The sequence below is a fragment of the Cydia pomonella genome, chromosome 18 (assembly GCF_033807575.1).
Source record: "Cydia pomonella isolate Wapato2018A chromosome 18, ilCydPomo1, whole genome shotgun sequence".
In the NCBI taxonomy this organism is placed as follows: domain Eukaryota; kingdom Metazoa; phylum Arthropoda; class Insecta; order Lepidoptera; family Tortricidae; genus Cydia; species Cydia pomonella.
The window spans coordinates 19651808-19723896 of record NC_084720.1 but is presented as its reverse complement, the minus strand read 5'-3'; the positions used below and the strand labels follow the sequence as shown (position 1 = coordinate 19723896).

Genomic DNA, 72089 nt, shown 5'->3' with positions numbered 1-72089 from the left:
AAAATTGGAATAGTTTTGCATGTTTTTAGTTTATATATTGAGGAACATGTCATTTTCAAGCATTGAAAATGAAGAAAACATAAAATTGATGCTGCCAGTAATACTAATAGAGGCAAGAGCCGAGAACGATAGCTTTTTAGGGTAGTTCTATCATTTCGTGCAAAACACATGTTCGTTGAAAAAAATACATAAAATCACTAGTAAGTTAAATCTCCGTATTTTTTATATTTTTCCTTAGATACAAATGTAGACTTGGCATATATAATATATAATATTATTGCAACATAAATTATATAAATAAAATATAAACATGCCAAAAACTCATTACCATGATCGGTCAAAACTTTAAATTTGTAGTTTGAGAGCGAAAAACTAAAATATTACATGTACCGCGTCTAGTTTCGGTTTCGGTTTAAAGAATTTTTTATTTTTCATAAGAATTTTTTACAATTCACTTACATGAGAATTAGGAGTAAATAAGTTAACAATGTACGGGTGAGCGTATGCATGCATATTTACATTCACACAATACTAACAAGTGCCTTAAATTACCTTAAAATATATACATATCTACAGTTTTCATTTAGTGTAACTATGCAAAAGGCAAAACATTATTTCTGCACTAAATGCGGGTCATTGACAAACAATTAACAAACTCATTAATTTACCTTAGTAGGATTAATCTTAGCTGTAAGAAAATAAATCTAGCCATACGCGACCATATACCGCTCAGTACAAAATATAATTAGCGCAATTTTAGTATTTTTGTAAATTTTTATTGGTAAAAAATGTGATCATATAATGTTATTTACTTAAGCGTATTCGATACATATACTTACATTAGTGGGTAGACTAACAAAATATGCAGTGAGTTGATGCTTAGCTGATGTGTTTACGCCGAGCGTGCTGCACACTTACAGCGATAAGAGTCTACACAGATTAAGGATGAATGGAAGTGGCTTAAAGCGCGCTGCGGACATCAGAGCGCACTTGGTTAGTTACAAAAGATTTTAGTAATTTTTTGAAAGTGGGCATAGTTTTAGCGTCTTTTATGCTTGTTGGAAGCTTATTATATAAATTTGCTCCTTCATATAAAATAGTTTTTTTGCCATAGTTAGTACGTGGCGTACGAAGTATTAGACTATTACAATTTCTTAATTTAATTTTTTGTACGTCCTGTTTTTTTTTAAAGGATATTTGAATATGGAGGTCTTTTTGCAAGATTTTACGTATTAGTACACATGTATTGTATTTATAGCATTGATTGATGTTCAATATTCTAGTTTTTTTGTATAAAGTGTTAGAGGGTGTAAGGTAGTCATAGTTAAACAGAACTTTCAATAGTTTGTTTTGTGCTCGTTGAATAGGTTTTAAGTGTGTAGCAGCGGCAGAACCCCATATTTCGATGAGGTAGTCGATATGAGGTTTTACAAGGGTGTTATAAATAGTATATCGAACTTTCGTCGGGAGACAGCGGGTTATACCACGCAGGGCGCCGGTAAGAGAAGTCATTTTGCATTTAATTTTATCAATGTGTGTTTTCCATGTTAATTGTTTATCTAGTACAAGACCAAGATATTTTTCATGTTCAACTCTGTTAATACACTGATTGTTTATTTTTAACGGTTCTATTGAATGAAGTTTTTTATTTTTTGGTGCAAATATTATAAAATTTGTTTTTGTGACATTTATAGTTAAGAGGTTATTTAGTTTATTCTTTGGTTTTGCGTTAAATACTTATTAAGGAATAAAACTGTGAAGGTTCAAACAATATCATAATTGTTATTTCCTTTATATGTAGCAAAATGTTTTTGTAAAGACAAAAAGAACGGTAATGAAATAAGGAATATGGTAATGATAATAGATATTATGGGAATGATATCCCTCGTTGGTAATGGATAATCATGTGTATCGTAAGAAACAGGTAAATGTCGGTTAATATCCGTATGATTCATCATCATCATCATCATCATTTCAGCCATAAGACGTCCACTGCTGAACATAGGCCTCCCCCTTGGACCTCCGCATGTACCGGTTAGATGCGACCTGCATCCAGCGTCTTCCGGCGACTTTAATGAGGTCATCTGTCAATCTTGTGGGTGGACGTCCTACGCTGCGCTTGCCGTTATCCGTATGATTATACTTTTGTATTAGTACTAGGTATTAAAATTTCTAACTTCCGTAAATTTTATATTTTCGATTAATTCCTAAGGCTGATTACCGGATCTCGTAATAGTTTATTTATTAAACATTATTAAACATTTCTTATAAAGTTATTAAAATTATCTCATAATATATGGTTATTTTACTTACCTTTTCATTACCAACGAGGCATTTTCATTCCCATAATATCTATTATCATTACCATATTACTTAATTCATTACCGTTCCTTTTGGAAAAACTAAATTCCGCATATTTCGGTCAGTTTTGCGAATAATTGAAAATACATTATATAGTAGTGTTTCTTTTTCATATTTCTTCACATTGGAACATAAAAAAACCAAAAACAAAAAAATCTCCATTTACCATCAAAATCGGGTGAAAAATAATTGGCGGCATATGAAACTTTTATTCAATAGAAAATCAGCAAAAACGCCCAGTCTTTCTTGGAAAACGTGTTAGTAGCTTATTCCAATGAACTGGCGAATATGTGCCTACAAACCCAGCACGCTTTGGTGCAATTATTCCATGTTAAAACTGTAAGCCACCATTTTGAAAATTGTAGGTACCTTTACTGTTTTGACAAAAAAAGCTGATTTATAAGTTTTGTTTTTTCCTCGCAAGTGTGTTGAAAAACGTCGTATAAAACGCGTGTGCATTGGTCATTACCCACATAGGCTTTCTTATTGCGCGCTCGCTTACAGCTCGCGCGCACAATATCGCCTCGTGTATAATGACCAACTTAGCACACTTGTATCATAATGTACTATTAAACTTTATTGCACCAAATATATACAACAATGTACAAATGGCGGACTTAATGCCAAATGGCATTCTCTACCTGTCAAACATAGGGCCAAACAGAGACACTTAAAATTGCCAATATATTTCTCTCTTTAACTTTATTTACAATAACAATATACAAAATGGATATATACAGATGATTACTATAACTAGCTTATATTTGTTTTCACTCTTTATTTTACAATTAGGAAACAAATCAATTTATTTTATTAAATATTTTTTCATCAGACTCGCTCGAAAAAGACAAATGCCCATTTTGTTCCCGCGAGAGTTATGGATTGTGAAAAAAAAGCTATAACTACCTAGGGACTCCTCGCTTTTATTGTGTCACTAATTCATACCAACCAAGTAGGTATAAATGAGTTTTACTTTTAAAGCGCTGACTTTTCTAAATTATTTTTATTGTATGTTAAAATAATAATAATATACGGCCGGCCAGAGTGGAGTCGTTAGAGCTATAAGCTTCAGGGGTGGAAGTGAAAAATTGCATAAGACGCGAGTTGGCACAGTGGCTGCTCGCAGCCACTGGGTAGAAAGCGGCGTACACCTCTCGACACCCCTGAGCCGCTCACACCGGTGTTGCCCTTGAGCCATCCTAGATGTCGCTTTTTGTGGGGGCCCATCTTGTGGGGGCGAGTCACCGTCTGCCGGAAGTAAAATTGAATACCGTTTTATTAGGCAGGCGTCCGGTTTTTTATCCCATAGCCCAGTATTTAGTCCATCGCTTTCACCCAATAGCCCAGTTCATTTTAGATTCCATCAACCCTGAAATAGTCCTTACACCCTGGCGGGTGCTGCCTCTGCGTGCGTCCCATGACACGGGCAAGGGCAACATCCGCTAAGTGTACCCCTTACATTTCATTAAAGTGTCAAAAGGGCCTCTACGTGTTGGCTTCGGCTCCGCGCACGCCTCCCAAAGGTCCGGAACACCATTGTTCCGTGATGGGAAAGACATACAATAATAATAATAGCCGTTTAAATATTTTGAACCAATTTTTTTTATGGTAAAAAACAATTTTTTCAAATGTTTCAATGTTGCACATATTTTTGAATTTGGTTGCCCAACGCAGCACCGGCCCTCGGGCGAGCGCGGTCGAACTTTCCGGAATATTTAAGAGCCCTGTTTCCTGCAAACCGCCGGAACCGCGGAAAACGCGCCGAAAAAGGGTTAAACCGCGACCACAACTGCGTCCCGCGGCTTCGCCTCCGGCTCTCGATATCCATAATCAAACATTCATGACCATTTTATCCGCTTTCTTTCTACCGACGGGCGAGAGAATAATGCTGCTTAATATTTAAGTTACAATTAGGTTCCGCAGTTCCAGCATTTTATTTTAGCGGCATTTGCCTACTACTCGTTTACTTAGAAATTGTTTCAGTACTATTAGTAATTCAATCCTCCTCCTCCAATTGAGGGGGTATTTAAATCTTCTCGGGTCAGAGGTGTAGGGTTAGAGCCGGCGTAGCTTTATTTGACGTTCATAAATCGCATTGTAATATACCTACTTAAATAATAAAATACCTTTATCTTTATCAAGTATAAAGTACCTAAACAAAAATAATCATTATATTTGTCCCTTGGGTGAAAATGCCTTTGATGTTAATGAATTGTCTTAGGAACTGCTGTCAGAGACATTTTAAATTTTATTTTAGAATTTCTAAATAAATAATACTAAAACTTACATTTTGATTCTATTTTGACCAGGAGCGATTAAAATGTTGTAATGATATAAGTTTTGCTACTCAATCTACAGAATAATAATCTTTACTCTAATCTTTTACGTCATAAATATCTTAATATCTTTTCCCAATAGGTATACCTAACTGTACAAAAATAATGTGATATTGAATAACCCATAATTAATGCTGCTGGTTTTAAATTGACCTCAGTATATGGAGTCGGCTACATTCAGAACACGCTCGACTTGAACTTGCATACCCCCTATCTATTGATTCCAAGACATTTATTGGAAATGATCGAATTCCTCGTCGATTCTCTTCTGTACGCGCCCGCGGGATCGCACAGCGTATAATATCGACGATAGCGCATAAATATGTAACCACATCTTCATCGTATACCAATGATATTAGGTTCAAAAACGTGTACTTATTTATGACCGTGACTGCAACTGGCAAGCTCAGCTCATATAGATACATAATTATAATACCAGCTCAGATTTAGCCAATATGTATTTTAGGAATGAATTCGTAAAATGAATCAAATATTTAACTTTAAGAGTTAATGTTACAGCCTAGATATGTAATTATGTATACTTATTTAATATATCATGTATGTATATTTTGGCTTTAGAACACATTATTAATAATGTTACGTAAAACTCACATTTCAAGAGTTAAAAGGAGAGACCAGATTCCCGAACCATTTGCAAAAAGATTATACCTATACTCGTACTTTACAAACGCAAAGATAGGTAGAAGGTATAACTTGCATACCTACATACTAGACCCGTGCAGTTTTAGCAACAGCAGCTATGAGCTACCATATCGCATACGGCAGCCAGCAGCCAGGACTTACTGATATATAAGGTGTTTTAATTCTTCTATATTTCAGTGTGACGACAATCATCATATAAATGCAAAACTAATTTTCGTTACATAATGGTAGTTGCAGACGTAACAGAAATAGACGAATTAAGGTACAGTCAGCGTCAAATACTTTGTACCAGTCAAAGTGGCCAAATAGTTCGGTACACCATAGTAAATATATGGTGTACCGAACTATTTGGATACTTTGGTTGCTACAAAGTATTTGACGCTGACTGTACAAAGTACGGAAAATTTTAAATTCACCCTCTTTTGTTACCATTATTTTAATAATAAAACAAGGCTGCGATGTCAGCGGCAACTCAAAATTGTTAATTTAAAATTTATGACGAAGTTTAAGTATTTCTGGAACTTTGCGTCCTTGAGGTTTGCGTCGTTCCTGTGGGCCTGCTTCGGAACACGAAAATCGAAATTTCGTTATCTGTCTCTCTATCACTCTAGCCCATTCGAGCAATAAAGAGGCAGATAACGAAGGCAGTTTTTCGAGGTAGGCCCTCTGAAACGCTTTCTGCGGTGTAAACCCACATTTTCGGTTTTAACTTTTTAAGAGCAATATTTTTAAATTTAATATCTTATCGTTACTCGTGTCCACGACGGGAAGTTAGTTGGTTCGCGGGTGTAATAAAACTTTTAATAGGGTAACTCGAAGCGTAGAGTGCAACATCCGAGTCGCGATGTATCCTCGGGCCACTCTTTACAGCGAAATACCATGAGACTCGCACTGTTGCTATTTTTAACAGATAAAGTAATATTTCCTTTGATAACGAGATGTTTCTAATTTTGTTTCTATGAATTCTTAACATTTAAAAAACACCGTGATTCAAATGAATGAAATAAGTTCAAAGTGAATCTGTGCTCTCCTAAATAATTCAGACCGAAAGGCATTCTTTACAACTCCAAATGTCCTTCTGCCGAAAAACTGAAGTTGTTTTAACCCACTAAAATATTTTCATAGGAAATGGTTAAATTTATCTCACGAACGTATCCCCTAGAAAATGAAACCATTAAAGTGGTACCCAACTAAGCTACAATTAGGTTAAGGACATCTCGAGTATAACGTCTTCAAGCATGTAAGAAGGGTCGACCCGCCCGCTGACAAAGCGCTTTAACTGTCTGTGGCCGTTCGGCGTGTCGTGCGCGCCGGACCGTGCACGGTCCGATCCGGTCCGGCGCCGTCCTTTCCGGTCTCTCCCTGCACGACCACTGCACATCCTTTATTACATTATACTGGGTAACTCGCTGAAAGTAACTGGCACAAAATGACAGGTCTTTTTGAGAAAATTTTCGCAATAAAATACGAAATTATGTAGATAAGTTTACGCTCATTGAATCCTAATGAAGTACGAATTGCATTTTACGTATAAATCCTAATGTAGCTTATATCATTATAGAATTTGCTTAGAGAAGCGCCAGAAAAATCCGGGGAGATTTTTACATAATCAGGTGAGACACAAATTTGGTTATAAAAACATTGCGAGTATTTGTGACGCGGCGCGGGGCCATCGCCGGGGAAGAACATTACTTATTCTGTGCCCGTGGGAGCGGGGAGACATTTTTTCTTTCATCTATCAAACAGTTTAGGTGCTTCAAACATTATCCGCGTGATTTTTGCACCATATTAATAATAATAATAATATACTTTTATATTCATATTATAAAAAAACCTAATATAAGATATGCAATTAATAAAGAGAATGTAATAATAATAATAAAATTCTTTATTGTGCACTACTAAAGAAAAACTCATATTACAAACAAAGACAGGACTTAAATTAGTAGGACATATTGTGCGAAAATAAAATATTAAATGTGATAATTGTATTATATAAGTATTTCATACTAAAAGATTAAGGCACATTTTCAAAATGCATTATTTTTCTGGAAGACTTCGCATGAGATTCAAATATTTCTAATATATTATTTTTATTAATTTCTTTATTTCGACCAACAAGGATCATAGACACAAAGAGTAGACAATACACAATTACAATTAAAATACATTTTAGACATTAAATTAAATGATTAAACATTAAATAAAATAAAATTACATAATTTACATAACTTAATACTTAGCTAGCAATTGATAAATAAAAATTGAAATTTAATTATTGTAGTACATTGACAAGTTAGAACAAAACAAACAAAAGTTAGAACAAAATATTTACAAATCAAATCGTGCCACACCTTTAATTTGGCTTACCGAATACTCGGGCTTTGTATTATACTCGTACCCCTGAAACTTCAATATTGAACAATAATTGTAATGCATGCACCATGATTAAAAACGCCCCATAAAAAAGCATGCAGACTGTGACTTCATGCACCGGTCGCACAGGCGCGCCAAAATGTAATGTGTGTATTCAATAAGAATCGTGAAACAAGTTTTGCGTTTAGGTATGATATAGGTGCCATGCATTTATTTTCTTGTTAAGTACAATATATTGTAAGGAATTTAATAGAAGTGTTAATATACGTTTGAGCAATAAAAACCTTATACCTAACTCAGATCAGCAGATTTCACATTTTTTGTATACATTTTGTATTGTTGAACGTGTTTTGACCAAACAGTTCCTTTACAAATTTTGCCATATGTATGTACAGACATGGAAGGGTAAGTAAATTTAGCGAAAGAAACAATGGTTTGCATGATTCGGTTGGACCGATTCCCCAGATAGCACGAACACATTTTTTTGGGATAATAATGCTTGATCTTTATTAGTACCATTTCCCCATACAAGGAGGCCATATCTTAAAGTAGATTCCACGTATCCATGATATGCCGCTAATGCGGTTTTACGTTTTGTTGTTCGTCGTAATCGATTTAAGACATATACAAATCTATCTAATTTGTTACATATACTTTGGATTTGATCTGTCCATCTTAGTTCATTGTCTAATTTGATGCCTAAAAATTGATATTGACAATGTTTTCCGATTGAATTAGTAATTGATTGCGTGGGAACACTAATAATAATTGACTGTGTTTTCAAATTACTGTTAACTAAACAGAACAGAGTGGTGTGTTGGGGCCGTATACATCGATTCTCAGAGTCGGACCAAGCTAACTCGGCATAGCTTTTGTAATAACATTGTTATCCTCATCAATCAATCAATATTTCTAGTTGTTAAACATAGGTACATAGGTGTTACAATTTATCACTTAGTATCGCTCTTACCAACATTAAGTGTACAATTTTTTTCGTGTTTGTATTTTTCCTTTTTCTGCACCGCGCAGACAATCTTGCGCGCAACAGCTACAAGTTTAACAATAAATATATATCATAAATGTCCATTTTCTATGATGATATGACGCTTATAATGACTCAACCACACTCTGTTGTATTAAAGTCGATGAAGAGTTAGTGTAGTTGGACTCCATTCTGTTTTACCGAACGAGAGCTCGCTGAGTGACGATAACAACATGGCAGTGAGTGGCTTCCGCGACGCGAGCAGGGTAACTATAAATACATATAACACAATATTTACGGAAATGTACGATATGAAGCAAAGACACGCGCCGGAAGTCAAACCCGAAACATCGACGTCGCCCGAAACTTTTTTATTCGTTTGGGAATAAATGCTATTGGCTATAATTTACTGATTTAATATAATACCCGCGAGCAAGCGCGGGAAACGCGCACAGAAAGCGATTTTAGAGTTCAAAAATATATTAGTGATATTTCATGTCTATTGGTCTAGCTTGCGCATGTGTATATTATTGATACCAACTAAAATATATAAAAAATAATCAAAAAAGAATATGTTACACTCAATATAATACAGGATTTATACGAAAATTATTTAATCCCTATGAAGATTTCGAGGATGATTTTAATAACAGAAAGGCAAATAAGTTTAGTATCTTAAGCCGCCACATAATATAATATGTCCTCCTACCTCACGTCCCCAAATCTTACACATATCCTCCTACCTCACATCCCCATATCTTACACATATCCTCCTACCTCACATGCTCATATCTTACACATATCCTCCTACCTCAAATCCCCATATCTTACACATCTCCTCCTACCTCACATCCCCATATCTTACACATATCCTCCTACCTCACATGCTCATATCTTACACATATCCTCCTACCTCACATCCCCATATCTTACACATCTCCTTCTACCTCACATACCCATATCTTACACATATCCTCCTACCTCACATCCCCATATCTTACACATATCCTCCTACCTCACATGCTCATACCTTACACATATCCTCCTACCAGAAATCCCCATATCTTACACATATTCTCCTACCTCACATCCTCATATCTTATACATATCCCCCTAGCGCAAGGTATTTTATATGATTTAGATTACCCTCTTTATCAAATCAACCACTTTTAGTATGTTTGTTACCTTATAACTTCTTGTTCAAAAGTATATGTCAGTTTCAAGTTGGTCCTATCTTTGGCAAAATACAACTCTAATGGTTGGAGTCTAACCATCGCCTGGTTACTTATCCATTAAATCCATTTTTCTTTCACTTCAAAAAATGTCTTTGTCTTTTTTCGTGTTATGAATATGAGCAGTCATTTATTCGGAATGGCCGTCGTATTTCACACGAGACCTCTGTCCTCGGCATGAAACATCGTCAATCATTTCTATTCCTATTTTGATCATCGACTCATTTTTAGGGTTCCGTACCAAAAAGGTACAAAAGAAACCCTTATAGCGTGACTCTGTCCGTCCGTTCGTATGTCACATTGCTAAATATCTCGTGAACTACTTAAGCTATCGATTTGCTCTACTCCTGTCTGGGTTTAAAGTTTTTTTTATTCAGTATAGAAAATGACCAATATGAAGAGGGTGCAAAATTTCAACGTCTAGTTACTAGATCAAATGGGTCATGAGGGTGCAAGAACATTTTTTTTTAATAAAAAAAACTAGTTTGGAAGAAAAATGTGACAAAATTGAATGTGAAGAAAAGTTTGTACGGAACCCGACGAGGTAAACAAACTAGCACTTGACCGGTTTTTTTTATTTAAGCAAGCGTTTGAGTCGTCGTCCACATATTGCTGGTTATTTTTGACATGAAATTAATACGATATAGTTTACTTTTCTTATACGACAAATTACCTCTTGTCTAATCTTGACGAACAAGGCGTGGCAAAATACTTCAGTGAACCTTAAATTTCATATGATTTGACATTAGTAACTATGACAACTGTGAAATGACCCCGCAGTAGCTACATCCTACATAGGTACATAACAGCCAGGTCGTTTATTGTCAAGAGACATTAAAACGGATCACGGTTTAGGAACAGATACATAATTATATTTAATTTATCCCTTATATTTAATTTAACCGTAATTTGTACCCGAAATGTATCAATTTCCTTTGTTCCCAAGCGTACTCGTATTTGTATTGGCTAATGAATATTAAATACCTGTCAGCGCCGACGTGTCTCTTCATTCCCCGTTCATAATTACTTAAACAAGACAGAACCGTACCTAATTAAAACAGAGAACTCTGAGAATCCCCTTGCGGATCCCGCATTCTGTACTTGTGTAAACATTTTTCCGTCTACTTTAATAGAAAATATTTTGCTATTTTAGATAAACTCGAAATACAATTCGTCGGAAATTGGTTGTTCATTGCCGCCGGTAAAGACTCGCATGAAAATACATTTCTCATTTATAGCGGCAATTTCGCCCTCTCGGCTTTCTTCATTTATTAGGTTTTTCGTTTAGTTATAACAAAGTTATTGGGGAATATCCTGTACATTTTGTAGCATCAACGGCGGCAAATTGAGTCGGCGTCGCTTCATTTATAATAAACATTGAACAGTTGCCTCCTATAACGCAGATATAATTATCTCACCCAACGCTCACAAAATATATAATAAGACTAGAATTACATTGTGACTATTTTTATTTACAAAACATGGACCGTTAAAATTTCATTATATATTTGCCTTTGTAGCAGTCAAACGTCGTATGGCATACAATTAACTGAGCGGAGCACCCACATCTACGAGCGTTCTAATATTTACTCTGCCGTCACTTTGTTTCTCTGTTTACCGACCCCAAAGCGAGCGTCACTTTTCATTCCCGACGCTTTCAAATGAGAAATTCTTTTTGGAACACTCAAAAGCGTAAATGAATACACAATGGCTGTAACAAGCGGAGCCTGACAAATTGGCTTAACGGATTGCGAGGCTGTCGGCACCCGGTCCGCCGGGCGCCGGGCGCCGGGCCGGGTGCCGGACAACATTACAACGGTTTTTATGCGATCTCCGTCAGAGAGTTTACGGCTAGTGCAGAGCCTTGCTGACGCGGCTATGATGGACTGTCATCGAACAACCTATTACAGTTTTGTGTTTTGAAAAATATGAGTCCCATCGAGTTTACGGCGGATCTTCTAATAGACAGATTTTCTCCACATTAATAAGCGAATTGTTTATAAATATGCTTAAATTGATCAATAACGATCTTTGATTTTACATTCACATCTTGCGATTCTCGAAGCATTAAAGTTAACGGACAACTGAGCTGTATGTTCCATCTATACTCTACTTCAAACGCACGTCTCTCCAGATACTTAGATACCGGGGAATTGTTGAACTTTGGGAGTTCGAGAACTTTCGAGAACTGTTTACCTTATTCTGGCTCTTGGTAGATAAAATCCCTATTTAGAGGTATTCCACTATCCGAACTCGACTTTACAGTAGTATAAGTATCCCAAATATTTCTAGCCATCGTGTAGAAATTTTCTGGAACAAATACAGATTTCACTTCTTAGATAGCCATTTAGGCGATTTAGGGATTTTCTTTACATTAGAAATTTATAGCATTAAGAAAGACCCCTATTCTTTTTGAAACACCTATCCAACGACACCCCACAGCATAGTTATAGCGAAAAAAAAAACATCCTCCATTAACATGTAGGAGAGGTTACCTAGGCTAAAAATATGTAGGTACATATTTATTCTTGTTTTTATTTTACCACTTTGTCGGCATGATTGATTTATATATCTACGCTAAATTGAAGCTTTCTAGCACTAGTAATCACGGAACGAAGCCGCAGGCAGAATACAGATGGATATCGCTCATACAACTGGCTCAACAATTAAAGACCATATTAAAAAGATGAAATAATCAATGAGCCGAAAAGTAGAACCGTAAACGGCGTTCTCTACTCTAAAAATCTACAGCTATTTTAACATGAGAGCTACTACTATATTTCAAAGTTAAAAGGTTCCTTCCAGGCCTTTAGTACCCAATTTGCCGACTCGCAACAAATCGGAACGACAAGTTGGTCAGACCGCATTAAACCAGAGCAAGGTCTAATACACACAAAACATTTGACGTTATCTCGGTCCGCACAAAAATAGGAGACAATAAAGATTATGTCGCGTGGGATACACCAAGGGCGACCCCGTTTGACTATTGGTAATCCTTATCTCGTTGGTTTAAGGTTCACAATGAGTCTGTGTTATCAGTGGAATGGAAATATCCTGCAGCTCCCCCTAGGGTCTGTGCGGGCACTTTATGTCTCCATTTTATGGCTACAGAACGACTTGATTACGAGAGTAGCTTACATGCTAGCTTAAAATTATGTGCATTCGTATTTCTTCAACCACAAACTTTTGACACTGACAAATCATATCTATAACAATTGCAGATCAAATTCATAACCTGTTATTACAATCAGAATATTCTTCTTGGTCCACTTAGTCATGCTCATGTAAAGGTAGTACAGGTAGAACCATAAAAAATCGAAATAAGTTTTTGAACTTAGAGGTGCCAGAGGTGGCCTACCATTCACGCCTCTATACTTCGCTACGTAGCAGAAAAACATGGAGGCCTGTTCAGATAGTAATTTCTTGGATATGATCTGTCAGCGATAAAGTTATTTCTGCATAATAAGTTTATAAAGTTCGAATCGCCCTCATGATATCGCGTAGCGCGAACGTAACGTAGGATTGTAGAGTCTACTTATTACGAGATCTATGCGGTGGCCAGACACCTAACCAGCATCCTAACAGCAGTGATCCGTTCCACATAATAACAGGACACGCCCCGTTACATATAAGAACTCGTAAGTACTTAAAAATAATTATAAACCTACATACACAATCGAAATTTCTATTGCCAGTCGAGTTTAAGTGTAAAAATATAAAAAATATATTTTTGGCAACTTGAGTCAAAGTATATATATACACTTAAAGTATTTTTAATCCCCCGCGCACGGTGGGTTGCAAATCGGCTTTATAGAAATAGAAACTCAATTTTTAAGTGTTGTTTTTTTATATTGAAAAAGCTACATTTAACTAAGATTATATCCCAAAATGAATAAAAGTTAATTTGGTCGCGAAAATAATTTTTTTTTTTTTTTCGAAAAATATTTACTTATAGTAAAAATGGGATAGACAAAAATGCCTTATTTTTGCATAAAAAAGATTTTGTCGGCATATAGCTTTTAAATTAAAATTAAAAATATTGAATAACTATGTTCGGATATTTCGTGAAACGGGACTCTCCAACTGACCACCGGAATTCCATCCTTTTCTAATTGGTACCACCTTTCAAAAGAGACTTGAAAAAAAATACAAGCGCTTAGAGACAATGTGTCCGTTTACGTCGAATTACTGTTTAATTACTTAAATAAATGAAATATTTAAGCACAACTTAATTACTAGACCCCCTTTATCATCTAACGAAGCTTAAAAGTTAAAATTACTCGTAAATTTTGATCACTGCTGGAAGACGGCTTCATTACAAGACTTTGTAATGTTATAGTCAGCCAAGCTGGATCAGTAGCAGCCCATAATAAGAGCATATTCCAATATTTGGTTTTTATTTTCACTTTTCTTAAATAAGATAACGCTCCATGTTCAGAAATAAAACAAGCTTCTGGGGATTACGAGAAATTAAGGTAAGAGGAAAACGAAACGTGCTAGTGTCCGGCATGTTCACGTCCAATAGATGACACCCTGCTGTTACCTCTGTTGACAATTACTTAAGTTTAGAGAGGGCAAGTATTGGAACAGTGACGAAGTCTTGGACGTCTACCTTTCGGAAATCCATACCTACCCTAAACTACATATAGGTATGCTGCGTATTTTCGTAAAAATTGGCAAAGTTCTCGGAAATTTTAGGAAAATTTCACAAGAACAAAGAATTTTAGAGAATTTTTTTTAAACAAAAATAGTAGATCATTCCGATAATTTTCCGTCCGAGAATCATCTTAAATAATATATTTAAAATTAGCATATCCGGCTCTATTAATGATGAACAATGCATTTACTCATCCATTAACCCAATTCCTGAAAATTGGCACAAGAAAACCGCTTCCTCTTCGCCGCCCGCATTAAGAGCACTCTCGGGGCGTTTCACAAATCATATATCAAGACAAATTTTAAATGTGCCTCTGGAATAATTTATTGTTCGTTTATTAATTTAAGTAATAATAACCTAGGTGAAAGCCACGAATGTGAAAGTAAATATTTAGAGTCGGACCAAGCCAAATGTTCATACCAAGTGCTAAGTCAAGTATGGAGCTTATAGGTACATATAAATATGCATTCTTACTGCCAAGTGTGTGAAAAATTAGCGTGGTCAGAGTCTAATATAAAGGTCGTCACCAATCGTTCAAATGATGACCAAAGATTAGTGGTGGCATGACATGTCTGACTTCAGACTACAACTTAATAGTTGCAGTCTAAATACAACCCACAAAGCATTGCATTGTCGGTCCGATAAGAGCGCAGCTAACTTTTAAAAGCCGGGAGATGCTGAACTTTCGCCCGGAACTCGGCATAATTTAGTTAGGACCGACATACAATAGATACGCGGAGTGCTCATTCTTGTTCCTGGAGTTGCAAGTTGCAGCGAGCAACTTTATGTTGGATGTAATTTTTAACCCAGTTAGCTGAAACATGAATGGAATCTGCATGCGCTGGAAGTGTAATCGTAATACAAATATACAATGTGTTTTGGGTTGCCACACATCAGGATTTTCCTAACGTGTCAGGATTTTTACTACTTTGTCAGGATTGCTGCAAGATTTGATGACTGTCAGGATTTTTTAAGCAACCTCAATGCTAAAAGATAGCAAAATTTATGCGCAGGTGTTCAATTTTGGGGTTGGTTGAAGGGAAAGGAAGAGTAAACTTTAGCTGCAGCACATTGCACGCGGAGGTAATATAGTGGTCTAACGAAAAGTTTATTGGAAGTACTGTGCTATTTGTTTCTTTTTTGTGTTTTAATCTGTAAATTCTAAGTTACAGCACAATATATTTAATTTTTTTTCTATCTATTATTTATCTAGTCTCTACAATAAAAGGTTTTTTCCAGGAAATGTTCTAAGTATTATATTAATTGTTATTCTCATATAAATATAACATAAATCAGTTGTAAATGTTGTAATAAAGTTTTAAATGAGCACTTATTCCACGCATTTTCACAATTTTCGACACAACCATTGAACTTTGCCCTACCGTGATAATTCTAATTCCAAATGGCACATGAAGCGATAGCTCCGACTGAGGACAAATGTCACGCAACGGATGTGTCCCGCATCTCGCCTGTAACGACCACTCGTCCCGGGACAAACTCGCCAAAAGAACGGAACTGGAACATTCACCCAATCCATTACTGCTTATATTCGATACCGGAAGAACTGTATGAGTTATCAAGCAGCATTGGATCCTTGAAAAGAAGAAAGTTTCAACCGAATTGCGTGGTGGTAAATTCAGGCATAAGAGTGTATATTTATTTGTCGTCGAGATGGATATGTTTTATTAATTAGCGACCCGCGCCCTCTCTCGGTTCGCTTCTCTCGTTAATTTGCGAAATTACTTCCTCTCCGCTAAATTTTCATTAATTATTTGCATTAATATCGTGACGGAGATATATTTGGGGTGTAATGTGTCGCTGCTGTTTGTAGCTGTTAGCGGCGGCCCAGAGCCCGAATCTGATTTAACAACTTGTTACGGTTCCCATCTTAATACGACCTTGAATATCACTCACGCTCATTGGTGCACTTCATTTCGCAAGCACATAGAAGTCGTGCGTTCGATGCACGCCATCTGCCAAGATTATCGTCAAGATCGTGTCAAAACTAGTTCAAAACAGTACTCCGGGAGACGCGACACCTCACCGCAACCACAACCCACAACACTGCGGAGCGCCAGATTACTGATACTTGTATACAACTAGTTGCGCTGAGTGATTGTTGTACATCAAAATGAGCAGTTTCGCTGTAATATAGGTGCAAGTACAAGCGGATTATGAGCAAATACTGAAGTGTGGTGTGTCCTCATTCTAGTCATCCCCGCACCACTGGCCCTTAACAAAGACTATAATATGCTTATATTCGAGTCAAACGGGTTCAGAGGCGGCGCAAAGCGTGGGCGACGTGGGTGCCTCGTGCTTCAAATTCGTATAACTCGGACGCAACGTGAAAAATATTATTCGTTATTTGTTGCGCCACTAGAGGGCCTTGCCCGCACCAAATTTGGTCTTACCCTCAAATGAGGTGAACGATCCCGTATAATTACACCCCCATACGTATTTGTTTCCGTAAAAGCTCTGTTTGTTTATACATTGGTTAGTGTTTAGTGCGCGTTCATACATTTGCTACTAAACGCAAGTAGCAAATATATCAACTCACACTAAATATCAATGTGTAACCAGGACCTTACACATATGGACTGTGCAACAAGTAAAGATAACATGTATGTAACATAGCTGAGGGGCTTATAGATCCAACCTTTCGCCTGACACTTTCTGCTAAGTTACTGATAACAGATAGTTTCTGATACCTTACTGCTATTTCTGCTATATTTCTGAAAATAACATATACCTTTCTCTGGCCCTCTAGAGGTGAAAACCCCCCTATACCTTTCTTCATTCTCTGTTAAGTGAATCGTCGCCTCACCGTCTATCAGCCTATGCTTTAATCAGCTTCATTCAATATCATCTACATCGCCTATCGTATATGTATTATATTTAATGTGTAACCAAGCGAGTTCCATTAATTAATAAGCACGCTAGGCTGAGCAGGAGCCGTGTGAAGTGTTATCGTAATGTAATGTAATGACGTCTTTAGCAGCTAATATTGTTGTTTCATCTGGGCTACATTAACTGTCGGTTGCAATAGGTACATTAAAGCCGATTATCCTGATCCCTACTAATCCCTCCTAATATTATAAATGCAAAAGTTCCTTTGTCTGTTACCTCTCCAAGCTTAAACCACTGAACCGATTTACTTAGATGAAATTTGGTATGGAGATAGTCCTGCCCACGTAGCCAACGTGTATATCGTTCACGCTCCGTGGCGAATGAAACGCAACTGTCACAGTCGCACTAATATGGAAGAGTGATAGAGATGAGAGAGATGACTATGCTACGCCACGGAGCAGCGATTGTAACGGTGGCTACGCGGCCTGGCCTCAGCCCAGCAGAAATGATGATGATTGCCAAACACTATCCTATGACATGACCGTCCCATACCATCGTCTCCATACCAATTTTCGTCCAAATCGTTTCAGCGGCTTGAGCGTGATTAGGTAACAGACAGACAACAGATATTCGTTTTACATTTATAATACTCGTATTAATGACATATAATATACTAGTATCATAATTTTTAGGTAATAATTTCACGTTTTACAATCTTTTGGTCACAATGTCTTCAAAGCCCAAAAAAGATGCGTCCGTGCCATTTGTGGAATAAACATGAGGGAAAGCTGTGTTCCATTCTTTAGATCATTAAAAATCTTAACATTTCCAGCACTATATATATATGAATTAGCAAACTTTATAAAATTCAATCCACAACTATTCAAATTGATATCTCAACAAAGCAAGCTTCCCGTACGTGTACAATATCTTAATAACATCTGTAATAGTCAACACAACACAGCTTTCTTGGGTAAGAGTATACTGGGTATGGCTCCAAAAATTTTCAATAATATCCCAAATGATATAAAGTGCCTGCAACCTGACCAGTTTAAATTAAAATACGACTAAAATCATACTTAAGAGCAATTCCTAGCTGAGCAACTTTTCAAATCTCGGATTTTTGAAGCTATGTTTCTGTCGCGCTGCGGTGGGCGGGAGCCGGAGCTATCTAAGTGTGAGTGCGCGCACACAGACGCGAGACTCGGGCGCTCGCTCATTGCGCGCCGTTCCGTCGACATCGCCCGCGAGTCAGACGGAATTTATTTTGCGCTACCGAGGCGCTGCCCGACGCAAGTTGTTTTTGTTGTTACCACGTAATATTGTTTTTCATTTTTATATTATACTGTATCTATTACACCCTAATACCAAACACCCTATCACCTGTACTAAATGTATTTTACACCTATGATGACGAAATAATAAATGATTGATTGATTGATTGATATTAATTACTATATAGGTAAAAACCGCAAAAAAGAATGATGTCTCAGCACTCTCAGCTTCGGTTGTCGTCGTACAGTCAAGTGCAAAAATATGTATCGAAAGAATCGTCTCATAAAAATGGTACTACGCTCTTATGACACTGGAATAAGATGCTATGGGACATATTTTTGAGTAAGATGTGTACACCCATATTTTTACACTTGACTGTACCTATCCGTATCAGTAAGTTGGGAGTGATCATGGTGTGTTGTGAAATTTTGTAAGTAGGTATAAATATACCTATGGTTAAACTACAATCTATTTAACTTGTAGTACGATGGGGCTAAACTTGGGCCGCCTTATTGAAGAACGTATCGCAATGACAATCTGGGTAAAGTATGTTGGGATAATGCCGGACAATTTTGGGACCAATTGAGAGAACTCGTGAAAAAATGTTTTTACGAGATCTCAACACGTGATAGATTCTTGAAGTACGTAGCGAATCGTTAAATAATAACCATAGATTCGGCCTGAATTTTGGTAATCTTCAATATAGAACGGTTTTAGTTTTGTACCTGTGTAAAGATGAGACATGCTTTTTTTTAGGGTAACGAGTGTTTTGCCAACAAGGGAGAACATTGGATGGTGAAAAAAAGTTGCTTCTAATGGAAAGAGAATAAGGTATCACAAAGAAATAGGTCCGGTGTCTACCCTTTTGTATCCGATCTTAACCCTGATACAAAAATTGGTAAAATTGTGGCTCTCAAACTTTGATACCTATGTCATAAGGCAATTTGATAAGTAAACAATGTGCTAAGAAACCTCTTATTGTAAGGTTTACCCGAAGTAATAAAAAAAAACACTAAAATAATAGATACGTTGCGAAGTTTTGACAATTTAAGATTTCGTGAACTGTACAGGTTTAGGGAAAGTGTAAATGTATTGTTTATTGAATGGAATGTACCGGAAGATATTAAGTACTTAAGTAGGAGGAACAAAAACTAAAATAAAAAATAATCGTGCCCAGTCATTTTTAATGAAGGTCGCCAAAAAAATAAGAATCAAACTTAGAAATCAAAAAGACTAAGTAGTTCTTTAAAAAGGTCAAGGTCACTTCTTGAAGTATGGAAAATGATAAAAATTGCGATTTTGTTGGTTTAATTTTGCAATTATGTATATATAGTTGATATACAATCTTTTTTTTTATAAAATGTAAGGATCATATGTAAAGAGTAAAGTAAATATATAGGAAAAAAGAGCCCTCTTGAAGCATTTTAAGGAAACTAATTTCGAAGCCCTATCTCTATTTTGTATCCGAAACTAGCAATGTATGTATGCGTGCACATCTACATATGCATCCGTATATGTAGGTACTTTATTGCGAAAAATTGCTCATTTGCTATCTATTTTACTCGATTTTGTTATAAATTTCAACATGTATTATCATCTCTATACAATATAAATACTCTTTATTGCACACCTCAATAAAAGAAAACAATACAAAAGAAAACATACACCTAAGCACAGGTAAACAACATGCGATCTTATCGCTAAAAGGCAACCTTTGGGTTGCGGAAATTAAAAAAATTACATTGTCAGTAACCGTCGCGTTGGTAGTGGTACTGGATAAAAATAATGGTACGAAAGTGTGATCAAGAAAACAATAAATGTGATAATTAAGGTCAGTAGGTAAATTGAAGAAAATTTAAAGTTTGATAATCACTGCTGTTTTTTAAATAGGTAAAGATCTGATTGTTTCTGGTCCGATCTTTACCTGGAAGGGTCAAGATCGGATATCGGTCTACAGCAGTGCTAGGTCTGTTAACACAATTACAAAAACAAACACAGTTTCATCACAATACGCAAAATAAATTACAGAGCGAAGATCGGATAGAAGGAAGAATTCGCGAAATGAATGACTCTGTGATTGCACATAGCACAAGCCCGACTCCCTGAGCGACGCGGGGACACTGACAATCGAGGCGCAAAGAAATGGCGTCTTACTCAATGTTGCCAACATTAAAAAATAAAGCCAAATTAGGGGGAAATGAATGTCCTACGTTCTTCACCCGCATTCGGTATTTACCCAACATACCTTAATCGTTGAACCGCCGCATTTCAAAATGGCCCTTATTTTGATATCGGCTAGCCGTAATGTAATACGGCGGATTATACAATAAGACTGCGATACTTATATATAAATCCCCTCGTCAATGTAATTTCATTAAATTTGCTATCTAGTGGCAAACATCAAAGTAGTAATCTTTTACTTGTGACGCACAAGTGTGAGCAATGTAAAATACTATATTTCTAAAAAAAATTGCCTACTACGTAATAAAAGAAAATGTGATTATTAAATTATAATACGAAAGGTGGTCAAATCGCAAAATGCTGTCGTTTTATTTAAAATAATGAAATAATTAGACCAGTTCCGAAAGTACCGGGAAATCCCGGTTCTTTAAAACAGTACCGGTTCTGCAATCCCTAATAAGGATGTTATGCCCATCACTATTCCTTCTGTGTACGTATATTTATAAACTGTCTCCGCCTCCAATTCGTGCGATAAGGACAACTGCAGCTCGGACCGAAATTCACTCGCAAAAAACTCAAAAATCGAGGTTTCGCTCTCGACTGTTTCCTCCTCCAAAACGCAACTAATCATTATGAAATTTTGGAAATTGCAAGAGGAAGAAATAATCTATGCCGCTATGTTTTGATTTTTTGGATATTTTTTGTCATATTTGTATACTGTGCCTTTTTTTACAGCCAATTCAATTTAGCCGTTTTTGCGATTTTCGAAGCGTTTAATGTATCTTTCTTTCTTCAAAATAAAATAATCCAAAAAAGCAAAACATAGCGGCACAGATATTGATGATATTGATCTTATTTGAAAAAAATCACTGCTCTAGGTTAAAAATCCAGGGAGGAATCAGTCGAGAGCGTTTGTATGGAAAAATCGCAACTAGGAATTCCTCGCTATTACTCAATAAATGATTTTTTTGAAGATACCTGAAATAGTTATAGCTTGTCCATTTTATATAGATACTAGTTTAACATGTAAGTACTTCATCATTATATTCTAGATTTGTGAAATGTTGCTATTTTTTTCTATTATAAATATTTTTATTGCTGTAATATTACTGATAATCCTAATTTAGGTAGTTGATTTGTAATAATTTTATTAATAACATATGTATGTGACTTTTTAAAATATGTGTATGCCAATAGGCAAAACACAGAGTTCTATTTATTACTTTATATATAAGACCTTAAATGTAACACCTGTGTTCCACAAATAAAATTTACTTTACTTTACTTTACAATTATTAAGTCTAGAAGTCCCGATTCTAACCAGCCAATCACAGGCGAATATTTAACGCCAATCTTACTCGTTTCCGGCCCGGTTCTAGGCGCCATGTTGGTTGCTTAGCGGGCATTATGGTGTCCACGCTTGATGAGTGCGAACGTATTATTAAGTGCATATTTTGAGTGTATCATATTTAATAAAATCAGTTTCAACAATAATAATAATTCAACCTATATACGTCCCACTGCTAGGCACAGGCCTCCTCTCACGCGCGAGAGGGCTTGGGCTATAGTCCCCACGCTGGCCCAATGCGGATTGGGGACTTCACATACACCTTTGAATTTCTTCGCAGATATATGCAGGTTTCCTCACGATATTTTCCTTCACCGAAAAGCTAGTGGTAAATATCAAATGACATTTCGTACATAAGTTTCGAAAAACTCATTGGTACGGGCCAGGATTTGAACCCACGACCTCCGGATTGAAAGTCGGACGTCATATCCACTCGGCCACCACCGCTTCTACTAAGATTTTCAACTAAGATTGACTTTTTAATATACGAAAGTATTAGGTACTATATATACTAAATAAGGAACGGTCAAAGAATTTAATTTCAGTACCATTCGTACCTTGTCACCGCGACAATAGTATGAGGTCCCTAGCGAATTTCATATTAATTATCACAGTGACAGGGTAAGGTACAAAACGGTACGGAAATTCAATTCCTTGTTGTATAACCTACCTACTACTTTATACCTACTTGTCTCTATCTCTACCGAACGATTACTTTTGTAACAATTTGGATTTTTACCTAACAAATGGAGCGCACAAGTGCGTCGTTTGATTCCAAGCATTGCCCGTATTAGCGCGTACCTAGCCCTTATACCCGCGCGCGGAATACAAAGCGACTCATCACTCGCGGCGCGCGGCGTGACGGCACGTGACGCGGGACGGCCGCGGGACGGGCGCGTGACTGCCACACAGCGAGAATGAAAAACTAACGTAAGACCGGGAAGTTACGGGAAATATGAAGGTGATAGAAGGCATATAATTCAAATGTTAATAGGGCATATTCAAATAACCTACGATGACTACGGGTGCGGTGTAAGATTGGATTGTAACTTCCTGCCTCGAACAGCTAAACTGTGGAATAAACTGTCCCCCGCAAAGAGCACACTCCCATCTTAACGGCAACGCACTTGCAACCCCTCTGGTGTCCATAGGCGATGGTAATTGCGAATTCATCACGCGATTCCTCTGCACGACGTTTGTCTCCTAAATAAAAATAACTGTTATAGGCAAACGTTATAACTTACTTAAAATGCCGTCCTTTGCCTGTTACCGAAGCTTTCAAATTTTTGGAGCTGCACTGTGAGACGCTCGACAAGCACGGGCCGAAACGCGGAACCGCTTGATTTGTAATGTCTTACAGTTAGTATTTTCTTCGCGTTGCTGTTGTATTTTACACGGTACTAAAGTTTCTCGCTACGCTCGTGGCTCAATTTTGGAATCTTTCGCATGCTCGGGGATCAATATTAGCACGATGGTTTAAACTACAACTTTGCCGCGTTGTAAAATAACTAACTATTGAAAATTGAAAATGCATATATGCAGACCGTCGGTCTTTCTCCTTCTGTCACCGGAGTCCTCAGCGCCTTGTTATCGGCACAAAGGAGCCGCCGTGGGACGCTCGTTAGTTGTAGTATATAGTTTTAGTCCTTTATAAAGGCCTCTAGATAAGTAATCTCTCTGAGAAGCCGAAACTTGGTGAGGGAACTAATAACTATTGTTCCCTAGTTGTAAAATGTTGAAAGTTTTTGTCACCAGAGTCTTCAGCTTTGTTATCGGCACAAAGGAGCCGCTGTGGGACGCTCGTTACGGCCCTAAACGCCGTTACTGGGACTCTCTCAGACGTAACACCTGAGTGTTATTGCAATACCTCACCCAGCACGAGTTGCTCAAAACCCTTTTTATCCGTCCGGTCCGGTAAAAAAAAGGTCACCGCACAAGCGCTACAAATTTAGTATGGGAGCGCAACCGCTTAATTCAGTTTAAATTAAGTACCTATATTACAGTATAAAATGGTGTAGAATACAACTTAGTTCCGTGCTGCTCCAATCGTAGCATTTTACAAGTAAAATTGCATCTATATATGGTGATACCGAGCTCTTTGTAAACGCTTCTGCGGCGGACTGTGTAGGCTGTGGCTGTCCCCATGTTTCCCAACTCTAATTAGACTGGTAATTGAGAACTGTTGTCACAAAAACACACGCAGTCGTAGTTAGTAGACGTAGCCTTAATTTAAGACGCGTAGAAGCGAGGCTGAAGTGCAAGGATTGCATGTTTCCCATTACCAGTAGGTAGTACTTATGAGCAGACAGAGTTTTTTATTCGTCATAATCGTCAGCATTTATGTACGATCCAGAGAGCCTACCGCCAACACCGAAGTTCGCAAATATTTCTCTTTCACTGTAAATACGGATACGCCTTAATTGGAGTAAAAAAGAAAGATTGCAATTTGCGAACTTTGGTGTTCGCGATAGGCACTCAGAGCTTTGTTGTCCTTTTTAGGATGAAAAATATAATTAACTCTAAGTTTTCTATCGGGCACCCAATTTTTCTACAGTTTTGGCTGATTGAAAGATATATTTAATTACAATAATGACTAGGTACTCAAAACAGCGTAGTTGAGTTAAATAAAATAAAAAAACTTTAATACGATAATTTACATTAAAATGAACAGCATTGCGCTATAAAAGCCGCGAAACAATCATTTACTTACAGCACCGAAAACACCTATTTACCGCCAACAACGTTGATGATCAGAAGCTTTACCATCTGCGATAATACAACGTTCAAATTCTACCCAGCCTAAGAGCGTTTTCACATTATCAGATCCAATATCGGATGTCGGATTACTAGCACAAATAAATAAAATGTAAACAGTGCCTTTAATAGTGCTTGTTAAAAAGAAAGCGTTAATGCGAAAATTAAGACTCAATGCCATGGGGCACACTCTAGCGGCAGTTTTTCTCCAAAGATCATCCGACATCCGATATCGGATCGTACAATGTGAAAACGCTCTCAGGCCTCAAAAAGAGTCAGATATTTTTATAGCCTCATTCTGAAAAATATTATTGCGATGACTGCACAGCAGCAAAGGTAGCAAAATGATCCGAACGTCAGCTGTAAATAGAGAATAAATGTACAGACCATTTTGATGCCTTCGCTCAGTATTCTGCTGCTGACTCTAGGGGTTATTATACTTCTATCCTTTCGCCGGACACTTTCTGCTAAAAGGGACAGCGAAAAAACATTCCTTTCTCTGTCCCTCTCAGTAGAAAATGTCCTGAAAAAGGATAGATGTTCTCCGATCTCAGAGTTGCAGCTTGTCATCGTCGCCGTCCCTTGCGCGCAGCAGCAGGAACAGAAGCAGGTTGTACTCGGCGGAGGCACCGCGCGCGAGCTTCAGCGTGCCTTCCAGCTGCTCGCGCCGCGCATCCGCCTCGCGTAGGCGCTCCAGCGACGCTCCCAGGAACGTGCGGAGCTGATGGACAAGAGATGAAGGATCTCACTATAACGGGCTATTATCCTTTCTCAACTCAAGACAGTTTCTAATGAGAGGGACAGAGAAAGGTACCATCGTCCGCAATTTAAAGTGACTATTGTCCAACTGCAAAAACATGGTCCACTGATAATCAGTTAAAAGTGCTACTGTTATTATTAAGTATCCCACCAAAAACATTTTCATGTAAAATGTTGCCAAGACGAAATCATAAAGCTCGCACTGTCAAAAAGTTATCAGATCTCATGTAGAGCCAAGCTTCTATTTCTAAAAGCCTTATCTTCACAAACTCTACATCTTAGTCAAAATATGTGGCTTGGCCGTTTGCGCTTCGTTTGGCTCGTCTTGACCCCAGGGGGCCTACCGCGAAAACCGAAATTCGCAAATTGCAGGGATCTTTCTCTTTTACTCTCACTAAGACGTAATTAGAGTGACAGAGAAAAATGCCCGCAATTGACGAATTACGATTTTCCCGGTAGCCGCCCAGATGTTGTTTCCCTGTCCCTGTTTACAGCACGATAGCAGATAGTGACCGGCGAAAGGATACGTGCAGTAATTTGTACCAGGGGGCCTACCGCGAAAATCGAAGTTCATCAATTGCGGGCATTTTTCTTTGTCACTCTAATTGAGTCCTAGTGAGAGTAAAAGAGAAAGATCCCCGCAATTTGCGAATTTAGGTTTTCGCGGTAGGCCTCTAGGTTTAAAGTATGGATAGCGTAGTATCTACGCACGGAGCTATCTAATCCCTTTTTTAGTCGAGAGCACAGCACAACTTCGCCTAGCTCATGTTCAAAGCAACATTACTACCTACTAGGGAAGTCTGGAAACTACTTAGTAGTATTAGTATGTATTAGGTACGTTAAATAAACTCACGGCAACTTCAACTACGTATTCTATTTGTAATTATTGACTTCTAATGGTGAGCAAACCGCAAATAAACCGCGTAAGTAAATAAATTCGTCAATACATCTACATATATTTTGCAACCCTAAAATACCATTTTTTTTACGTTCACAATGGTTTAGCCAGGGACAGGCATCCTTGGCTAAATCATTGTCATGTAGATGGAGGTCTTAATTAATCTCCTAATGAAAGATGTTTATGCAAAATATGTGAGCAACGACACAACTCGGTCGCGGGCGAGCGAACTTCGAGATATCTTCCCCCAATTTGGCGACGCACCTAAAGGTCCAACTTACAAATTGCTTCGTCAAACTTCTTGCCAAATAATTTACACCCGTTGGCAAACTTCGAGTTCACAAATGCTTTCGCGGAAAGTCAGTGCCGGATTAAGACATTTTGGTGCCCTAAGCATTTCTAGACCATGGTGCCCCCTCATCAAGATTACATTGAATTTTCTTGGTAAATTGAGTGACGTTTATTGCCGCATTACTTCTGAGAATAGAATTTTCAATCCGTCACATCATTTTATCACGGAAATTGACAGAACTGCAGTATGGAAAAGTAAATAATAAAGACTGAATCTTCACGGATACCGCGTTGTTCGGGAAATATATATAGGTCAAATAAATACTTAACTAAGTCGCTTGTAATAAACCTTGCGTAGATAGATAGATAGATAGATGTATAAATAGAATACTCTTTATTGGAACACCTCAGTAAAAAGATACAAAAGAAAATAAAAAACAAACAATTGATTAAATGTAGAGGCAGACAACAGGCGGCTACGTAACGACTTATATATACTTATAGTACGTTATTCTTTTGTTATATAATTTATTTCATTGTCAATAATATGATAATCCGACAATATGTACGAAACGGCAGTATTTAGTTCTTAAAGCTCTGCTTCTTCTGAACATTTTTTTATTCCACTTCATTTACTATTAAAATTGGTAACAAATTCTTAGGCAACTTGTCTGGCGCTATCAACTATCTCAAGTAAAATGTGGAGCCAGCGTGACTAAAATAAATATAAGTACTATTTTTTTATTGCTTTCCACAAAACCGGCAATATGTAGAATTGTGTAGCTTTATTTACAGAAATTTGGTTTCATATAGAGATTGGCAGTCATTGTTAATTAACTTCTCTCTGCGCCGAGTAAAATATAACCCGACCAAGTAATATATTGGCTATGCCATCCATATTTAACAAACAAATTTATGACGTTTTGTAACCTTCTTGTTTTGGCAAATATATACCGACACATCCGAGCATGCACATTGCGAAGGGTGGTATTCTGGTTTTTCATCTTTCCAATATCTTGGTCCAATGTGTATTTGCGTCTGACATTTTGCTTAATGAGAGAGTGAGACGCAATGCACATTGGACAAAGATCTTAGACTAGTGGAATATCACCCGAAAGGAAGAATTGAGTCACCGGGTGGCCCGGAGGCTCCGGGAAGTCCGATTTTTGCTCATAGCATGACCGGCTAGTCTCCGGTCCGAGCCCGCACCGGGCCACTACAGAGCTCCGGTGATGACGTAATGCTTTCCATAGAAAACGAAGCGCCGGAAGCTCCGGCCCGGCCCTGCCCCTGTGTAGCGTGAGTCAACCTTTAAGGTCAAGTGTAAGCAAATTCGAAGACCGTGCTTCGCATAAGTCCGGAGGCCAAGCCAACCATGGTCCAAGTGTAAGCGAAGACGTAAGACATAGGCAGTATTCCGCACAGGATTTTGGAACCTCTAGAGCTTTCCTGCGAAGCTCATTCATGTGAGGGCAAAGGCCGAGCTTCAGTAGGGGCTTAGCCATTGGCCATTGGTTTTTGTCAGAACAAGTACCAATGGCCACAAATGTTTTAAATAGCAAATTATTGTTTACGAAAACGGGACTTAATAGGGTAAGTTTTAAAATTACATCTGACCCGACGTTTCAAGGACGGCGTTGTCCCCATGGTCTCGGAGAAGACTGTGTAAAGTCGACATCATTATCTTGACGTTGGAGGTAATTTTAGAACTTAATCAAACGCGAATAAGTTCCGTTTTCTTAAATTATAATGTGTCACAATTAGGCCAATACAATTAGATTTTTTCGACCTAAAAATACGTGTAATCCGAGTTTGCTCCACTCCAGGAGGTGTGCATAAATGTTTCCTCTTTTTCAGTTTTTTTGCTTGTAAATCGAAAACGGTACGGCTGTCGGAAAATTTGTTCTAATTACAAGTATTATTAAAATTGATATCTGAGGATCCGAAATGTAATTTAACTAAGTTCTTGCAATAAAATATATTGATTGATTGATTTATTTAAGGTACCTTAATATGTATTCGTAGTCCTAAATTGTAAATTAGGTCGACATTTTTTATTTTTGGTAAAATCATGTTAATAATCCGAAAACGCTTTCTTACCAGTGTCTGATCCACTAAGTGCTATTGTAATTGATAGTGGGTTCCTTCTACATCGAGTGGTTTGGCAATCCAAAGGAAAAAATTATCTCCTAAGGATCCCAAAATGTATGCACACCTCCTAGGATAGAGCAAACTGGGATTACACGCATTTAGGACCAAATAAATGTATTAAAACAATTTCCAGCTTGCTGGGAATTAATTCCTCAAAACGCTATTTTTGGATATAATTTGATTGGCCTAAATCGTGAAGGTGTTTTTAAAGGCAAAGTCTAAGGCTGAATGCGCGGAGCGTTCGATCAGCGCTTACGGATGAGGCCAAAGGTCGAGCTGGAAGAAAGCAAGGCTTGAATTTGACCAATGGCGAGGTATGAATAGCTGGACGTCCGCAGCGTCAGATCGCGGCGCGTTATCATATAATACAACCAATGGCGAGGTGTGAGCAAGGCAGCCCAGCTGCGAAAGAGGACAGCATGGATTTGGATCCATGAGCAAGCGAAAGTGGGGCAGTTTGCATAAAGTAGAAGGCCTGGCGTCGCATGAGACCTAACGCCGAACTGCAAAAGAGTGGCTTGAAATCGAACCTATGTAATCACGGTCCGCCTGCTGCTCGGCCTTTGCCTTAATTCGAAAGCGCAACTTGATAAGATGCTTTTGTTTTTCGGCCTTCGCAGGGCCCTTTATTACACTTTGACAATTAGGTCGCAGGATCGCGGCTCTGCAGCAACTCGGCCTGGCCGACACATCTGGTGTGCAAGAGACCAAAATACGCTACAAAATCGGTAATCTACGTCGAGAAAATCGGTTGGCCACAAGCCCGACGGTAAGATTTTTTGGCCATGAGCTTTGATCAAGGTTGGAGATGTGCTTACGTGTACTCACTCTCTTACGACCCTTCGTTATTAGATGGGTACTTGCACACGTATCAAAAAGTTTCGTGTACATAAGTGTAGTACACTACGACTGCGATGCTGATGCAGCCTGCGCGTTTTTTTTTTCCTATGATTTTGGTGCCCCCCTAGACGTGGTGCCCTAAGCAAGTGCTTATTTTGCTTAATGGTTAATCCGGCACTGCGGAAAGTTATAACATACTTGCTGCCAGGGTCGTTGGGGCTACATCTATATCTTAAAGAGCCTAAAGAGGGGGAGGCGCCTTTACCTTAAATATCCTTCTCTCCATTAGTTTTCTGTGTATCCACTCGAAAAGGTAAACAGTGATTCCCATGACGAGCATTATAATATGTGGAAGAAGATCTGCAGATTGATAATACGATTGAAAAAATTCAACCGTGAAAGAATTCTCCGGTGATGCGACATCAAGGTTAAGCGCGCCATTCTCTCTTACGGCAATACCATCTTGTAATGATTTCTTTGGTAGAATATAGGAAGTCGGCACAGACAGCAACACGAACGCCGCCGTCAGCACCCACAACGCGCTGCTGCTACAAGGCAGGCAGTGCAGCGCCATCGAGTCCGCTGCTCAGCAGGCTGCCTGACAAAGTCAGCGGCAACTCGACCGTGAAGCAAACATAAATTATCTTTTGGTATACTTTGAAATATAATTTATTATTATTTTGGTCAAAAATCTGGACGGCGTTATAAAATACAGTGACAAGATTTTTTCCTCTCCGGTTCGAAAAGTAACATGACAGCGACATAATGAAAGAACCGTGAAACGAAACGTAGGCGTAACTCGCGTGTTCGAAGAGACTACATTGTAACTCGCGGTTTCAAAAGCAACTCGAACATATTTTATGAAATTAAAAAACAGAGCTGCCAAACTTATGTCACTGTCACTTTGAGGAAATACGGAAACGTCAAAATACAAAGGATATTCAAAACTTTCAATTTTCTTTTCTATCTAAAAAGTACTGGGCCGAAAGGAACTCAAAGAACCGTAAGTGCTAATCGTTATTTTTCTAGCTGTACTTATTGAACACAGCCCTTTTAGCATAGTCCATAACTCGAGCTTTGTTTACAAGCAGTTTCGCGATTGCCTCATTAATTCATTTACGTCGCAAATATTCTCACGGTATTTCCTCGTTCCTCAGGGTCACCTGTCATGGGCCGCGCGACACAAAGGAGCGCCAGCTGAGTCGACGCAATGAAAAAGGTGGTGCTGTTTAAGGGCGCGTCGGAGGAGTACGAGCGCGCCTTCCGCGACCATAACTACGAGACGATTTTCGTGGAGCCGCTGCAGTTTACGTGCGTGAACCTGGAGGCGCTGGGCACGGCGCTGCGCGGCGAGTACACCGGGCTCGTGCTCACAAGCGCGCGCGCGGCCGAGGCGGTGGCACGCTGCTGGGACCCCGCCCGCTTCGTGGCCTGGAGCGCGCGCCGGGTCTACACCGTCGGCGACGCCACCGCGCACAAGATCAAGCTCCTGCTCGGCCTCGAGGCTTTAGGCACCACTGCCGGCAATGGTGAGAACCTCGCTAAGATTATTGTGAAAGAAAATGCGAGCTCTAGCAAATTCCTCTTCCCATGCGGTAATTTACGATCGGAAACCCTCCCCACCATCCTTCAATCTAAAGGTATTTCAGTAGACTCGCTAACTGTCTATGAGACCAAGGAGAATGACAATTTAAAAGCGGATTTGATGGAGCTGAATGGGTCCACACATGACCCATGCTGTATGGTGTTCTTCAGTCCCTCGGGCTGTGAGTACATCCATCGGCAACTGCAAACATTCAGCAACCGACTGACTGACCTCCCGTACTTTGCCATTGGGAACTCCACTGCACATAAAATTGAGAATTTGGGTGTAGAGATTGCGGGTGTGGCGGAAAAGCCCCGCCCCGAGAGTGTGATAGAGTCGGTTCAGAAGTATTTTGCTGCAGGCACTAGTAGTTAGTGGCACTATTAGACCACAAACAAGTAGTGCCCCTGTACCCTTAACCCTTTAATGGTTCACTTTAAAAAAAACATGATTGAAGACTCATTGCCGCTTTAAAGTCCTAAAAATTATGCATAAGAAAAAATACAAAGATATGATGTTACAGGGGTTTGCTGTATCATATCTAGTGTGCCCTATAAAGAGTTAAACCATTGGCCTTGCTTGCATAGCAGCTAAAATTTTATTATTCTTAATGATAATACTTCTTTTGAACATATGAAAAGTGCAATAAAATGGTAAATATGTATATATAAAAGACTGATATATATATAATCTGGTGGCCATATAACAGCTTTCAAATTTGCATTTCTGTGAAAGGGGCTACCATTCCATATAAAAATAGAAAAAAGTAATTATAGTGGAAAAACTCAAATATTACAGGCCATATTGTACATTAAATGAAAATTTATGAATAAAATATTCCCAGTTCAATTTTTTAGATTTCATAAGCATTAGGTGTTGGTATTGTTATATTTTTTTATTGTTTGTTGTGATTCTTACACATGTACAAATTTTTCATAAAAAATTACAAAAACTAGTAACAGTAGTTTGGTATTCACTTCACCCACATTAGTATTCTAGTCACAGGGAAACCACCTTACTGTATAATGCTTGTAGTTGGCCGGGCTGTGTAGTGTTACTTAACACAAGCTGGCGCTACATATTACAGTTCGGCATCAAGAGTAGCTAGTTAGATCAGACTATGTACTAAAAGTAATTACGTATCTTTATATGTAGAATAATTAGATTGTGAGAGCGCCTACTATTCATGCTGACAGGGTGTATTCCCATGTGTCCCCGCCAGGGATAATAGGTGCATTCATATAAAACATTCCCGTAACTGTCCCCGCGCCATGTATGGCAGCGGGAACAAATGGCAATACACCATTTAAAGACATCTTTGATTGCTCTTAATGATATCGTATCTGATAAGTGACATCTTAAAATAGCTGTCATACCTACACATATATATTTTCAGTTTTGAAAAGATTTATACTGAAATCAATACAATGTTCTTTAAGAGGAAAGGGGGCGGCCGTTTCGACTACGTCGGTAAGTCCCCATTTTCCTCTCTGGATATTGACATTATGGGAAACGTTTTTACGTAGTTTGATGTAAATATTACCCATACCTGCCTGCCCTATGTATGATTTTTTTATAAATTTTGACTAATTTAAAATTAGAAGCGGAAGTCAGATTTCATTTTTTTTAATAAATGTTTCTAACTCTTATAATAATTAAAAATTCGAAAAAAATAAAACGCAGCTGTGGTTTATACACAACAAATTGTGTCTAAATATTTTCAATAATATCTAGGGAGGAAAATGAGGACTATGTTTGTATGAAAAGGTGATCTCGCGCGGGTCCTCCACATACGTTGTAAATAAGTAGGTCAAATCCTTTAAATATATACTTACCTATGTTACAGTGGCGGATCGTTCAAAGAACTCGATTCCCACCGGCTTGTCTAATTTCAGCCCGTTGAGTACTTTCACGATCGGTTTATGGAGAAAAGGAAAGCAAAATTAGCTCCGGGTTCCCTACGAATATTTGTGACCCGCCGCCACTGCTATGTTACCCTGTTTATGTGCAATAAAGTGACATACATACATACTTACATTATTATAAATTAGGTTTATGCTGCAATCGACGCTCAAGACAACCTATCTGAAGAATCTTAGGTAATGCACGATGGCCCAGCGCTGGACCAGCGAGATGACAACTACAGGATATACTCGTAGTTCTGGAATGGGCCACGTGTAGATGCGTGCTGTCATCGCTGGCCCACTACCGACATGTGCGGACGAAAAACCGACAACGTACGGTTACGGCCATCGCATCGCCATCCCGCCGCGCCACGAACCATCCGACACCACTGCGCTCTCCACACGTTGGCGCATCTTAGTGGGCCAGTATGATGGCCCATCGTGTAGAGGAGCCATAAAATAATTAATTAATTAACCTTCTCGAATGCGCTATCTCAAGTGAAGTTTGTCGATATACATTTTACAAGCCTAACCAGTTGTTTAGGAGTGTTAGGACTTCATATACTATTCAGATACTATTTACACATAAATAACTTGTATATGTACGAGTAACTTATAGGAGTACTAAAAGAAGAGTTTGTTTTACTCTAAGTATTAAAATCACTTTATAATAATAAATATTATAGGACATCATTACACAAATTGACTAAGTCCCACAGTAAGCTCAATAAGGCTTGTGTTGAGGGTACTTAGACAACGATATATATATAATATATAAATATTTAAATACATAGAAAACACCCATGACTCAGGAACAAAATATCATGCTCGTCACAGGAATAAATGCCCTTACCAGGATTTGAACCCGGGACCATCAGCTTCGTAGGCAGGGCAGGGGCACCCACTAGGCCAAACCGGTCGGCAAGTTTGGACTTTATAAAAGTCCAAACTTACCGTCGCGTTTCGGGCATCTCTTATGTAATAATTAGCGCGTTGCCTTGCAGCCCCTGCCACTAAAATCCAGGCTCGGTGATCCGTCAGGCGTAGACATTCTGCTAGTATATTGTACGCGGCCGTGATGTACGGCCTCGTGGGCTGTCAGACATCGACATCCTGCGGCGGCTCACGGCGCGGCTCCCACGCGGGCCCGCGCGCCGCGTCCCAGCGCCGCGTCACCGCCGCGTACGTGGCCACGGCACCGCACACGACTAGTGCTGCGTTGCATGCTGCTAGCGGCTGAAAGTAAGCATAGTCATATAGTTTATCGTGTTAATAACAAGAAAAACTGTAGATGTAGACACTAAAGCTTCTTCAGGAAAAATAAACATGATCGAAGTTTATGGGTTATGGGGATCTCGTAACGGTTACTGAGCGTTTTTGGAATACCTAGTGAGTCTATCTGCAACTAAATATAGCCGCTATCGTTCCCAGTAGGCCATTAGCCGAGGATCGGCTTGAACACACGCATTTAGCTTTTGCAGCTGTTCCCCTTGACAGTGAGCTATCTCCCAAATGTCTAAAGCAATCTCAAGAAGGCTTAGCGCCTGGCTATTCTGAATGTGATAAAACCTCATAAAACTCACAGCATGCACATAGCTGACGAAGCCGCGCAGCTCGCACAGCGTCACGCTGAGCGCGCCGCTTAGCACCAGCAGCGCGCCGAGGACTGAGCTGCCCACCACATCCTGTAACAACAGTAATAAGGGTCACTATCATCCACCTTGCGAGGTCAATGCCTCGGAGAGGTACGTCTAGGTACGCAAACCGAGCTGATCCGCGCGGCAATTTCCTGGCCAGGCGTTTCGTAGTATGCGGGCCCACATAACTAATACTATCATATTATGCGTAAGCCGTCCAAGTGTGACATGACACACTTTTCCCAAGGCGTGATGCATTCTTTACCTACCTTAGTGTACATTTATATGAGTAGTAATTTCCGTATCATGTCACAGTGATGACTATCAATATGAAAGTCGCTAAAGGGACCTCATTAATACCTACTATTGTTACGAAATTGTACTGAGATTAAATTCCTTGACTGTACCTATTCTGACGACACGTTATCTAATTGATTTTTATGTAGGCAAGCCACGAACACCAGTTGGCTAGCTTGCTGCAGTTGCTACTCTTCCGTCTGTCGTACTCACGGAGTAGAGCCACGCTTGCGGCGCGTACAGCGGCGCGCCGAGCAGCGTCGCCGTCAGCTGGACAGCCAACAGTCCGACAGTGATAAAGGCGACGCTAGCGCCGCCCGCCGCCAGCCCCGCGGCGCCTGCGCAGCCCCCGCCTGCCAGGAACAGCACGGCTGAACACAGGCAGCCCAGCTAAAATGCAAGTCAGCTTTTAGGGAGTTCCTTTTATAAAATATTTGTCGAAATGATCTAGCTAACAAACCAGTTCAGCAGCTCAAACCAGCACCAACTTTACAACCAGCTATTACAGTGAGCAATACCGCGCTTTTTAGGTACCATTGTCCACACAAATGTAGTTATGAAGTAAGGACTCAATGGGTACTTATGAAAAATTACGGTCTCACGCAGCTTGTCATGTCTTAGGGCAGTTCAAAGGTGATTTAATGTATGGTGTCATGTTGATTCCTCAAATATCTTTTCGCTGCTGAAGTGAAAAATTGTATGAGCCACACGTGATCAAAGCTTTCATTTGCTCCGCGCCGCGTGCTGTTTGGTCTCTCACTATACTCAAATCTACTCGCTAAGCTCGTTATTCTTTGTTTTTTAATGGAGCTCTTAATCGGTACTTTACTACTTATAATCATGTTCTACTCAAGTGGATCAGATACACTATAATGACGTCAAGAATTCAAGAATTGCATCGATGTCAGTTCTTGGTAACATTACAGAGTTTATCGTTATCAAATCTCGCTTATTGAGATCGATTATCAACCCTAAATTATGAAATCAATAAGGCAATGATTAATATTGATTATCGTTCAACAATGACACAAATTGCCAGACTAAAAACCTAGAGTTAAAAATAAGACAGAGAATCTCATACCTACGTACCTATGTCTCTTCTTTGTCCCATGAGATGATAGAGTATACCTACCTTAATATAGGTAATCTTATATTGCAGAAAAGGTAGATTGTAATTGCACACTCCGAAGATTTAGGTAATTTAGGATGTGTATGGCAATAGGACTCCCCTAAAATTCTTATGAATTCGCGTGAAATAATCATCAATGTGAAATTTTACTGTAGTGAGTGCATTGCTGTGAGACCATAAAGTTCTAATATAACCCAATAATGTTAAAAAACATTTGCAAACGCATATGGCACGCCGATGGAAAGCGGTTACCGTTGCAACTAAAAAGGTGTAACATGCGCATTGCTGACCCTGTACCTACACTCATATAAATAATCATTTAGTACGACAAATACTCACGATAGCAATTAGCTTCATAATCCCCTCAGGAGAACTCAAGTAGTCGATGTCTGAATAATACTCCCTCAGCACTTCCGTCTCCGTGTCTGCCGCCATCTTGAATTTCACTAAAGGACACACGGGTACCGTTCTACCGGTCACTACCTTATTCTGGTCCCACACTTTATGTTGCAGGCGAAACTATCTACACAAGAAAGAGTCAAGTCATTTGTTTTTATTACGATAAGTTTTTCCAGTTTAAAACTGAAATCTAAACAGTATAATTTACACAGTTCCTGCGATTGAAAGTGACCTCCTCGTGGTTCACTACTTGGTGCAATATAGTTCGATATTCACGAGTTCAAAGAGATTTTTGTCAATAGGAACAGCAGCGGGCGCGTGTAGGTAGGTATTTGCGTAAGCAATACCAACGCTTTTCTGCGGCTTTAGATAACGCTGAATTAATGTTATTCATTCACTATTGATAACGAAAGGATATACTTAGCCGTGATTTGTTTTGATAAGTACCATTGTCCATACTGTTAATTGACGATTAAATAGTGCATGAGCCTTATATCCTAATATAAAAGGTCCACTGAGGATGGAGGAGGGTTGCTGTTAGTGCACAAAAGAACAAGCATGCTTGTGATGGGATATCCTACGTTAGCCCTTGACTGGTCAAATTGTTTGTTGTTAACAGAGACATATAAATAGAAAAAGCTGACAACCTCCTTCCCTGTTCCCTCGTCATCGATGTAACCTATCTATAGATGGCGCTATAAATGTGAACTTTGTGTGTTTATGTCTATTAGTATTACACTGCTAGATTGTTACTTCAAAAAGTTCAAAATAACACTTGCCGGACAGCTGTCACAAGTACGTAACAACCTACAAGGAAACTTATATCACCAAACGCTTTTTAGATATCTAACTTAGGTACAGTCAAAAGATTTAATTTGTGACCCATTTCGTACCTTTGTCACAGTGAAAATATTATAGGGTCTTTAGCTACTTTCATGTTGTTTGTCACTGTGACAAAGTGCGAAATGGGTCACACATTAATAAATCTTCTGACTAATACCCACAGCGCCACCTATTATAACCCTCTCAGAGAGCTCACTGAAAGTGAAATGCACTGCAATTCAATTTTGATGCCGTAAATGCTATTATGTAATTTGTAATATGTTATGAAGGAGTATTTTAAGTGTTGTCAAAAAATTACTTGATCAGTTAACAAAAGTTTGTGTTTTTAAAGAATAAAAACTTTAGGCAAAGTATACGTGAACGTGAACCTTGTTACGACGACATAACGCTTCACCTTGCCGATGGTCAGTGAAGTTCCTGGCATGGTACAGTAGAGTTCATAAATATGTATACCTACCTACATTCTTGCACTTATTGCAATGGATTACGGTGGAGAAATATATACATATTTATGAACTCGACTGTATGTGCGTGTCGACAGCTATTAACCTGGCCAAGGCGGCTCAGGATATGTACATACTTGTAACATCAAGTTATTTATTTTTCTTACGGAAAACGATGTGCTATCGGAAACTTTTAATTTAATAACAGAAAGTTATGTTTTGCAAGACTCTCGACGAATTTCTAACTATAACTATAAAAATAATTGCAATAAATTATTGTAAATTATAATAAATGGTGGCTAACATAAATAGTCATTTTCAAAACAAACCACCTCGCTTTGAAAAATGGTCGATAATCAGCCAGAGACTAGCGAAAACGCTAGTAAATAAATTGTGTACATATTTATGACATCGTTTATACCTCCCACCAACTTGCAAACGTCACTAAAATTATCGCTATGCTAGTTATACGCCGCCGTATTGGAAAGTATTAATATAAAAAAGATAAACATTTTTCTTAGAACTTGTTGTGTGTTCGCGCAAAAGGATTAGTCTCGATTGCCGATAACCGGCCTGAATCCACATTCCAACCTAATGGATTGGCACCGCATTACATTACGCTTATCGCACTATTATCTCAACGGGTCTACACAATGTGCCGTGATTTTGTGATTAGAACGCACTTGAAGATAAATAGAAGAAAAAACCGGGCAAGTGCGAGTCGGACTCGCGCACGAAGGGTTCCGTACCATTATTTATAAAAACGGCAAAAAAATGTTTGTTGTATGGGAGCCCCCCTTAAATATTTATTTTATTGTTTTTAGTATTTGTTGTTATAGCGGCAACAGAAATACATCATCTGTGAAAATTTCAACTGTCTAGCTATCACGGTTCATGAGATACAGCCTGGTGACAGACGGACGGACAGCGAAGTCTCAGTAATAGGGTCCCGTTTGACCCTTTGGGTACGGAACCCTAAAAACTACCTATCGGTTATCTACCTCACATACTAGCTCTGATACCAGTACTCGTATTAATTATCAATTAATTTGTAAAGATAACTGTCCCAATAGTACTCGTTATTAGATCAGTTACAAACAAAAAACGATCTAGCTCTAGTAGGAGCAATTCTAATACTTACCTATTTTTCAACCTCGTTCTCTACAATTTCTTCCAGGAGGGTCAATTCAGTGTTCTGCCAAGCTTGGAACACTCCTATTTTGGCTACAAGATGGCAAACCCTCCAACGCCCACGGTCTCTATAACGCTGGGCCATGTGGGCCGCCGACAGCCCACATGGGTATGGAGTCATGCATTCCCTTTGATTCAAATTGTAGCTAATTAGGATTACTATAATGTAGGTAATGTTCACATTTACTCAGGTATTGGCTGTTGTATATATACATTTATTTATTTATTTTTTATTTCCAAAATAAATAAAATGTGGCTTCGCATTTTTGTCACTGATTATGTTTCACTTTATGGTCTTGTTAAAGAGCACTTGATCTGTAATCGCACTAATCGCCAAATAATTTGTGAATTTTGGAAAATTTATAAAAAAGATAAGATCGTCCATAAATATAGTAAGATGCCAAAATAAAACAACAAATAGTATAAAAACCATATATTATAATTAAAATTGAAAAGTAAAAATCACTCGCACATAGTTTGTTTATGAGATCGTACAACCGGAGCGCACCGGGAGCCGGGCGCGGAACCAAATGTGATATGTCGATACATACGGCAAACGAAACGGCAGTCACATGAGATCGGACAGTATAAAATTATTTCCTATAACAATCTTAGAATATCTTCCCTTAAACCTAGGGCGAGTCGCCACGAACGATAAATATACCCGATTACAAGCGAACACGGCCGACCCGCGCGGCGGCCCCTAAGACTCCGCCGGGCAAGCTAAAGGACTAGGAGAATTTGTGCAACCGACTAGTCGGACCGTTCACCTCCTAAACTAACGGACTAGAGGGGCCTTCACTATAAGGGGTTCTGGCGGCTGGTGGAGGGCACGGGCGCGGGCGCGGGCGGCGCTGCCGGCACCGCGCGGTACGCGGCGCGCGCCGAGCGGCCCGACGCCGACGCCGAGCGGCCCGACGCCGACGCCGAGCCCGCCGAGCGCGCCGGCCGCGCCGCCGCCGCCGCCGCCGCGCACGCGCGCAGCCGCAGCCCCACCAGCGTCAGGCACAAGCACGCGCAGCTCAGCCCCAACCCCTGAAAACCATAAACTCGCTTATAACACTTCTAAGAGGGTACATCTAAAAAGTTCTGAGAAGCAGCCATGTGGGCCACAAGCGGCCCACAACAATCAAGAGGACACTTCGGATTTTTAGTAACTTCATATAATTGCTACGTGGACCTCTAACGCTGCACATGATTATGGAGGCCGACTCGAAATTGTGGGACACTGACAGTTCACAAGGTGCTCCGTACTAACGCAATCTGTAGGTTGACACGCATTTTATTATAGTTGGATAACTTGTATATACATATAGATTTTTTCGATATTCTCCGTTCCGTTGGTAGTCAACAACCATATACGGTAAATGTTACACATTTATCTCTTAAAATACCCTATACTGTAATACCCTTCACAAAACCTCAGCAAACAAATATATTTTTTATTGTTTCATTCGAGTATGCAGCTCAATTGCGAAGTGGCTCACCGAGGCAGTGTACAGCAGCGCCGGGAGAGACGTGGGCGCCGTTACTCGGACTAAAGTGATGCAGGAGGCCTGTTAGGAGGTGCACTGTGTACAACACTCACCGAGGCAGTGTACAACAGCGCCATGAGAGACGTGGGCGCGGGCCGGTACTCGGGCTGCAGGAGTGCGTGCAGGGAGCCCGCGCCGCCGGCTAGGAGCGTGCTGCCGCTCCACGCGTGCACTGCTAAGCCCTGAAGACACATAAAAAAAAAACATTGGTTTATGCTAATTAAGTTTAGTTTACAATTTCGATAATTTTTTACTGAGGTTGTATCTTTCTTGCATAAACTATGATCTATTTATAGAGATTCTGACAAGCATGAATTGGTAATTGCGTTTTTCCTATTCATCTGCTACTAATTTCAAACAATCTACCGCACTCGGATTAGGCAGAGCAGGTCTACTCCGAAGGCGATCGGTATAATCTGTATTTCAATATCAATTATTTATCATCTAGCTACCATACCAGCTTGTCCCAGCGCAGCGGCAGCAGCGCGTCCAGGCTGGTGATGCGCAGCAGAAGCAGCGCCAAGTGCAGCAGGGTGCTGGTGACGGCGCCCAGCTGCAGGAGCCGCACGCGCCCCCGCGCCCGGCAGCGCCCACACCTGCAGCCCCGCGCCGGCCCACACGCAGCTCGCGCAGCCGAGCGAACACAGCTACAAATAAAACAGATTTCAGTGCCTGTCTAGAATGCATATATCATTTTTACCGTACCATGACACTCAGACATGCAACAAATAATATATTTGTAGCAATGCAGACTTTCTCTGAATTTACTTATTCTAAGGTCAATACAGATAGTAGTAAAGTAGGCCCCAATGTGAAGGCCAGCCATACTTACCTGTATTGACCTTCTATAAACATATTCCTTCAGTTAGTCAATAGTATGTAGGACGTTTTTGATATCTTAGTATAGTTACTAAATAATAGCCTGATGAACGTGATTTCTTGTGGCCAGTCGGCAGCCCACATAGTTTGAAGTAATGTGATAAAAATCTAATGCGATGCTGCAAGTGTAAATGATTGCAATAATCACTTATTTTAGAATTACCTAGTGACAAAAATTTCCTTTCCAAATCAACTAATGTTTTGTTAGTAAATGTTAGAAATTAGTATTGCGATTAATTAAAACATACCACTCACATTTTGTCACTTACCAAGGACACTTAAAGATTTGATAACTAATCCAATTTGTGGCCCTTGCAGTTAGTTGCACCCGCGCGTTGTCGTACATACTTAACTGGCAGCTTACAGTATGGCCGCTGACTGGACGGACGGACGGCGCGGCGGGACAGAAGGCAACTGACCGTAATGAAGAGCATGGCCGCGCCCTGCGCGGTGAGCAGATGGCGGCAGCGGCAGTAGAGCGGCGCGAGCGGGCGCGGCGGCGGCGGCGGCGCGCGGCGGTAGTGCGCGTGCGAGTCCCACGAGCGCTCCGTGCCCGCGCCCGAGCCCGGCGAGCGCGCGCCCGAGCCCGCCGTCGCGCCCAGCCCGCTGCCCGCGATCTCGAAGTCCTGCACCAAACCCGCGCTTGAACCCTCCCCCGCGTCTACCGCCGACTATAAGATGCCAGAGATAAACGCCGCTGATGAGGCCAAAAGCGTAGGGACACTTAACTGACAATTTGTGAACCCTAATGCAATGACATAAAGTCCACAGATGTTCAGTTAAGAGTGCTGCTGTTAGTATGTTAAAGCAGAGTTCATTTAGTTAGGTATTTATTTCTGCACCAAACCCATGACAGTACCCAAGTTTAACCAAGACAATGATGATGTACAAGGCCCAAAGCAAAACACTAGTAGGTTCCTAGAGTCAGACCAACCTTACTCTGTATGGTATTAGCAATGATAAAGTGAGGCAATTTATTCATTTATTAATTTAGGTAAAACTACAAAAGATTGCTATGAAAATATGATGTTTATAATAACTTGGCATCACTTTGTTCTGTTCAAATTGGGACAGAGTTAGCTTAAACAGACTATTTTAAAGAATGTCTAATTTTGTAGATGCACATTTGATCTAAATCTGAGTATATTCTATGAAAATAAATATGATCAAAAACTTTTTATTTGATTCCTTTGCATAATTAATGCAGGTTTCCATCCCGTTTTCTTATTCAAAAAGCTAGTCATATAAAATTTTACTGTAGCAACACAGGATAACTTTAATATATTCGCCCTGTATACCTAGTTTACCCTGCTCAAATAAAATAAAGTAAAGGCAAGGGGAAAGGCAAATTGACCAATGAATTTGGTTTGCATCCACAAATTATATTATATTATTGTTTAATACACCAGGAGTTGAAAGCTGATGTGTGTATATCACTGCACTTGCTTTTTTTACAATGGTCATTTTGATAATTTCAAGTTCACTGAAATTATACTAAAACTTCTTTCTAAACCTACTAGATCAGTATAATTAAGAGCAACAACAGTAGAAATCCACTCCGCAGAAAACAATCTGTTACGTAGGGTAGACTTATAAGTATGTCGGTAGTTGCACATTGAAAATAAATCAGTCTGCTATGGATCTCGATCTTACATTTATCTAACATTGGCGCAGTCGGTAGGATAGAATTAAATTTAAAGTGCTTTACGCTCCGTTTTAACATGCCGATCGGTAAAATAGAACCATTTTCGTTAGAATCTGATTGGGACAATTACGTGCGTCGCGTAAATCAGTTTATTAAGTTGAATAACATAAGTGACGATCTAAAAGTGCCCACGTTGTTAACGGTTGTCGGTGGCGAGTGTTACAATTTACTTTGTGATTTGTGTTCCCCTGACCATCCGGAGGACAAAGGTTTTGACGATTTAGTGGCCTTATTAAAAAAACACTTAGAACCAGAAAGATCCGAGATAGCCGAGAGACATGTTTTTCGGCAAAGGGTGCAACAGCAGGGTGAAAGCATTCGTGTTTACCTTCAAGGGTTAAAACATTTGGCTAAAACCTGCAACTTCGGAACCGGCCTCGAGGAAAATCTACGAGACCAATTCGTCTCAGGTTTATACAGCGAGGAGATGCGCTCGAGATTGTTCGCCGAGAAAAACATAGATTACAAGAGGGCCGTGGAGTTGGCTAGCGCGCTCGAGGCGGCGGAGCGGCACGCGAGCACGGCGTGCGCCCCGGCCAGCGGAGCCGGCGCCGGCCCCGGCGCGGCCGACGACGGGCTGCATCGCGTGAGCGGCGGCCGCGGGGCGCGCGCCCGCCCGCCCGTCGGCGGCGGCGGCAGCGGTGCACAGCGGGCCCCATGCGCGCGATGTGGCAAATTTACTCATCCACCAAATAAGTGCCGGTACAAGAACTTTTCATGTGATTCATGTGGCGACAAGGGCCATTTAAAAGTTATGTGTACGCGCAAAGGTGAGAGTGGCGATTTTTTCAATAAAAGGACGGCTAAAGGTCAGTACTTTTTAAATAATAGTAGCGAATCGGACGACGACGATTGCCATTTTTATAATTTGATCTCGAAGGGAGATAACGATGGACCGTATTTAGTGAATTTATCTGTGAACGGTACTTTTTATAAATTTGAGGTTGATACGGGAAGTAAAATATCTGCAGTGTCCAAATTGTTTTATGAAAAACATTTGTCACATTTGCCCATTAACAAAAATCTATTGTTGTTAAAATCTTATATTAGTGATCCTATCAAGGCGCTCGGTTATATTGATGTTGATATACTTTGTGGAGAAAATTCGGCTAAACTCAAATTACATGTTATTGAAAATGGTGGGCCCCCGCTTATGGGTCGCACTTGGATAAGAAAATTAAAATTGTTGGAGTATATACAATTTCACAATATATCTGATAGCGATTCGATGGCACATCTGTTAAAAACAGAGTATCCGGAGGTATTTGCGGAGGGTCTAGGTACTTTCAAATCGCGTATTCGGTTGCATCTAACAGATGATGTCCCTGCTTTTGTGAAGGCGCGCGCGCTGCCGCTGGCGCTGCGCGAGCGCGTGGAGCGCGAGCTCGAGCGCCTGCAGCGGGAGGGCGTCATTTACAAGGTCGAGCGATCGGATTACGGAACACCTATCGTGCCGGTTATTAATTCTAACGGTGATATCCGTATTTGCGGGGATTACAAAATCACAATAAACCCTATACTCAAAGACTTTCATTACCCACTCCCGCGAATAGAAGAGATATTTGCAACGTTAGGAGGCGGCGAACAGTACACAAAATTGGACTTATCGAATGCTTTCCAACAGTGTCTGTTAGAACAAGAGTCTCAGCCAATGACGGCTATAACCACACATGTAGGAACGTTTGTTTATCGGAGGGTACCTTTTGGTATTAAATGTATACCAGAAAATTTCCAAAAAATTATGGAAGAGACACTTAGTGGCTTGCCATCTACCGCAGTATTTGCAGATGATATTTGCGTCACCGGAAAAGATAGAGCAACACATTTGGCTAATTTAAGGGCAGTTCTGCAAAGACTTAAAGAAAATGGACTCCGTATCAATTTCGATAAATGTCAATTTTTCAGAGATAGTGTGACCTACTTAGGGTATAACATTGATAAGGACGGTTTGCATACAGATACAAAAAAAATTAACGCAATAGTTGCAGCCCCTCGTCCCACAAATGTTACACAGTTGAAAAGCTTTATGGGCTTGGTAAATTTTTATTTTAAATTCTGTTCAAACATGAGTGACATCCTTAAACCATTGTATAATTTATTAAAAAAAGACGTGGATTGGGTGTGGAGCAAAGATCGCAATATTGCGTTCACCAAAATCAAGAAGGTATTAAGTAGCGCGCCAGTGCTGGCGCACTACGACCCGACGCTGCCCCTGGTGCTCTCGGTTGACAGCAGCGCGTACGGGCTTGGCTGCGTGCTGGCCCAGTGCGGCAAAGATGGCCGCGAGCGCCCGGTCAGCTGCGCCTCGCGAACGCTTAGCGCTGCGGAGCAAAACTACTCGCAGCTAGACAAAGAAGCTTTAGCTATAGTTTTTGGGGTAACAAAACATCACCAGTTCCTGTATGGCAGGCGCTTTATACTTCGTAGTGACCATAAGCCTCTCAGTTACATTTTCGGTAAAAATAAAGGCATTCCAGTCACAGCTGCAAGTAGATTACAGCGTTACGCTGTTACGTTGTCTGCTTATGATTTTAGTATCGAATTTGTAGCGTCTTCACAGAACTGCCAAGCCGATGCGCTGTCTCGTCTCCCTTTGCCCTCGACTGGCAATCGAGCTGAAAGAGAGGATGAGGCAGGCAGCTATCTAAATGTTATTCAGAGAAGTTTCCCACTTAGTTTTAAAGACATTAAAACTGAGACAGCGCGAGACCCAGTTTTGAGTAAAGTTATAGGGTATGTTATGTTCGGTTGGCCGAAAACTGTAAGCGATGATATGCTAAAATCATTTTTCATTCGTAAAGACAGCATTCATATTGATCAGGGATGTTTATTATGGGGTTATAAAATTATAATACCCATGACCTTGCAAAATGACATTTTAAAAGAAATTCATGATGGACATCCGGGGATAATTAAAATGAAACAAATTGCTCGTAATTATGTCTCATGGGGGACGCTTGAAACAGACATCGAACGAACGGCACGTGAGTGCGACGCTTGCCGCGCGGTGCGCCCGGCGCCGGCGCCGGCGCCGCTTCACTCGTTGCCGTGGCCCGAGGAACCCTGGTCCCGGTTAAATATTGATTGGTTAGGGCCTTTTAACAATAAGTATTACTTGATTGTTATTGACGCGCACTCTAAATGGATAGAAGCGGAGAAAGTCAACAATACCTCTGCGTCAACAGTTATATCGTGTTTTAGGAGAATGTTTGCGCGTTTCGGTCTGCCTAAACGGGTGGTATCCGACAACGGACCGCCTTTCAGTTCACTCGAACTGAGGACATATTTTGAGCTAAATGGCATAAAACAAACCCTAACGCCGCCCTACCACCCAGCAAGCAACGGGGCAGCCGAAAATGCTGTGCGATCCGTAAAACGAGCCTTAAAAAAGGCAGTCGTTGAAAACGAAGACGCAGAAACTGCCTTGAGTAGATTTTTGTTCAGTTATCGCAACACGGAGCACAGCACAACCGGGCGAGAACCGGCGGTCGCGCTACTGGGGCGGCGGCTACGTGGACGCCTAGACCTGCTGCGCCCTGACGCTAGTGAGGTCGTGCGTGAGCATCAGGTCGCCAGTGAGCAGCGCCGAGCCGCGCGTCTACGCCAGGCTACCGTTGGAGACCCGGTCATGATCAGAGATTACAAGAAGCAGAATAGAAAATGGACGGAAGGAGTAGTTATAGACCGTCAGAGCCCCGTATCATATTCTGTCAAAACTGGAGATGGCCAGGTACACAAACGGCACATTGACCAAATGTTACAGGACAAACGCAAGTCTCGGTTTTCTCTTACTCAAGTCCAAGAGCCTTTGGTGAACGATGACGAGCAACGAGAAGTCATTGAAAAAGAGAACACAGTAGATGAATGGCAGCTTGCAGAAGAGGAACTGAAGTCGCACTTGCCCCCTGTAAAAAGTCCAGTTCAAAATGCCGACTGTAGAATGGGGCCCTCCTCGCCGCAGGAGGTCAAAGGCCGAACTAGGCGACAGGCCGCTTTGCGTTGTATAGAACAATTACAAAAAACTAAATGATTACTAAGTATACCTAAACTCCGCAAATAACTTCAATACTTAGCTAATATTTTGTACTTAATAATAATGATTAAAGATATGAATTGCACAATGTATCAACGCAACCTTGAACTTCATTCATAATCAGATTATCGATAAGGAAAATCATGTACAAACATTAACTTCAATAACTTAGTATCTGTGGACCTTATGTCTTCGCAATAAGGTTTATGAATTGTCAGTTAACAGTGGGGATAATGGTTATAACACTTAGTAAAGCCTACTTATTTTGAAGTTATAGAATATATTCCTAAATAAAAAATATATATATATATATATATATATTGTAAAAGATACTGTGGTGGATTTTATATACCTACGTAGACTTGAATCATAAATATCATAATACATAATGTATAATTAAGAACTATAATAAGTATCTAGGTTCCGCTGTGACTATAATACTGTTTATTTCACTCGTTTAACTTTATTAGCAGTGCCATTTAAATTAGTTACATTGAACATGGTCTGATACGAGTACCTACATAATTTCTTGTAATTATAAGACCATATCTAGTTTAGGTATAAGCTATTATTGTGAAATGAGAGGGAGGTGTTACGTAGGGTAGACTTATAAGTATGTCGGTAGTTGCACATTGAAAATAAATCAGTCTGCTATGGATCTCGATCTTTCATTTATCTAACACGTTAGTTAGATTAGACCATCAAGTTTTTCATTACATACATAGATTTGTACTTTAGACCATATAAATGTTTTCCAGCTAAATTCGATTGCCTGAATAAAATAGACTAAACAAAAACAAAACATTTAAAATGATCGATGTTAACCTTTTGAATGCCAAGAACCTAAAGGCCGTGTGCCGTCGAGCCCACCATGCCAAGGACAACTATATGTGTTATGGCAGACTTTCACACTTTCGAATAAGGTCTACATTAGCTCCCTTCGGCCCGGGATCTTGGCGTTTGAGTGATGTTTGTGTTTATGACATAAAGTGTTCAAAGGGTTAAATGATTCACTGTAATCACACACCCACCTTGACAAGCAAGCAGTTAAAATAGATCTAGGGCACTGTTACCAATGCAAGATTGATATGACTATTGGTTATATGGTTCAATCCAATTTGAAGCTAGAAGGAACCCCATTACCATTAAAGATTGTCATTGAGTACAAATAGAAGTAAGCATCTAAACTTTAAATGTTAGAATTGCAGTTAGTGTTATATTTTAGCATTGGGGTAAAGGAAGGAAGGAATAAGAGGGACGGAGCGCTACAACACCTGTATGTCCTCGCCGCGACAGCTAGTGGGCTCCAGGTCGCGAATCTCGTCCAGCAGCAGCTCCACCTCGTCCGTCGAGTACAGCTCGCTCACCGACACGTAGCGCGCCGCCGCCGCGTGCATCGCGCTCTACCGCAGCCCGCAGCCCGCAGCCACGCTCCGCCTGCACCCACAACACAACATAACCAACCCAGCCACACCACCACTCCTACCGACGGTCTCCACCCACAACTGCCAGGGCCTACCTCGCCCGCACGATGACATCGAGATTTCGTCCTGTCTGTAACCACATAATCCAGAGTCGCGGCTATCGTTTTATCGACAAAAAACTAAACAATTCAATTTAATGACGCTTCATGGGGACGCCATGTTTGTTATCATGTTTTGTCTATGGGCCGACGTGAAGAGAGGAGTGGTGCCTAGGTCAGAAATAATTAATTTTATGAAAATTTCATATCATTTAGTCTTTTTAGCCGAACAAAAATATTTTCTGTAATAGTAGACATATTTCCAAATGGGAATATAAAAAGTATTATATGAAAATGCAAAGCTGTTCAAGACCATATTATTTATGTGTTAACACATAAGTGGTTGAGCAGCAAAGACAAGGAAGCGGCTCAAACGGAGATTCGGGTGAATGTCAAAGTGCTTTTGATTTATACCTCTCATGAAACTTGAAAGTTAACTTTATTTTCGTATATATAAAAGCTCTTACCATTATGAACTCCAATTTATAGCTTTAAATGTCTTAATGCTGTAGAAATTACAATGATACGTCGCCCACTATAACTTTATAAACATTCGAGTTGATGGTTGAATTTATAAAAACTGACGGTAAGATTTAAACGTTAAGAAGTAGCTTCAAATTGTTTTAAAAAACACTTTTGTTGATATTTCCACGTACTTCGTTTGTATTTGTAGTAAATAAGTTACCAAAAAGTGATACTGTTTATTTTTGTTATACTTATGAAACATAACCTACGAATGTAAACAAAGCGTTTGTTATGTGCAGATGCACATCGTGTGCACTATCTGCAGCGACCTGGTAAACCCGGCCGAGAGCCTATACGTCACCAAGTGCGGTCATCTCTTCCACCACCAGTGTCTCGCGCAATGGATCGAAAGGTACCGTATTATAAGGGCCGATTCACACCGGAATGGCAGCGGTCGTCAGCGACGTTAAATTATTTAATAGGTGGTGCGCGGCCGCCAGCTGCCGCCGGCGGCGACGAGAGCCCACCGTTGCCGGCCGCTGCCGACCGCTGCTGGCGGCTGCCGACCGCTGCCATTCCGGTGAGAACCGGCCCTTAATGTATTTTCTTTTCACATTAGTGCAATTGTTGGGAACTTACAGCCAAACCAACCAACCATCTTGTGTCCTAAGCAAAGCAGCTGAAAACATACTGTCTTCCTAATCGTTTTCTTTAAGGTGATAATGACATGACAATGCTTGCTAGATCTCAGATGGCAATAACATTGATATTGTTCATTTATATACCTTCTTCTTGGTCACGCAAAATAGGCGCAAGTCGTCGAGTTGCGGAAAAATCGCCCGAATACAATACAATACAATACCTTCTTCTTCCTCGTGTTGTCCTGGCATGTTTGTGATGGCTCATGGGATCCTAGAGTGCTTGGCAACTTCCAACCCAGAAGGTAAACTAGACATTATTGGGATTAGTCTGGTTTGCTCACAATGGTTTTCTTCACAAAAAGCGACTGTTATAATGATATTTCGTACATAAGTTCTGAAAAACTCATTGGTACAAGCCGGGGTTAGAACCCGCAACCTCCAGATTGAAAGTCGCACACTCTTATGCTAGGCCAACTGCGCCTCTAAAATAGGCCACCAGCATGCTATTCACTTATATACCATTTCACTAAAAATATAATGTTTAAAATGTAATGTAATAATGTAATGTTTTTCAATCAATCATCTATATTTCGAAAATAAAAGTAGAGGTAGATTTAACAATAGAATAGAATAGAATAATTTTTATTCGTAAACACAAACAAGACACATTATATTACATAATATAACAAAAACAAAGTGGCCTCATCTCGGCATGTTGCTGGTGGCTTCCAGCGCTGATCTTCCGATGAGACCATCAAGTGAGAAAAATCACGAAAGGTAACAGACAAGAAGGAAAAAGGCAAAATAATATAGAGTGAACAAATTGAAAAATAGATAGAAGATAATGACTAAATTAAGTAAAGATTATTTATATATAGAGCATCATAAACATAACACTGTATTGGTCCGGTCCAACCATACCTTGGCTGAACATTACATCTGCATACGCAACAAGCGCCAACGGAAGCTACACCTACACGAACTAAAACATAATAATACTGAAACAAGTATGGCATAACAGGAATGGTGAACTATTGCTATGCAGAAGGAACAAAAACTTGTGGTAAGCATAAGTAAAAATGTACAAACTACAGGCAGCTAGTATCAAGTCTGTAGCCTTCCTGGTTAAGTTGGTGATATATTTAATAACTCATTCAATAACTCATGTTTAGACTATTTCATGTCAATATTTATTTCCAGATCAAAATCCTGTCCACAATGTCGCAACAAGGTAACAGACCGGTGCATGTTCCGCATGTACCCAACGGTATCCAACGAGAACTCCGGGGAAGATGCGGCAACCCTGCAGTCGAGGCTAGATGATGCCATGCTGCAGCTGCGCACGCAGAAGACGGAGCAGAGGGAACTGATAGACAAGCTTGCTGCTGCCACGCAAGATGCTAACAAAAAAGAGTAAGGCTGACTGGTCAAATAATATTTTTTGTCAAAATCAAGGATCTAAAACGGTATAACAATGAATTTTCTTTCTTTACTGTTTATTTATTCATATACATTCTTTGCATTAATAAATATTTTACCTTGGTCTGTATCAATGTTTTTCTGGTAGAGATTAGGCGAGCATACTCGCGAGGCAATTTCCTCGTGCACAAACCGGCCAGTGTAGACATGCCTTTTTTTTTGACGCAGAGGTAATGCTTTTACGCGTCATCCCCAGGCCATGGGGTGTCGGGCCTATAGTGGGGGTATGTGGGACTCACAGCTCTCGCATCTTTCTAAATCAGAAAGGGGAGAGAAGACTACCCACTAAACCCTCTGCGGCGTTTGACTCTCCTGCCGGATTGGGGAGCATCGTGGGGTCGCTAGCATTCTTCCACGGTGCTCCCCTGAGTGTAGACGTGCCTCGGCTGAGGTATGCTCGCTCTGTGTGGACTCGCCTATTTTTATTATGTTCAAGCATTTTTTTTTACGATTATTTTTCCACTTAACCCATTTTTAGAAATATAATTGTGTGATGGTCTGCAAGTAGATGGTAGCTTAGATTTATTATTATTATTTTATTTTATTTGATACACTAACAACTCTCGGAGCTGATGCGCGTATAGTATATCGCAGCACTTGTGTTTATTTTGCACTTTTTAAAGTTCTAAAATTGGGATTAAATTGAGTTCAAATATTGCCGATGTTGCCTGTATCCAGTTATCTTCAAGATAATATACTCATACATAATTTTTTTCGTACTTTGCCACCTACCCAGGTTACAAGTAAGTGGTAGATTATCCAACTATTAAGCAGAAAAACGTGTTGGCTTTACAAACTTAATTAATTTGTCGCAGGGAGCTCCTAAAAGCGGCAGAGAAGCGACTAGTGAGCAGAGAGTCCGCCGTGTCAGCGCTGCGGGAACAGCTAGAGTACGTCAAGATACAAAACAAGGAGACACAGCGGCTGAAGGAAGAGAATGAGGGGCTCAAGAAGAATATGCAGACTCTCAAAGGGTAAATGTTACTTAAACATATTCACGATCAGTATGCTTAATTACAAGTAAACACATTTGTATGAGAGCAGCGGCTCAAAGAAGTGCATGCTGCTGTTAGAAAACGAATTTTGATTACTGCTCGCACTGATAGACCGCAAGCCAGGAACAGATTTCCATAACCAATCGCCTCCCGGGCGAAAACTCGTATAGTGGTTAACGGCTAGCTATGATGAACCCTAACACAACCGTAAAACAAAAAAAAATCATCGTCTCCGATTTGATACTTTATCAGATGATAGTTCAGATGCTTTTGTTACTTTAAAAAATCGTCAGCCGGTTATATCGCGGTGGTAAGAACATCAGCTGGTCGCATGAACATGTAAATAATAAGCGCTATACCTTTTTATGATAGCAATAAAATCGCAAGAAAATCGTGTCGATGCTAAGCCGAGTCAGAAAAAGTACCAACAGTATTCTGAGTGTATTCGCAGATCGATATGATTGCCCAATGTTAATGTACTGGGTTGGGCAGATAGGGGCTATTGCTCGTTTTAGGTCGAAATAGATAAATTCAGGTTATCTATTTCGTAGTAAAATGGTAATTGTGTTAATATAAGTTCCTTTAGTGTAGAAAAGTACAGATAAGTAGTTGTATAATTTACTAACCTATTTTTATGTCTAGTTAAGATACTTACAATCTATGGACTTACATGGTTCGAAATAAAGATTCTATATACACCGTGTTTTTTTTTGATTTGCGTTAATTTCGAGGGTGCATTCCTGAGCTTAAATTAAGTAACTTTCTCAAAGATACCGATATTCTAACTAACTCCATTTCGGAGATAATCAATCATAAATTTTTATATTATAAGGCCCTTACGAGCGTGTACACTTGCTTTAGGACCTGTTTACTTATTAGTTAGTGTTTAGTGCGAGTTCATACATTTGCTACTAAACGTACGTACTATCTCGGACGATCGATGTTAGAAATGACATTGATATGTCACAGTTTTCAATTGTTTGGTTGAGTTAAATGTAATGCCCGTGTTACAACAACGCTATATGCAACATTTAGTTACTTTTTATAAAAATAAAAATAGTAAAAAAAAAAACAAAAAAAAATATTTTTTTTTGAAAATTAACTATGCCATTTAGTTTCCTTAAACTTACTTACCGAAACCCCGGAGTTAACGCAATTCAATAAAAACACGGTGTATATATATATATATAATAACAAATCATGAAACTTTGCATGTAGCATTTCATCAAGCGTAACCCTTAAACGCCATCTACGGATTACGCAATTTACACATTACGTATTACTTTAATAATAATAATAATAATTTAGCCTATATACGTCCCACTGCTGGGCACAGGCCTCCTCTCATGCGCGAGAGGGCTCGGGCTATAGTCCCCACGCTAGCCCAATGCGGATTGGGAACTTCACATACACCTTTGAACTTCTTCGTAGATGTATGCAGGTTTCTTCCTCACGATGTTTTCCTTCACCGAAAAGCTAGTGGTAAATATCAGATGATATTTCGTACATAAGTTCCGAAAAACTCATTGGCGTACGAGCCAGGATTTTAACCCACGACCTCCGGATTGAAAGTCGGACGTCATATCCACTCAGCCAACACCGCTTTTTTTTTTTTTACTTACGTATTCCTTTACTTACTTTACTTTTTTTTACGTATTACTTTACCGCACATAAAGTGGTAAGGCGCATACTTTTAACATGTTCATTTTACAGCTGACGGTCTTTCCATCGCGATACAACCGGCTGACGGTTTTTTAAATTTAAAACATCTAAACAATTGCCGTTGCTGTATGTACTATTTTTATTTTATTTTATTTTAACTATCAGCTGACAAAGTATCAGCCGGAACGCGATGACTGACGAAATATGCTCCTGGCCCGCGGTCTATGAGGAAAAGATTGTCTCATACTGCTTATCAAATTAATTTGCTCAAGAAATAATGAAACATAAATTTGGGTATCTTATTATGTTTGGGTTAATCTCGTTAATCCGTTTAACACATTCACTGCCGGGAACCCACCTGGTGGGCGCTTGTGAACTTTGTTCAGATGCCGGACAACCCGCTGGGCGGGTTGTTTTGTACGCAGCTATAGACCACCGGTTTCTGGGGTAGTGCGCTGTTTTTTGTCTGGCAGTGAATGTGTTAAATTACTAGATTGTTTCCAGCAACACAACGCAATTCACAAAAGGCGGCCATTACCATTAGAGCTCATATTGAATGGAAATGTTCAGGCTCCAGAAGGTGCTGAACGCGACGGCGGGCGAGGTGGAGGCCACGCTGCGCGGCTACTCCGACCTGCGCACGCTCGCCACCTTCGCGGCCGCGCTCAAACGGTACCCGCGCTGCGATATATACTACCCCCACTCATAGTGTTGTGTTGTTGTGCTCCCGCCGGTGAGTAAGGTTGCCAGAGCGGACTTCTGGCCGCAAGGTGTGATATTTCGGCGGTTTCGTGGGAATCTGCCTAATCCCGCACCAGAACAGGTGGCGCAACCGAAAACTGCGTCATCAAAATATTTTAAGATTTTTATTATTGTATGTATGTTAGTCTGTAAGGTATGTATATATGGGCCATAGTTGCCTAAAAATAAATGATATTGATTTTTTTTTAATTTTTAACGAGGGAGGGGTTTAAGGGTCGGCAATGCGCATGTAACTCCTCTAGATTTGCAGGCGTACATAGGCTACGGAGACTGCTTACCATCAGGCGGGCCGTATGCTTGTTTGCCACCGACGTAGTATAAAAAAAAATCTTTTAAGCACATTCTCATTAGACACAGCTTTATAGAAATTTAATAATAGATAAAATAATTGTTACTAGTGTAGTTGCACTTGAGCCATTATTCATGTCGCATTTTGTGGGGGTCCATCTGCAAAGTTACTCCAGCTACGTATATAATGTGGTGTATTTCAGTGCACTGTGTGACTCGGAGTCCAAGAAACGCTCGTGCCGGGAACTGCAGCACAGCGCTGAACAACGGCTGGCCGCCATGCGCGTCAGATATGAAGACCTGCAGGCGAAGTTTGGGTGAGTGGACATTTTCAACCATTTCCAATTCTAGTTTTTTTTACTTTTATATCTCGGCGCATATAGAACTTTCTCCATTTATTAGTCGATTAATTAAAGTATTACAAATCAAGATTATTATGTTATACACTCATAATTTGTATAAATGAAAAATTAACGAGGAGTGCTCCGAGGAATTATTCGTATTAATCCCTGCCGCTTCTCTTCGCCATCGCCCTCCGCGACAACATTTCCATCCTCACCACTTAGATGGTAGCAGGCCTCAAATGTCGTTTCTCCAGAAACTTTCTGCCTCGCACAGCTAAACTGTGGAATGAACTGTCGCCTGCGGTATTTCCGGACCGATACAACCTTCATACTTTCTAAAAAACGGCGTACTCCCATCTTAAAGGCCGGCAACGCATGTAAAACCCCTCTGGTGTTGCGGGTGTCCATGGGCGGCGGTAAACGCTTGCCATCAGGCGATGTGTCTGCTCGTATACCTCCTATATCATAAAAAAGATCGACAGGCAAGTGCAAGAGAACCTAACCAACATGGAGCGCAAATACGAAGCGTTACAACACAAGCGGAAAGCGAGCGGCGAAGCGGAGCCGCGCGACGCCAAGCAGGCGCGCCCAGACTCCGCCTCCGCGCCCGCCCCCGTCCCCGCCTCGTCGCCCGCCCCCGCCCCCGCCTCCTCGCCCGCCCCCGCCCCCGCCTCCTCGCCCGCCTCCGCCTCCGCCTCCGCCTGCTCCACGCCCAGGCTAAGCAGCAGCTTCAACGATGCCGCCGTTGACATCGCTACTAACAAGGAAGATAGCTTTGTAAGTATACAAAGTACCTATAATTTTGAAAATAGTGAACACTTATCTCCCCCTGAATAGAAGTTTGTATGCAAAGGTGCTAAGCGAATAGCATAGCTGACTGTACAAAAGCAGGCAAATAAATACATTTTGCCAATATAGTTGTCATTCTAATGTCAAGGGATGTTGGTGAGAGTGCCCACTCCATACGTAGGTAGATACAGTAAGATAAAGTCACACACACAAAACACACACACACACACACACACACACACACACACATGCGCGCAAAACACTTAAAAGTGGCTCTTATACTTGAACATTTAAAATTACATTAGTTACTTTGCTACTCGCATCTTAGTTTAGTATTACATAGTTTACTTACATATTAATTGTTTAGTTTATACTTTGTAGCCATCATAGTTTTGCTTTTAGCTTCTAGGTGATCACTAAGGAAGAGCGGTGTTCCTTAACACAGGTATTTCTATACTTAAATAGGGACACCAACCTGTATTTTGTTAAATATGCTTGTGAGAGAATAAATCATTTTTAATTTTTTTTTTTTCATTTTCAAAGTCAGTTAGACGTTCTGTATATCAATATCGTTTAACTAAAGAGGTTGAAAAATCATTAATTATAAATCAACTCAACTCGTCACACTGCAGTGACGCATTTTTTCCTTCATCGGCGGGCCCTACTAAGCTTACTTATCAATAACACAATGTAGCATTTAAAAAAAAGAACTTAAAGTGGATAATTTCTTTTAAAAAATGATAAACTTTCCAGCCTAGGGCTTCAGCTTAGCTGAATAAAATAATTTTATAATATCTAATACTACTTGCGTGAAACTTAAAATTCTCTCAACAGGAGTGAAAATCGAAAATAAAAAACATGTTACTTGCAGAATACGGCTGTGCGACGTATCGTACAGTCGGCCTCTCCCTACCTGAACCTGAAGCAGAGCGGCCCCGCGCTGGCCACTATACATCAGTGGAGGCCTGTGCCGGCCAATCTAAAGGTATTCTCAATTTTAATTACTAATTATTTATTTTGATGAATTTGTCGCTGTTTGTATATTTAAAAAAAAGTATGTAAATTCCATTAATCGCAAACCCTTTAAGGAGTGTCGGGAATTATGCAAAATTGAACCCTATGACTTTAAAATAAAGTTTAAAATAAGGCCGCAAGCCAGTAACAGATTTCCATGAGCAATCGCCTATCTATGATGAACCCTCGTGGACGTCAGCTGCCGCTCCATTGGTGGGTTGAGGCATGGCAGACACCGAAACACGTAAAACAAAAAAAAATGTCATCACCTCCCATTTGATACTTTGTCATATGATAGTTCAGATGCTATTGTTACTTTAAAAAAATCGTCAGCCGGTTATATCGCGGTGGTAAGAACATCAGCTGGTCGCAGGAACATGTAAATAATAAGCGCTAAACCTTTTTATGATAGCAATAACAAATCATGAAACTTTGCATGTAGCATTTCATCAGGCGTAACGCCTAAAACGCCATCAACGGATTACGCAATTTACTTACACATTACGCATACTTTGCCGCACATAAAGTGGTAGGCGCATACTTTTTACATGTTCATTTTACAGCTGACGGTCTTTCCGCCGCGATACAACCGGCTGACGGTTTTTAGGGTTCCGTAGCCAAATGGCAAAAAACGGAACCCTTATAGATTCGTCATGTCCGTCTGTCTGTCCGATTATGTCACAGCCACTTTTTTAATTTAAAACAGCATCTAAACTATCAGCTGACAAAGTATCAGCCGGGAGGCGATGACTGACGATTTATGCTCCTGGCCCGCGGTCTAAAAGGGCTTTAAGATTATTTTGACGTAGCGCACGGGATCTGGTAGACGCCCTCAGTGCTCTATTTAAAAATTCCTGTTATACAATATATCTTCGGCTCAAAACTATGGTTTGCTTCGCACACAACACGCTTGGCTTAGTTCAGAACTAGGTCGATCTCAAATTGATTTAAACAATATTTTCTCAAACTTGTAATGAAATGTTGACAAGACTTACTTCAAATTAGGTCCGGAAATACTACATATCTGGTGCGATGATTGAAGATGATATGTAAAGGAATTTCATACAACCTTTCAGGCAACCTTTTTTTGTTTTTCCTCTTTTAACAACCCCAAAGTAATAATAAAAAAATACAAAAACGAAAAAAAAGAAAGAAAAAAGAGCGTAATGGCGTGCGTCGTAGTAGCGCTAAAATAATTACATTTTTGTCCTCCTTCAATACCCAACGCACTGAATAACCACATTAGGACATGAAACAATCACCATCATCCTATTTTTTTATTTCATTGCAAGTTTGAGAAAAGCACGTTACTATACAAATCTCGGCGAGAAACGGGGGGGGCCTCGCTACGCTCGGCCGTCTATATCTACTTGGCCTGCAACCCTTCGTTTCCCGTCCTCTATTATAGTAATGTACTATTCCCAGCCGTCCGAGTTCGCGATCCTCCGGAGCGCGCCAACTAGCATCTTCCACAAGCCCGCCCCCCTGGAGCCCCCCCGCGACGAGTTCAACACGGCCTTCACCTCCCCCTCCCGCTCCCCCGCCCCCGCTCCCGCCCCCTCCCCTCCCCCGTACGACGGGCTGGGCGGGCACGGCCGCCCCGACACCTTCCCCGCGCCCCTCCCCCTCCCCCACCCCCACCCCCACCCCCGCCACAGGGTGCCCAAGCTCACCAGCAAGCACAAGCTCAAGAGGTTCAACTCGGCCGGCAGTCGGGACATATCGCAGATGTTCGCCGGCCTACGGGACAAGGACTGAGGCGTAACTACCCAAAACTGGTACATCTACAAGTAGCAGTAGCTGTTCAAAATTATTTAAATACAAACTAGTGTCTGTAGATCATTTTAGACACCTGCCTCGCTTAGCCATTTCTGTCGCTGACTGTACTAAAAGCAACACAGTGATCTGAAAATGGATATCTTATGACTTGGCAATAAAGTTTGCGAATAATCAGTTAAAGGTATTGATTATGATACATTAGTAAAGCCTGGCCAGTAATATATGATCACGCGCCATATTGCGGAATTTCATTATTACTAAATTGTTCATACTAATCTGAACTGTCACCCTCTACATGAGAATAACAGCACCCTCTTCACAATGATCACATATTTCTGGTCGGGCTTTACATAATTAAAACTCACATCACAAACATTAACCCCCTTATTCATAAACGGTGTACTAAAGTTACGATGCCGCTAATAATCGTTTGTCCCTTTCCGACGTATTGGTATGATGGAAAGGGACAAACGATTATTAGCGGCATCGTAACTTTAGTACACGTTTATGAATAAGAGGGTAAATTTTCAAATCATTACTTACTGGACACTTTATAACGTCCTTTCGGCCACATTGTAACTTGCACTTCTTTTTTATTTTCCCTTTGTGTATATAAAGAATATTCAAGCAAATAATAATGTTGTTTTTGCGACTTGTTAACAATATTTTGTTGTATTATACCTAGTTAAGGCTACCTCAATTTTGATGTTAATCTTGCATATTATCCAAGATAAAATAACACTGATTTTGTAGAATATGTACAGACGACCACCAGCAGTGCTGTGTTGTTACTGTTTATAAACATTATATTAAGAACAATTGTTAATAAGAATCAAATTTGATTGATTTGTTGTATGTGGGCGGATCAACTATTTCTTGTATCGAATAAACTTTTTTTGCAAAAAAATAATGTTTTGTTTTTCCTCACAATATTATTTAATATTGATAATAATACTTCCAAAGATTGCAAATATATCTCGAGCATCGCTCGTTCTTGTGTTTTGATGGAAATTAAACATATATTTGATAACACACTCACGTAAAACGTCTACTGAGTCACAGATACAGATTTCTCGATTTAGATATGGAAACTACATTTAATTTAAAAATTCATTCCTTTATTACTGAAAGTAATTAGTAATGAACACGGTTACAAAATAAAAAGTACAAAAGTCAGTCTCAATTTCGTAATACTGGGGTTGTTATTGTCTCTTGAGTCACATGGGTAGTTTGATGTGAATATTTTTTAACGTAACTCAGTATGCACTCAATATAACTAAACAAGTATAGTGACAGTACTTAACAGAGTTCTAAGCGAAACATTATTTGTATATAATGTCAATGAATGTTTCTTATGAACCGTTTAAATGTCGGTAATCTGTTGCAATTTAGGGGGACAACACTGTAAGCGAAGAGACAAAACATGTGACTCAAGAGACACAATTACACTAACCTTGAAGATTTGGAATCAACTTATGATTACTAGATGTCTAGATGGGTTACAAAAAACACATTATATTACATAAATCTTATATATTATAACTTGTATTACTACTCTAGCTCGTGAGATCAACAAAAAATCAAACAATATTCTTTAATTAAAGTATTATATGTATTTTACGATGGCGAGTAGATTAAGCGTAATTAGAATTTAGAATCATAATAGTAAGAGCTTCGTCATTCGCTATCGTAAATGCTTGAGCAACGAATCATGCCTAAAGAAATGCTCATTATTTCGTAACTTCCACATTCTCTTTGAAAATGTAATATTGTACGCATCGTTTAATAGTAATGTTCGGCTTATCCAAAATTGTAACTATGTCTGTATAGTCTATAACAGCAATATCAGTTTTGTCTAAAACAAAAGTACTTTTATTTTTAACATAACGTAAAAACGTGACTCTTATATCACCGTCATCGTGCAGCTCATCGACAATACAGACATATTTAAAATTTTTCCCTTTGCTAGAACTTACATTTACTAATGGGAAGTCTCCACGCTGCATTCCTCGATTTTCTTTACCCGTTGCATTTGCTGATGAATTAGGTTTTGAACGTGTATGTTCATCGTCATCGGAAGTTTCAGAATAAACAGTAGGTATCATACCAGTTCTTGTTGTGGGCTTTTGTCAGTTCCAGTAAGTCAATCTCTTTAAACCTTTGCCGTGAAATCCTGTAATTACTTAATACATCATCATCGTCGGAGCTAAGTCTACTTTCATTAAAATTGTTTGCCTTCTTTTTCTTCTGCTTCTTCTCCTTTACATTCTTAGTTACAGGTCTAAGTGGTTCATAATTTTTTGGAGAATGACATTCACAAAAACCTCTACTGCAGAAACAGCTAAGGTTCCTGTATTTTAATTTTCCTACAACGGTTGTAAATGTTTATTATCGGCTATTTTTGCAGTGTCTTTGGATAAAATTTCGTAGAGTTTAATCTTGCTTATATCTTTTAGACCATCGTGAAATTGCTTACTGTTTAAAATGTCTGCACCCCAAGCTACCAACTCCTCAGCTGACCTTTTTAGGTATCTACCTATTCCATCGGCTGGCCCTTTATCATGCCCAGCCTCAAAGTAAGACCAGGACATAGCAAGAAACCCGTGTTCAAAAGTCGTGGAAGAGCTGGGGTAAAAGTTTTGTTTTTGACGATACTAACTGAAGGGACCGTCAATATAGAGATCTATGGTTGTAATATCTGTATGAGAACTACGGATGTCCCAGAAGTAGAAGAAGAAGAAGTTTGCAGCTATAATTTTCACTAAAGTCCGCAACCACAACCGCTTCAGTGTGCTGCAAATTGTCGATAGTTTGTCTAAAGCTTTTGAAATGGGAAGGTTCAATTTTACATTCTTAAAGGTTTTCAGCTGCTCTATTTCTCACCGTAGGTAATTGTAAATTTTCCCGCAATAATTTAAATCGATCTCGTCTTGTTTGTTTGCGACCTCCTTTCTTTCTGGTTGTGCTTTGAGGACTGTCGATTCCAGAAGCATTTTCATAGGCTCTATATTTTCTGGCTGAGGGACATTAGGCTCCATCATCGTCGGAGAGCTTGGAGGGGTGTCATTAAGAACTCGGTTTAAATTTTTCCTATTCCGTCTTAAATTTTGCTGGCTAAGTTTCCAAATTACTCGTGCATTTGTATCTTTCTTGTGTCGTTAAATCATTGACAAGTCTCTTTTTGCGTAATAATTTGCTCGTTGATTATTTTTGTAATTTTCATACTTTTCAGGGTCAAGTTTAAGTTTATCTTTATAGCTTTTTTGTCATTCTATCGCTGTAAGTGGCATTGCTACTGAAACAAACGAACCGACGCGACTTTTAAAATAGGTAAAGACGATGTGCCTTTGCTTTAAAAATATAATAAAGTTAAAATGTGGGGATCGTATTGTATTTTGGTTATTTAAATCGAATATTATAGTGTCAGGTTCACATTATCTATTAACATTCGTGAACGCGATACATCCAAAAAAACTATGAAATTTGAGGTTGCAGATACGAAAAAAAATATTGCGCTTAGTAGTACTATTGTAGCAACTGAAGCAATAATTATCAGGATTAAATTTAACGTATTATATAAGGATTTAAGGTTAATCAACCTAAAAATGTCTCTTAAGTCACGTAAAAAGTCTTCAGAGTCACGATTTTCGTGACTAAACGGACTGTGACTAAAGAGACATTTTAAGACTGTTTTGTTGTTTTTGTCGCAAAACTATTTAAATTACGATAAAAACTGAGCATTTCAGACTTAAAAGGAACTTAACTAAGATACAAATTAGATGTGAAATATATATACTTACCGGAATTCTAATGTCACTCAGCCGACACACAATAAACACACGCTGCCACCTCGCGAGTCACGGACGAAATGGCCGAGCCAGTATGAACCTAAAGCAAACGCAGGCGCCATCAAGCGATACTTAGATCCAGCTCTTATTGGCTGAGCCATTCATAGTCCCTCTCACACGCACATAGCAAAACAATCTATCCTGTGACTCAGCCGACTCGTGTTATCTTAACGCCTGGGGGACATAGTTTTGAAAAAATATTTTGTACACTTACATTATATATATCGTGCGCGTTAATAAGAATTTAGATAAAAGTTACTAATTTGTTTTTAAAAAGCTCGAAATATAGGAAGTCGTAATGAAATTATTTTTCAGAATTTCCAATAATAGCAAGTCAGTACGCCTGGGGGACAGTGAGATTTTGTATGAAACAAAAATTTCGTCACCCGAGTCACGAGGAATTTTCTATAAAAATGGAAAAAATTTGCTTTATAAAACTAAGGCAAACACAAAACAATAGATCTGATTAAATAATTAACATGTAATTATATATTTTATGTAATAAAAAGTAGTGTTTCATATTTTCGAAGTAAACGGGACGCGTTTATACAAAAAAAAGTTGATCGGCCCATGTATTATGTGTCATAATAATAAGGGAATAGGCGAGTGTTCTACTGCAAGACTGATATGATAACATCACAATAAATAATATATAATTACTGAATTTGCATTTTATTCTATCACTCCGTGTGATAATGAGCGTGAGTTAAAACATTGTTACATCTATATTTTATACAATGTTTATTTAAAGTCCGTTAATTTCAAGGCTGCATTCCCGAGCTTAAATTTCTCAGTAAGTTTCTTTAAGTAACTTTCTCAAAGAAACCGGTATTCTAATTCAATCAATTGTTTGGTGGATTTAAATATAATGTCCGTGTTACAACAACGCTATTAAAAAATTCGAAAATAAATTAACGATTTTTTCTATTCAGTTTCCTTAACCCTTTTCCAGGCCGCACCAATCTACAAGGTTGTCCCAAAAAATCCAAATATATTCCATTTAATCCAGCTTTGATGATTCATTTGTAGACAAGTAACATTTCCTGAAAGTGTAATCTAATTTGAACCTTAAATCGGAATGCTAAAGTTTAAATTCTGATGGCGCGTATGTGGTCGATAAATCGTACTATGCCTGGAAAAGGGTTAAATGTTCTTAACCATACCCCCGAAGTTAACGAAGTTTAAAAGAACACCGTGTAGAATCTTTTTGTGGCTGATAGCCATATACATGATATACACGATGTAGAATTAACCAAAAACAGGATTAAATAAAATAAGGGTCATTTTTTAATATTTATTGAGAAAGTTTTTATTACAATAATAGTCCAGTGGTCCAGGTTCTCTCGGCACGACACACCCAGAGGACCCACACCTACTATCACAGATCTAATCAACGATGGCTCTCAGATTTACGACTCGTTGCCGTGGAAATATTGCCTTTCAAACTTATTCCAATTATGTTTGCGGCCAACAAGCCTTCTTTGAGATATAGATTACTTATTGATAAATTCAATGTCAATTTGCACTTAACAAGATAGATTATTAGTAACAGTAGTTAAATGCGGTAAACATTAACAAGTAGATTTATACTTAATACTAAACTATTCATATCAACATTAAAAAAATTATACTTGCGGACAAGTATGTAAAAAAAACAACTGAAAACTTAAGTCAAAATGGAAGAACAAAAAGTGAAATCTAAAGAGATTAATCCAAATAATCATTTGTAATGAAATTGCTTACACTAGGGCGCCATTTAATGACTTTGTATCAGAAAAACTTACAATCACAAAATATTTTACTCACGACATTTACGCGTCGCGTATTATTAACAATAATCAGTCAATATCTTTGCTGCTTCGCGAAGATCACGGGCTGTTTCGACCCCGCTGCCTAGGCATGGCGTAGGTACTTATTATTACTTGTACAACATGAAAATATTTCAAGCTATCTAATCGATTTGTTTATTTACAAAGGTATGAGTAATACTTGAGAAGTAATTATACGGCTTATACGAGGTCGGGCGGAGCGGTGAGCACACACAATAGAACCGTCAGTAACACATTTAATTGAGCTTTTATAGTTATATAACGGCATTGAAGCGTATAAGTAAGGCACAAACTTTTATTTATCGTAAAAAAGGTCAGTTAAATGTGTTCCTGATTAGTCGGACCAAGCTGACTTTGCGCGGCATTTGTAATGATAATGTGTGGCAGTGTCAAATTTCTATGAAAATATAACGTTTATAATGGCACTCCCCCATTATGTTCTATTGAAAAGTTAGAAGGACTCTAATAGCAATAGCAGCAGGGCGCGTACTTTTCGCAACGGTTGAGGTAGGGCGGTCGCGGGGTACACTAGCAACACTTAACTGACCATCGGTAGGCCTTATGTCGTTACAATAAGGTTTACCAATGGCCGGCTAACCGTGTTTGTTACGCGCTACTTGGTACAGTTCTCAAAGCCGGGCGGCGGGCGGCAGTCCGGCTGCGCGCGGAACTCGGCCGCGTGGGGGTTGAGGCCGGGGGGCCGGTCGGGGCCTCGAGGCCGGTCGGGGCCGCCGCGCGCGCGCCGTAGCGCTGCGATCATGTAACGGTGCGCGGCGCCCGGGTCTACGCGGGAAAGCAACTCGAATATCTCGCACTCTTCTGCGCCTAGTCGCACCGAGGGGCCGTCTCCGTTTAGAGTATTCGACGACGCTCGGAGCGGCCCCGGACCGAAGTTTGCGGGTTGCGGTCCGTTTCGCGCGGGGCTCGCGAGTTGCAGATTTGGTGAACTAGCGCTATTAGGTGCAGGTCCGACGATAGACGGATTTGGTACAGGGCTAGTTCTGAAATTTGGCGAATTAGGCATAGGACTCGGGCCGAAGTTAGACGGATTCGGCGAAGGGGTCGGTCCGAAGTTAGGCGAATTCGGCGCAGGGCACGGTCCGAAATTTGGCGAATTAGTTACAGGGCCAGGCCTAAAGTTTTGAGGAACTGGATGTGGATTTGGTCCCGGGTATGGCCTGAAGTTTTGTGTCGAATTCGATACGAAGTGCTGCGGGTTATGCATCGAGTTCAGAACGAACTGATGGGGATTCTGTGCCGAATTCGGAACAAAACTTTGTGGTTGTTGCGCGGCCGGAAAGTTTTGGTGGGCCTGGTGGAAAACTGGCTGGCCGGCGTAGCAGTTCATACTAACCGGCGGTCTGAACTGGGGATAGTACTGCTGGGGGGACACGCGCGGGCGGAAATACCCGGGCGCATAATGGCGGACCATAGGTACAGAGACCGGAACTTGGACCTGCGGCTTGTAGGCCTGCGTGCACGGGCAGTACGGGAGCGCGTAGAACGACGCGGGGTGCGGCGCGGGGCAGCACGAGTTGGCACAGCAGGGCTTAGCGGGCGCGGGAGCGGGAGCGGGAGCGAGCGCGGGCGCGGGAGCGGGAGGAGCGGGCGCGGCCGGTGGCTCCGGGGCCGAGGTCACCGGGGTCATGCAACGCTCCTGAATCTCCGGCACGGGCGAGTCGAGCTCGGCCGACTGTTCGCGCGGCGACGCGGCGGGGGTGGAGTTCGGGACGGGCGACGGCACCGGCCCGAGTCCCAGGAGCTCCTCCGTCGGCGGGGAGGGAGCGAGACGGAGGAGCGACAGCGCCATCGGCACCCGGTTAGCCGCCAGCGGAGGGGGCGGGGAGGGCGGCGGGCTGGAGGGCTCGTCCGACTCGAGCGCGCCGTCCGCCTCGGCGCGCTCGGCCGGCTCGCTGCTGTCGTCGCTAGAGGTGGGTAGTAAAGCTGCGACGTGGTTCCGGTAGGAGTCGACGAAGTCGAGCGCGATGCCGTCGCGCAGCAGCGCGTGGATCTCGCTGTAGTTGGGCGTGAGGCCGGTCTCGAGCGCGTGGAAGGTGGGCAGCAGGTAGCCGTCGCGCGCCTGCAACACCCGACACGCAGTTGAGGCGCGCGCCTTAACACGGGCCCGCGAGTCGGGCGTTACCGTCACGCCATAACATTGCTTTAGCAAATTGCTTGCGGTTCAAATAGGACAGAAAAGTCGCGTGCAGTAAGTCTATTCAATTTTACAAAACATCGGCTGTTTGTTTGTGTTATGTTCGGGGGGACGGAAAGTAAAGAAAATATTCCCCGCAATTTGCTGTGGGCAAACTAAACAAGTGGATATCATTGGTTCGAGAGAACTTTTAACTTTATTACGACAACTTTAATCCGTTTCCTGTTTAGTCCACCGTGAGTATCATTTGGCGACATTTTGTTTATAGAAAAAACAATGTGAATGAAGATTAAAATTTAGCTAAATAGATAAATCGAAATTTTATGTCAAATGATACTTTTTCAATGTTATGATGCGTGACAATAAGCAGGTCGCGGGAGGCTACCACTAAATCAAATTTGGAAGCGTGCGAGGGAGACCACTCTTAAACACCGTAACCATTTGTGTGATGTCAAATGAGAGGACAGTAGTAGTACTTATAAAATTATTTCTTGTACATATTTATAATTGCCATTCAAGTATGCATTATTCGACACACACACATAAAAGCCCACTCAACTCTTCCAAATGAGATCTACCTACCCGCGCCCGCGCCCCGCCGCCCGAGTCTCGCGACCGACAATCCAAAATCAAAAATGCAATGTCACGATTGAAAAATGCGTTTATATAAACGAAAGCAAGAAAAAATATCAAGAATAAACATGAAATTAAAAAGCGTAGAGACGAAAAAATCACTATAAACCTATAACTATGTTAACAAATTATTACTAAACTTATTCAAATTGTAAACAAAACCATTCGGTAACTCTTATTTTTACACAAAAACAAAACTAAAAGAGCATCTTTCCAAATCTTTCTTAATTGTGATTGTATTAGATAAGAAAATAAATCAACACATATAAATTAATCAACTCCCGTGAACGGCCAGAAAGAAAACTCGTCGTTAGATTGGAAGAGCCATTGCTGACCTCCTAGCCGGATCACTTCGTGTCCTTACTTTTACGCGGTTATCTCACTGATGCGGCTTCGTATATAGGATGTCCCGCTCGCACACCGGAGCGGGGTGCAAATCCGCATCCAATGCGAAGACCACCTTAGGTCTGCTAAGTTTACGAAGATGATTAAGAGAAAGGAGGCCAGTATAATGACTCGAGCAGTTCTATCCACAATGTGTCGTTATATATCATTACATTACAGATCAATTAACAAAAAACTAATACAACTTTTTTTAATAAGTGTATTTTTATATTATTCAAGCGTCAGTTTTGGTTAATCTTTTCCATATCGACTAAATTAACGTACGTAAAATTTCTAACCGCCTGATACCTACCAAGTACTTAGCTTCATCAATACAGGCCTAACAATAAAAAAAAGAAAACTTTAGTTCTACACGTTACACGTAAAATACTACAGTCATTGAGAAATAAGTAAGCATAGATAGAGTGCTCACTCCATAAATCAATTTACCAAAATGCTTATTATTTTCGCAGTCGACATCTAGCGTCAAGTGGCGGATTTATCAGTACCGCTACTTGACACTAGATGTCACGGGTGTCACTGACGAAAAGTGTATTGCTCAACAATTTACAACTAATACCTATTACAAGCAGAAGGAGTGGAAAATAGAGTACCGGTCAATCCGATTATAATATTAGCTGATAATTACATTAGACTTTTCGTTCGTCATCTATCCTCCTAAAGCCCAGCCACAAAAATGCAAAATCCAAAATTTTCCACTGAAATTGGAACTTATAGTGCAGTGAATACAGTTGATTTTATTTTGTTTGAAAATTGAACGAAACAAAACAAATGCAACTCTGGTCCAATTGAATATGATTTAAATTTCATCGAACTGAATAAGTCCTATAGGTAGAACCTTGGGCCTTACGAGGCTATTGTCAAGTAGCAGTACTGATAAATACGCTACTCGACGCTAGATGGCGACTAAGAAAATAATAAGCGTTTTGGTAAAAAAAAATGATGTAAAGAGTGAGCACTCTATGCTACAGTCCAGGTCGATTCACAAAAGCTGGCGCGAATGGAATTGAGTGAATGGAAATATATGTGTGAAGTGGTGACTGGCTGTATACCGGTACATGCGTCAGGCCAACAATGACAGATATAATTCGTGTCGGTCATTTCATTCGCGCCAGCTTTCGTGAATCGACATGTACATAACTCCATATAACTTTACACGCTTTACAGAGAAAATGCCTCTATCCTCTATAAGCGTCACATTTTTTCGCATAGCCCGTTTTACACTCAGTCGTTTTGGCATTAGTGAAGATCTTTTTTTATACAATATGTCACGACCATTATCATAATATTTATATGTCTGATTACAATATAATCATCAAGCGTCATGTGTTGCGTGCAATAAAGTTGTTGGCGCTGTACTAAAGTACATGCTATACTATAATAATATTAATGAGTTCCTTCTAAATGCATTTAACTAACGGGCGGACTCTTTAAACTGGTTTCGCAGCATACGTATACAATAAACATATAATAATATAGGTATTGGAAATTTAAAAAAGGTTTTTAATTTCAATAACAGAACTTCCGTGAGCACAGACATTAAATATATCAAAACGGGTCACTCACGTATTTTATGCCGAAGAATGCTAAAAATCGGTCCATCACGAGGAACTCTAACGGGAGACCGCGTTGGCAGACCGAAGAAGACTAAGCGTTTGTGACGCGTTTTAATATATCGAACCTTATTAACACATTCACTGCCAACGTTTTCGTAGCGCTACGCTCGTAGCCGATCCCAGCGTTTTTCCGCTTTGTAGAGGTAAGCGACTACGAAAAGAGAACCCGCCGAGCAAGTTCCTGGCACTTATTGAGTTAATATTAAAACAAATTTTATTATTTTGAAATCTAGAGCCTTACTCTGAATCAACAACTTGTAACAATTTATATCTTATTTTGATAGTCGCTCGCGCCGATTCGTGCATGCGAAATGAAGTGAAAGTTGTGTATGATATGTGCGCCACTCACCAAGATGATGGTCAATATCTTATCAAGATCCACATAACATTCAAAGCTTTCGCGTTTAAGAAAGTAAACCTAGGAGTCGGAATCATTAAGAATTTTAGGATATGCAGTCTATACCCCGATTTTTTTTAATTAGAATTTTTCTAACCTCAAAAGTAGTGGTATTATTTCACTTGTTTTCGTCATGCTAGGGTTCCTATGACATCTAATATTGCCAGTACGATAATATCAAAGAGAATTTGAAATAGAGATGGATTGTCAAAGTAAATATTGTAGCCACAGTAAATTTAATGCCATCTTTTGACACATGATTAAAACTTTAAGAACGCCATTTGACTTAGCCTATGATTCTAGTATATAATCTAATTTATAAATAAAATAATGGCTGAAATATGCTTAGAAAAATATAAATAATATTTTTTTGGAGTTAAATATGAGATATGTATAAAATTATTTCATGAACTATAACTGTTTTGACATTTTGCTGGGACGTCAATAATCCGCGACAAAACGCGTAATAACATCACAATACGTGCCAAGGCAGGCGTCTTCGTGAATGACACGATCTATAATAAAATAAATTCGCGATAGAGCCGGTTTTAAATATGTTTAACACTCATCATAACCAGTTCAAAACCATAACAATTTGTTTAACACATTCACTACCAACGTTTTCGTAGCCGATCCCAGCGTTTTCCCGCTTTGTAGAGGAAAGCTACTACGAACAGAGAACCTGCCGAGCGGGTTCCGGCCACTCAATGTGTTAATTAGACTCCATCTCCTAGTTTAGATTAAACTATCATTATTGAATGTGATATTTTTATGAAATTATTGGTGCACTCGTTTCATCGTAAAAGTAATAGAAAAGCGCGAAACTGCTGGATATTGACCATTACTTAGAGTTCGTTGTTTATTTATTGTATTACGTGTAGTTGCAGTTTCTTTTTCAATAAGGACCGCATGAAAGTGAAGCTTATACTAATATTATTAACTTTACATAAGCTTCAATTTTGAGAAAATATGTTACAGGAATCCATTATAATATACACTTTACCACCCAAATATACAGATAATGTGTAAGTAAAAATACATTTTTTTTTATTTGATCAAACTATACTGTACACGGATAGTTTATAATTTATAATCTAAGAACTGAATCAACGCCTGATCACAGTGATCATGTTCGGCGCCAACAGATGGCTACAAAAATGTAAGCAAATAGTAACGACTAACGTAGGCAGACTGAGTCCGATTCGAATTTAGCATCTTGATATGAGTTTGACCTCGATTAGATACGGCTAGAAGTTCAGTCCCGTTGAAGGAGGGGAAAGCCGTGTGTGAGATGCACGCCAATAACCAATACGATCACAGTCGTATCAAAACATAAAATTATTAAATTAGAATCGACCTCTTGGTATGTTTATTATGTGGCATCTCGAATGTTAGAAAGAGAATGCGGGGGGAAGATGGTTCATTATTTATTTCGTCTGGGAGTATGGTGAAAAGTTATGAGTGGACTTTCCGATGTGACAACTATTGACGCCGAATGTGACAGACAGTAATGTAAACATTGCACCATGTGACTAAAGCAGGGTCGTTCATTACGAAAAATTTCGTACATTGATCCGACGCGCGTAACATATTACTGTCCCGCTCGCACAGTCGCATTACGGCTGGAATCATTGGAGGACTTCATATAATTGTGCGCAATACGTATGATTTTGAATAAATGTACGAAATTCTTCGCACTGATCGTCGTTACTCTACTAGTACGTATCAAATCGCGCGCAGCCGCCCGGCCAGCGCCAGCTTCTTGCGCAGCACCGCACTGGACGCCGACACCACGCTAGCACTCACCACCGTGTCCGGAGGGGACTCCACAGAAATTACGCTAGCCGTCACCACAGTACCCTCGGGGCTCGACCCCTCCTCTTTTAACTTAGCTAGCCTTTTCAGCTTAGATAATCTAGAGCTGCTAGCGCTCGA

At 39.9% G+C, this 72089-nt stretch overlaps 6 protein-coding genes across 8 annotated transcripts in view; 2 read left to right on the top strand and 4 right to left on the bottom strand.

Annotated features, from left to right (window-relative positions):
- Positions 1–24873: 24873 nt before the first annotated feature.
- On the bottom strand, positions 24874–30679 carry LOC133527346 (uncharacterized). Its single transcript, XM_061864296.1, has 2 exons — positions 30217–30679; positions 24874–25733 (listed from the first exon to the last, which is right to left on the bottom strand). The coding sequence occupies exons 1-2, from the start codon at positions 30523–30525 to the stop codon at positions 25563–25565; spliced, it is 480 nt and encodes a 159-aa protein (XP_061720280.1). The 5' UTR covers positions 30526–30679; the 3' UTR covers positions 24874–25562.
- Positions 30680–30803: 124 nt separating this feature from the next.
- LOC133527344 (uroporphyrinogen-III synthase-like) lies at positions 30804–32491 on the top strand. Its single transcript, XM_061864292.1, has 2 exons — positions 30804–30954; positions 31109–32491. The coding sequence occupies exon 2, from the start codon at positions 31162–31164 to the stop codon at positions 31909–31911; it is 750 nt and encodes a 249-aa protein (XP_061720276.1). The 5' UTR covers positions 30804–30954; positions 31109–31161; the 3' UTR covers positions 31912–32491.
- A 1298-nt stretch (positions 32492–33789) lies between these two features.
- On the bottom strand, positions 33790–37428 carry LOC133527345 (uncharacterized). 2 transcript variants are annotated; one of them, XM_061864294.1, is made up of 4 exons: positions 36843–37428; positions 35588–35764; positions 35024–35125; positions 33790–34676 (listed from the first exon to the last, which is right to left on the bottom strand). In XM_061864294.1, exons 1-4 carry the CDS (start codon positions 36936–36938, stop codon positions 34539–34541), a joined length of 513 nt encoding a protein of 170 aa, XP_061720278.1. In that variant the 5' UTR covers positions 36939–37428; the 3' UTR covers positions 33790–34538. The 2 variants fall into 2 exon arrangements, with proteins under 2 accessions (XP_061720278.1, XP_061720277.1); XM_061864293.1 differs by having other exon boundaries at positions 34546–35125.
- Positions 37429–39799: 2371 nt separating this feature from the next.
- LOC133527467 (fibroin heavy chain) lies at positions 39800–49201 on the bottom strand. Of its 2 annotated transcripts, none has more exons than XM_061864492.1 (6): positions 49051–49201; positions 48806–48968; positions 42213–42464; positions 41372–41561; positions 40968–41096; positions 39800–40414 (listed from the first exon to the last, which is right to left on the bottom strand). In XM_061864492.1, the coding sequence occupies exons 2-6, from the start codon at positions 48926–48928 to the stop codon at positions 40158–40160; spliced, it is 951 nt and encodes a 316-aa protein (XP_061720476.1). In that variant the 5' UTR covers positions 48929–48968; positions 49051–49201; the 3' UTR covers positions 39800–40157. The 2 variants fall into 2 exon arrangements, with proteins under 2 accessions (XP_061720476.1, XP_061720477.1); XM_061864493.1 differs by having other exon boundaries at positions 42213–42419.
- A 258-nt stretch (positions 49202–49459) lies between these two features.
- On the top strand, positions 49460–60215 carry LOC133527925 (E3 ubiquitin-protein ligase TRAIP-like). Its single transcript, XM_061865120.1, has 9 exons — positions 49460–49639; positions 49818–49930; positions 51360–51572; positions 52454–52612; positions 54866–54967; positions 55549–55662; positions 56172–56466; positions 57350–57463; positions 58918–60215. The coding sequence occupies exons 2-9, from the start codon at positions 49818–49820 to the stop codon at positions 59248–59250; spliced, it is 1443 nt and encodes a 480-aa protein (XP_061721104.1). The 5' UTR covers positions 49460–49639; the 3' UTR covers positions 59251–60215.
- Positions 60216–64399: 4184 nt separating this feature from the next.
- LOC133527450 (tudor domain-containing protein 5-like) overlaps positions 64400–72089 on the bottom strand; it is a 25063-nt gene continuing 17373 nt past the window's right edge. Inside the window, exon 13 of the mRNA XM_061864465.1 lies at positions 64400–67028. Coding sequence (XP_061720449.1) covers positions 65562–67028 — 1467 coding nt within the window. The 3' untranslated portion in view covers positions 64400–65561. The remainder of the gene's footprint in view (positions 67029–72089) is intronic.

Excerpts from the sequence above, each read along its gene's own strand:
- LOC133527344 (XM_061864292.1), top strand. The coding sequence starts at position 31,162 with ATGAAAAAGGTGGTGCTGTTTAAGGGCGCGTCGGAGGAGTACGAGCGC.
- LOC133527346 (XM_061864296.1), bottom strand. The coding sequence starts at position 30,525 with ATGGCGCTGCACTGCCTGCCTTGTAGCAGCAGCGCGTTGTGGGTGCTG. Across the intron at positions 25,734-30,216 it reads TGGAGAGAAGGATATTTAAG|CTCCGCACGTTCCTGGGAGC; the intron begins GTAAAGGCGCCT and ends CTTGTCCATCAG.
- LOC133527925 (XM_061865120.1), top strand. The coding sequence starts at position 49,818 with ATGCACATCGTGTGCACTATCTGCAGCGACCTGGTAAACCCGGCCGAG. Across the intron at positions 49,931-51,359 it reads CTCGCGCAATGGATCGAAAG|ATCAAAATCCTGTCCACAAT; the intron begins GTACCGTATTAT and ends ATTTATTTCCAG. Across the intron at positions 57,464-58,917 it reads CTGTGCCGGCCAATCTAAAG|CCGTCCGAGTTCGCGATCCT; the intron begins GTATTCTCAATT and ends TACTATTCCCAG.
- LOC133527345 (XM_061864293.1), bottom strand. The coding sequence starts at position 36,938 with ATGGCGGCAGACACGGAGACGGAAGTGCTGAGGGAGTATTATTCAGAC. Across the intron at positions 35,765-36,842 it reads TTATGAAGCTAATTGCTATC|CTGGGCTGCCTGTGTTCAGC; the intron begins GTGAGTATTTGT and ends CTTGCATTTTAG. Across the intron at positions 35,126-35,587 it reads CGCAAGCGTGGCTCTACTCC|GATGTGGTGGGCAGCTCAGT; the intron begins GTGAGTACGACA and ends CTGTTGTTACAG.
- LOC133527467 (XM_061864492.1), bottom strand. The coding sequence starts at position 48,928 with ATGCACGCGGCGGCGGCGCGCTACGTGTCGGTGAGCGAGCTGTACTCG. Across the intron at positions 41,562-42,212 it reads CGGCCATGCTCTTCATTACG|CTGTGTTCGCTCGGCTGCGC; the intron begins GTCAGTTGCCTT and ends TTTTATTTGTAG. Across the intron at positions 40,415-40,967 it reads CGCTGTTGTACACTGCCTCG|GGGTTGGGGCTGAGCTGCGC; the intron begins GTGAGTGTTGTA and ends TATGGTTTTCAG.